General features: G+C 36.1%; 1 non-coding gene and 1 pseudogene across 1 annotated transcript; one reads left to right on the top strand and one right to left on the bottom strand.

Moving 5' to 3' along the window:
• The first annotated feature begins 18,943 nt into the window (after positions 1 to 18,943).
• On the top strand, positions 18,944 to 19,065 carry LOC121488551. Its single transcript, XR_005987165.1, has one exon. It is a non-coding gene; the product is annotated as a small nucleolar RNA SNORA54 (small nucleolar RNA).
• A 16,269-nt stretch (positions 19,066 to 35,334) lies between these two features.
• Positions 35,335 to 50,034, bottom strand: LOC121486969 (annotated as a pseudogene).
• Between the last annotated feature and the right edge of the window lie 22,055 nt (positions 50,035 to 72,089).

Raw genomic sequence — 72,089 nt, 5'->3', positions numbered from 1 at the left:
AGCACAACATCTCCAAAGAAACGAGAGCTTTAAATGATACACTGGACCAGATGGATTTCACAGATATCTACAGAACTTTACATCCAAACTCAACTGAATACACATTCTTCTCAAGGGCACATGGAACTTTCTCCAGAATAGACCACATACTGGGTCACAAATCGGGTCTGAAGCGATACCAAAAGATCGGGATAGTCCCCTGTATATTCTCCGACCATAATGCCTTGAAATTAGAACTCAATCACAACAAGAAGTTTGGAAGGACCACAAACACGTGGAGGTTAAGGACCATCCTGCTAAAAGATGAAAAGGTCAACCAGGAAATTAAGGAAGAATTAAAAAGATTCATGGAAACTAATGAGAATGAAGATACAACCGTTCAAAATCTTTGGGATACAGCAAAAGCAGTCCTGAGGGGGAAATACATCGCAATACAAGCATCCATTCAAAAACTGGAAAGATCTCAAATTCAAAAGCTCACCTTACACATAAAGGAACTAGAGAAAAAGCAACAAATAGACCCCACCCCCAGCAGAAGAAGACAGTTAATTAAAATTCGAGCAGAACTCAATGATATCGAGACCAAAAGAACTGTGGAACAGATCAACAGAACCAGGAGTTGGTTCTTTGAAAGAATTAATAAGATAGATAAACCATTAGCCAACCTTATTAAAAAGAAGAGAGAGAAGACTCAAATTAATAAAATCATGAATGAGAAAGGAGAGATCACTACCAACACCAAGGAAATACAAACGATTTTAAAAACATATTATGAACAGCTGTACGCCAATAAATTAGGAAATCTAGAAGAAATGGATGCATTCCTGGAAAGCCATAAACTACCAAAACTGGAGCAGGAAGAAATAGAAAACCTGAACAGGCCAATAACCAGGGAGGAAATTGAAGCAGTCATCAAAAACCTCCCAAGACACAAGAGTCCAGGGCCAGATGGCTTCCCAGGGGAATTCTATCAAACGTTTAAAGAAGAAATCATACCTATTCTACTAAAGCTGTTTGGAAAGATAGAAAGAGATGGAGTACTTCCAAATTCGTTCTACGAGGCCAGCATCACCTTAATTCCGAAACCAAAGACCCCACCAAAAAGGAGAATTACAGACCAATATCCCTGATGAACATGGATGCAAAAATTCTCAACAAGATACTAGCCAATAGGATCCAACAACACATTAAGAAAATTATTCACCATGACCAAGTAGGATTTATCCCTGGGACACAAGGCTGGTTCAACACTCGTAAAACCATCAATGTGATTCATCATATCAGCAAGAGAAAAACCAAGAACCATATGATACTCTCATTAGATGCAGAGAAAGCATTTGACAAAATACAGCATCCATTCCTGATCAAAACCCTTCAGAGTGTTGGGATAGAGGGAACTTTCCTCGACATCTTAAAAGCCATTTACGAAAAGCCCACAGCAAATATCATTCTCAATGGGGAAGCACTGGGAGCCTTTCCCCTAGGATCAGGAACAAGACAGGGATGTCCACTCTCACCACTGCTGTTCAACATAGTTCTGGAAGTCCTCGCCTCAGCAATCAGACAACAAAAAGACATTAAAAGCATTCAAATTGGCAAAGAAGAAGTCAAACTCTCCCTCTTCGCCGATGACATGATACTCTACATAGAAAACCCAAAAGCCTCCATCCCAAGATTGCTAGAACTCATACAGCAATTTGGTAGCGTGGCAGGATACAAAATCAATGCCCAGAAATCAATGGCATTTCTATACACTAACAATGAGACTGAAGAAAGAGAAATGAAGGAGTCAATCCCATTTACAATTGCACCCAAAAGCATAAGATACCTAGGAATAAACCTAACCAAAGAGGTAAAAGATCTATACCCTAAAAACTATAGAACACTTCTGAAAGAAATTGAGGAAGACACAAAGAGATGGAAAAATATTCCATGCTCATGGATTGGCAGAATTAATATTGTAAAAATGTCAATGTTACCCAGGGCAATTTACACGTTTAATGCAATCCCTATCAAAATACCATGGACTTTCTTCAGAGAGTTAGAACAAATTATTTTAAGATTTGTGTGGAATCAGAAAAGACCCCGAATAGCCCGGGGAATTTTAAAAAAGAAAACCATAGCTGGGGGCATCACAATGCCAGATTTCAGGTTGTACTACAAAGCTGTGGTCATCAAGACAGTGTGGTACTGGCACAAAAACAGACACATAGATCAATGGAACAGAATAGAGAACCCAGAAGTGGACCCTGAAATGTATGGTCATTTAATATTCGATAAAGGAGGAAAGACTATCCATTGGAAGAAAGACAGTCTCTTCAAAAATGGTGCTGGGAAAATTGGACATCCACATGCAGAAGAATGAAACTGGACCACTCTCTTTCACCATACACAAAGATAAACTCAAAATGGATGAGAGATCTAAATGTGAGACAAGAGTCCATCAAAATCATAGAAGAGAACACAGGCAACACCCTCTTTGAACTCGGCCACAGTAACTTCTTGCAAGATACATCCTCAAAGGCAAAAGAAACAAAAGCAAAAATGAACTATTGGGACTTCATCAAGATAAGAAGCTTTTGCACAGCAAAGGATACAGTCAACAAAACTAAAAGACAACCTACAGAATGGGAGAAGATATTTGCAAATGACATGTCAGATAAAGGGCTAGTTTCCAAAATCTATAAAGAACTTATTAAACTCAACACCAAAGAAACAAACAATCCAATCATGAAATGGGCAAAAGACATGAAGAGAAACCTCACAGAGGAAGACATGGACATGGCCAACATGCACATGAGAAAATGCTCCGTATCACTTGCCATCAGGGAAATACAAATCAAAACCACAATGAGATACCACCTCACACCAGTGAGAATGGGGAAAATTAACAAGGCAGGAAACCACAAATGTTGGAGAGGATGCGGAGAAAAGGGAACCCTCTTACACTGTTGGTGGGAATGTGAACTGGTGCAGCCACTCTGGAAAACTGTGTGGAGGTTCCTCAAAGAGTTAAAAATAGACCTGCCCTACGACCCAGCAATTGCACTGTTGGGGATTTACCCCAGAGATTCAGATGCAATGAAACGTCGGGACACCTGCACCCCGATGTTTCTATCAGCAATGGCCACAATAGCCAAACTGTGGAAGGAGCCTCGGTGTCCATCGAAAGATGAATGGATAAAGAAGATGTGGTCTATGTATACAAGGGAATATTACTCAGCAATTAGAAACGACAAATACCCACCATTTGCTTCAACGTGGATGGAACTGGAGGGTATTATGCTGAGTGAAATAAGTCAATCGGAGAAGGACAAACAGTGTATGTTCTCATTCATTTGGGGAATATGAATAATAGTGAAAGGGAATATAAAGGAAGGGAAAAGAAATGTTGGGAAATATCAGGAAGGGAGACAGAACATAAAGACTCCTAACTCGGGGAAACGAACTAGGGGTGGGGGAAGGGGAGGAGGGTGGGTGTTGGAGGGGAATGGGTGACGGGCACTGAGGTGGACACTTGACGGGATGAGCACTGGGTGTTTTTCTGTATGTTGGTAAATTGAACACCAATAAAAATTAATTAAAAAATAAATAATTTTATATATATTTTAAGGATATTTTCATAAATATATATTAACTATTTGAGATAATCCCATTTGGGTTTTTCTACTATACTTAATACAATAGTTTAAATAAAGAAGAAAATATATTTAATTCACCATTCCAATAAAGGTACTAAAAATAAATAATTTCCTGAAAAGAATCAATTCAATAGAATTATGTAGACACCAAATTAAGTATTTTTACTTATCTAAGTATGATCCTATCTTTCTGTATAAGAAAATGAATCTTCTATCCTGAAGCCAAAGCAACATTTTTGGAAAGCCCTTCCCCTCCATAAAATGCAGAGTGTAAGATTATTTCTTAGAACTTCTCATTTAGTTTTGGTTTTCTATTTGCTTCCCCTTAAAATAGTGTGCCATTTCCCAGGTTTCAGACATGCTTATTCATATATGCATTCAGAGTTTAATATTAGAAACATACTATTTTTGGAAGTGTATCTATAAAGTATTTTCTTTTTTTTCATACAGTATTTGACTTTATTTGACTTAACCTCACTTAGCATAATGTCCCTATGTTCTTTCCATGTTGTTACAAATGGCAGGATTTCTTTTATTTTTTATTTTTATTTTTATTTATTTATTTATTATTTATTTATTTATTTATTTATTTATTTATTTATTTATTTTTATTGGAGTTCAATTTGCCAACACATAACACCCAGTACCCATCCCATCAAGTGCCCCCCTCAGTGCCCGTCAGCCAGTCATCCCACTCCCCACCCACCTCCCTTTCCACCACCCCTTGTTCGTTTCCCAGAGTTAGGAGTCTCTAATGTTCTGTCACTGTCTCTGATATTTTGCACTCAATTTCTCTCCTTTCCCCTTTATTCCCTTTCACTATTATTTATATTCCCCGAATGAATGAGACCATATAATGTTTGTCCTTCTCTGACTTGCTTCACTCCGCATCATACCCTCCAGTTCCATCCACAGTGAAGCAAATGGTAGGTATTCAACATTTCTAATGGCTGAGTAATATTCCATTGTGTATATAGACCACATCTTCTTTATCCATTCATCTTTTGATGGACACCAAGGCCCCTTCCACAGTTTGGCTCTTGTGGATGTTATTGCTATAAACATTGGGGTGCAGGTGTCTCAGTCTTTCACTGCATCTGTATCTTTGGGGTAAATCCCCAGCAGTGCACTTGCTGGGTCGTAGGGCAGTTCTATTTTTAACTCTTTGAGGAACCTCCACACAGTTTTCCAGAGTGGCTGCACCAGTTCCCATTCCCACCAACAGTGCAGAGGGTTCCCCTTTCTCCACATCTTCTCCAACATTTGTTGTTTCCTGTCTTGTTAATTTTCACCATTCTCACTGGTGTGAGGTGGTTTTGATTTGCATTTCCCTGATGGCAAATGATGAGGAGCATTTTCTCATGGCTTGTTGGCATGTCTTCTTGGGTAAAATTTCTGTTCATGTCTTTTGCCCATTTCATGATTGGATTATTTGTTTCTTGGGTGTTGAGTTTAATAAGTTCTTTATAGATCTTGGATACTAGCCCTTTATCTGTCATTTGCAAATATCTTCTCCCATTCTGTAGGTTGTCTTTTAGTTTTGTTGACTATTTATTTTGCTGTGCAGAAGCTTTTTATCTTGATTAAGTCCCAATAACTCGTTTTTGCTTTTGTTTCCCTTGCCTTCATAGATGTATCTTCCAAGAAGTTGCTACGGCCAAGTTCAAAAAAGGTATTGCCTGTGTTCTCCTCTAGGATTTTGATGGATTCTTGTCTCACATTTAGATCTTTCATCTACTTTGAGTTTATCTTTGTGTATAGTGTAAGAGAAAGGTCTAGTTTCATTCTTTTGCACGTGGCTGTCCAATTTTCCCAGCACCATTTATTGAAGAGACTGTCCTTTTTCCAGGGGATGGTCTTTCCAGCTTGTCGAATATTAGTTGACCATAGAGTTGAGGGCCCATTTCTGGATTCTCTACTCTGTTCCATTGATCTATGTGTCTGTTTTTGTGCCAGTACCACACTGTCTTGATGATCACAGCTTTGTAGTACAACCTGAAATCCAGCATTGTGATGGCCCTGGCTCTGGTTTTCTTTTTCAACATTCCCCTGGCTATTCGGGGTCTTTTATGATTCCACACATTCTTAAGATTACCTGTTCCAACTCTCTGAAGAAAGTCCAAGGTATTTTGTTTATTTTATTTTATTTTATTTTATTTTATTTTATTTTATTAAGATTTTATTTATGTGTATCAGAGAGAGAAAGAGAGGCAGAGACACAAGCAGAGGGAGAAGCAAGCTCCATGCTGGGAGCCTGATGTGGAACTCGATCCTGGGACTCCAGGATCACACCCTGGGCCAAAGGCAGGTGCCAGACCACTGAGCCACCCAAGGATCCCCAAGTCCAAGGTATTTTGATAGGGATTGCATTAAATGTGTAAATTGCCCTGGGTAGCATTGACATTTTCACAATATTAATTCTTCTAATCCAGGAGCATGGAATATTTTTCCATCTCTTTGTGTCTTCCTCAATTTCTTTCAGAAGTGTTCTGTAGTTTTTAGGGTATAGATCCTTTACCTCTTTGGTTAGGTTTATTCCTAGGTATCTTATGCTTTTGGGTGCAATTGTAAATGGCATTGATTCCTTAATTTCTCTCCCTTCAGTCTCATTGTTAGTGTATAGAAATGCCACTGATTTCTGGGCATTGATTTTGTATCCTGCAACACTGCCGAATTGCTGTATGAGTTCTAGCAATCTTGGGGTGGAGTCTTTTGGGTTTTCTATGTACAGTATCATGTCATCTACAAAGAGGGAGAGTTTGACTTCTTCTTTGCCAATTTGAATGCCTTTTATTTCTTTTTGTTACCTGATTGCTGAGGCTGGGACTTCTAGTACCATGTTGAAGAGCAGTGGTGAGAGTGGACATCCCTGTCTTGTTCCTGATCTTAGGGGAAAGGCTCTCAGTGTTTCCCCATTGAGAATGATATTTGCTGTGGCTTTTTGTAGATGGCTTTTAAGATGCTGAGGAATGTTCCCTCTATCCCTACACTCTGAAGAGTTTGATCAGGAATGGATGCTGTATATTGTCAAATGCTTTCTCTGCATCTGTTGAGAGGATCATATTGTTCTTGTTTTTTCTCTTGTTGATATGATCTATCATGTTGATTGCTTTATGAGTGTTGAACCAGCCTTGCATCCCGGGTATAAATCCCACTTGGGGTGAATAATCTTCTTAATGTATTGTTGGATCCTATTGGCTAGTATCTTGTTGAGAATTTTTGCATCTGTGTTTATCAGGGATATTGGTCTATAATTCTCCTTTTTTTGATGGGGTCTTTGTCCGGTTTTGGGATTAAGGTGATACTAGCCTCATAGAATGAATTTGAAAGTATTTCATCCCTTTCTATCTTTCAGAAAAGCTTTAGTAGAATAGGTATTGTTTCTTCTTTAAACGTTTGATAGAATGGCCCTGGGAAGCCATCTGGCCCTGGACTTTTGTGTCTTGGGAGGTTTTCGATGACTGCTTGAATTTTTTCCCTGGTTATTGGCCTGTTCATGTTTTCTATTTATTCCTGTTCTACTTCTGGTAGTTTGTGGTTTCCCAGAAATGCGTCCATTTCTTTTAGATTGCCTAATTTATTGGCGTATAGCTGCTCATAACATGTTTTTAAAATAATTTGTATTTCCTTGGTATTGGTGGTGATCTCTCCTTTTTCATACGTGATTTTATTAATTTGCCTCTTTTCTCTTTTGTTTTTAATAAGGCTGGCTAATGGTTTATCTATCTTATTAATTCTTTCAAAGAACTAACTCCTGGTTTTGTTGATCTGTTCTTCAGGTCTTCTGGTCTCTATTTCATTGAGTTCTGCTCAAATCTTTATTAACTCTCTTCTTCTGCTGGGTGTAGGTTTTATTTGCTGTTCTTTCTCCAGTTCCTTTAGGTGCAAGCTTAGCTTGTGTATTTGAGTTTTTTTTTCCAACTTTTTGAGGGATGCTTGTATTGCAATGTATTTCCCTCTCAGGACTACTTTTGCTGTATCCCAAAGATTTTGAACAGTTGTATCTTCATTCTCATTAGTTTCCATGAATCTTTTTAATTCTTCTCTAATTTCCTGGTTGACCCTTTCATCTTTTTAGCATGATGGTCTTTAACCTCCACGTGTTTGAATTTCTTCCAAATTTCTTCTTGTGATTGAGTTCAAGTTTCAAAGCATTATAGTCTGAAAATATGCAGGGGACAATCCCAATCTTTTGGTATTGGTTAAGACCTGATTTGTGACCCAGTATGTGGTCTATTCTGGAGAAAGTTCCGTGTGCACTTGAGAAGAATGTGTATTCAGTTGTGTTTGGATGTAAAGTTCTGTAAATATCTGTAAAATCCATCTGGTCCAGTGTGTCATTTAAAGCTCTTATTTCTTTGGAAATGTGCATGGAAAATATGTCATTTGCAGAAAGTGTCATATTGAAGTCTCCCAGTATTAATGTATTATTATTTAAGTATGTCTTAACTTTGGTTATTAATTGATTGATATACTTGGCAGCTCCCACATTAGGGGCATAAATATTCATGATTGTTAGGTCCTCTTGTTGGGTAGATCCTTTAAATATGATATAGTGTCCTTCTTCATCTCCTACTACAGTCTTTGGGGTTAAGTTTAATTTATTTGATATGAGGATTGCTACCCCTTCTTTCTTTTAGGGACCATTTGCATGGTAAATGGTTCTCCAACCTTTCATTTTCAGGCTGTAAGTGTCCTTATATCTAAAATGAGTCTCTTGTAGACAGCAAATAGATGGGTCTTGCTTTTTTTCCAGTCTGAAACCCTGCATCTTTTGATGGAATCATTAAGCGCTTTCACATTTAGAGTTAACTCTTAAAAGATTTGAATTTAGTGTCATCATAATACCTATTCAGTCTCTGTTTTTGTGGATTGTTTCTTTGGGCTTCCTTTTTCTTTTGAGTTCCCCTTAATATTTCTTGCAGAGCTGGTTTGATGGTCACATACTCTTTCAGTTTCTGCCTATCTTGGAAGCTCTTTATCTCTCCTATTCTGAATGACAGCCTTGTTGGATAGAGTATTCTTGGCTGCATGTTCTTCTCATTCAGGACCCTCAATATATCCTGCCATTCCTTTCTGGCCTGCCAGGTCTCTGTGGAGAGCTCTGCTGTTAATCTTATATTTCTCCCCATATAAGTTAAGGATCTCTTGTCTCTTGCTGCTTTAAGGGTTTTCTCTTTATCTTTGGAATTTGCAAGTTTCACTATTAAATGTCGGGGTGTGGAATGGTTTTTATTGATTTTAGTGGGGGATCTATCTCCTGGATCTGAATGCCTATTTCCCTCACCAAATTAGGGAAGTTCTCAACTATGATTTGTTCAAATATGCTTTCTGGTCCTCTGTCCCTCTCGGTGCCCTCTGGAACCCCAATTAAATGTAGATTTTTCCTTCTGAGGCTGTCATTTATTTCCCTTAACCTTTCCTCATGGTCTTTTAATTATTTTTATATTTTTTCCTCCACTTCCTTCCTTTCCATCAACATGTCTTTTATGTCACTCACTCTTTCTTCTACCTCATTAACCCTTGTCGTTAGGACCTCCAGTTTGGATTGCATCTCATTTAATTGATTTTTAATTTCAGCATGATTAGATCTAAATTCTGCAGTCATGAAGTCTCTTGAGTCCTTTATGCTTTTTTCCAGAGCCACCAGTAGCTTTATAATTGTGCTTCTGAATTGGCTTTCTGACATCAAATTTAATCCAAATTCTGTAACTCTGTGGCAGAGAGTACTGTTTCTTATTCTTTCTTTTGTGATGAATTCTTCTTTCTAGTCATTTTTCTCAGTGCAGAGTGGCTTGTTAGAAGCGCAAACTCTTCTCTCTGTAGCATTCCAGCTATTCTCTGTTTAAATCTCAGGTCGAATTCATAAGTTTTCAGGTTGATTTGAAAGTTATCTAGGTAAGTTGGTGAGGACAGGTGACTTGGGGACCCCACTCCTCTGCCATCTTGCTCCTCTCCGTATATAGTATTTTCAACTTCATGCTCTACACATCTTTCTAGACATGAAAGATCAGTTCTGAATACCAGAAGCAGAAATGTTTCAACTTCCATCCTCCTACTCTCAACATTCACATTCTTCCCCTAGGCTAAGGAAGGCCAGAAAACCCCCGGGTACTTCATCACCTGCTTCATTTTGCAGAAAATGTTTTCTGTTATTTTGAGGAATTAATTATTGGGATTGCTTTCTCTAAGACACTAGTCATTCTATACAAGGAGTTGAAGTAGCATTTCAATTCTGTTTCAAGAACAAAAGGCTTTGCCCTTATCCTCCAGAGTTCCTTCCATGGTAAATAACTTGGGTGTTTTTAAAACACAGTATGTTATCCCATGAGTAAAGGGACATTATAAGGAAACAGAGACTAGAGATACAGCTCTCCCTTGCCTGAAGCACCTAATCGGTGATGCTGCTGATGTGTTGCTTTGGAGGTTTTTCAAATTAGCCATCCTTATATCTTCCTCTCAAAATACTAACCCATTTAATATCTTCCTTATGTTTAACTTAGTGAAACAATCTTTTTAAGTCTGATTCTAGTCATTTTTCTCACATTTTTTAACATTTTGTATTTCACTCCAAATTATTAAATACTATCAATTAAAGCTAGATATGAAATTAGTTGATTTTAATATTTGATAATGTGAGTATAAAAGAAAAAAAGAAACAATATTCTTTGTGCTTTCTCATATTAATTATGTCAATACATCTTGTTAAAGAAAGTGTTTTGTCACTTCATCATGTGATCTTCCTTTGTCAATTAAAGCAATTAATACACAATTTACACACACACACACACGCATAAGGAAGCAAATCCTATGAGTTGGACAAAATCTAATGTTCTGCATGTTCTATAATAATTCCCCCTAAAGTAATTAATTTTAAATATTTCTTGGATTTTTAAGATTTTATTTCATAATGCTGGTGTTTTTTCCAATTTTGTAAGGAATTTTATGTTTTCAAGTTACCAAATAACTTTAATGGTTAGCAAGTAACTTTTTGTTTTGTGTCTGTATTGGACAATACTCATCCATAGGTGAGTAGTCTGTAAAATGAATTCGGAAATCTAACTATAAGCCATTCCATCATAACTTGGGCCTGTGAATCCCAGGGCAAAAAATAATTCAGCTGCATCTCAACAGCTTGTAGAATAATTAGGACCCTTAGGTTTGGAATTTCACCAAATCAATTTCACCCACTACTTAGATTTCAAAAATATTATTTTTCTTGTAACCTTTCTCACACTGTGATATGAGGTGGACAATACAGTCCACCTCTGACCAAAATTAAGACACCTCACTATTTGGGGGTGAGTCTCAGTTGAGTACCTACTGTAGATTTGACAGTAAGTATTTTTGTCTGATGATTAATCACTTCTCTTTTAAGAATTTCTCCAATCATTTACATTTAGGAATGTGCCTAAGTAACCCGTTTCTATTTCCTGAAATTGACCTAAGTGGCACAAAGAGTGGTAGGACTGAAAACAGGCAATTGACAACCTACCGTCTCATCCTAGCCACTAGTTTTGGTTTTGTTTTACTTTTCAGACATTTGTGCCTAACAAGGGTAATGCTGTGAAAGAAGTACATGACAATTTCCTATTTCAATGGGACTTCTGGTTTTGCCGAGAACAAAAGAAATGGAGACAAGATTTATACACGTGAAACAGAAAATCAAAAGTGAATCAGGTCTCTGCCTAATGTTGGTACCCCAACTACAATCCAAGTGGCATGGCAACAGACACTTTGGCTGTGGTACTCAACTCTACCCTCAGAACCTAAGACAGTGCCTGGTACACAGTAACAACCAACACTGCAGTCTGGACTGCCACTGACCATCACCTTGATTGTGAATGTGGCATCTGTAGTGACTGACAAAGAACTCTCCTCAACCATACTCCACTGACTTCCAAATCCTACACCACATTTGAAAACCATTTCTTTTTCTATCAGCACTACTACTACTGTAGTGTTACCAATAATATTGAGGTAACTTTTGACATGCTTTTTTTGAAATAGTTCCCCTCGTAGGCTTCTTGCACACAAAAATTCTTTTATTTCCATTTAGTATTTTTGAACTCCATCATCATCAGGCATGTGATAAGGTGCTGAGAGTATAATTATGAATGAGACATGGTTCATTCCTCAAAGACCTCAAAATCCAGGATTCTTAAATATATTTCCCACACTGAATAATAAATGCTATAGTAGGAAACAGAGAAGCCAGATACTATTAGGATCCAACTGTGTTCCAAGCTTAGGATCAAGCAATATTCTATGGCTTTCCATGATCTTGTAAGTTAGGGTCTATAATATCTAAAGTTAGATCTGAGCATTCTGTGTTCACAGAGACAGAATATCTTCCCAAAACAAGAACTTGTACTCATGGGATCCATACTTCATTGTGCTAACTACCCTGTACTACAAATTGTACCTCACTCCCCAGTTCTTATACTCCATCATACTGATTTCCCCATAGTGTGTTGCCTCTTCCACTTTGTCTCTTTGTTACCCCTCCTTCTCTGAACCATTGACCATTGGTTCAACCATTGCATATCCTCTGGCATGAGGTAAAAGAAATATATAATTATCTAAACTTAGATAAAATAAGCTTAGGTAAGATGGGGACGCTTGGGTGACTCAGCAGTTGAGTGTCTGCCTTTGGCTCAGGATGTGGTCCCAGAGTCCCGGGATTGAATCTCACATCAGGCTTCCTACATGGAACTTGCTTCTCCCTCTGCCTATGTCTCTGCCTCTCTCTCTCTCTCTCTCTCTGTGTGTGTGTGTGTCTCATGAATAAATAAATAAAATCTTTTTAAAAAGAAAGCTTAGCTAAGATGTTTTTGGAGTCCTAAAATTTCTTTTCAGTATCAATGACCTCCATATCATTTGATACAGTGACCTCCTATTCTGTGTTTTAAGAATCCAAAATTGCTGTTAGGTTATAGGAAATCTAAGCACCATATAAGCTGATTCAATACTGTTTTACTGAAGATGCAATGAACTCAACAGGAATATGTTCCCACAGCTATTACAAGGCTTCAAGAAGCTTAGATACATCTCTGTTGGCCACATAGGAGTCTTAAGTCTAAAGAAATAATATCAAAGTGCTATTTTGCCTTAAATCCACTAGATGGTTCAAATACTTAAATTCATCCACTAAAAATCCATAAGGACTTACATATATTTCTATTGGCTTTATCTGAATCGAGATCACCAGATTGTAGGTTTTTAATAATGCACTCTGCTAACTAGACCCCCAAACTTAAATTGTGAGTTCAAAACAAGCTTGTAAAAACTAATAGATGCCACTTACGTGCCCTAAGTCTTGCCTCTGATTTTATAAAATTCTTTTTCCAATGGCATAATTCATATAAAAGAAATATGTTTGTTTTAAGTTTTTCCCCTCTCTTTTCCACATTCGTGGTAACTATTCACTCCTAGTTATTAATATCATAATACAGAAAGTGGACTTCTCTGAACAATAGTGTGGCTACGGTGGCTGGAAAAACATGAGAATTTGCTTACAAAAAATTATCCACCAAAGCAAATAAACTGGTTTTGAACTATACAAGCTGCCCACAAAATATTTCTTGGCTTTTTGACCCTGTTTTTCCTTTGGGTAAACAGAATTCAAGGACATGAATACCAACCATTGCTGACATCAACTTCTTAGACCTCAGTTAGTGAATTCTCACTTTCTCTTATTTCTGAAATGATGCTACCCTTCCAGAGGGTAAAAACAATCTTACACAAACCTTTAAGGACAATTTCACTTTCTTCCAGCTCAAGTACATTTTAAAGTTCTTTTGACAGAACAGCAGGAGGTAACGTATCCTTTTATGTTCCTGGCAACATTTCATATTTTAAATGTTTTATATATTTAATTTGGTATTCTTATCTGAAACAAAGAAGTAGGAAATAAAATTGTGCATGACATTCAAAGGCACAGAACAGTGGTATTTTTAGGCCATGTGATGACAACTGTCTTGTATATAGATTCTCAGTCAGCAGAATGAAAAGGTAACCTTACTTGTATATAGAGAGAACTAATCTGAGTATTTTATTGCCTTTGTATTTGAAGATTTTGTCTCTTTTGTACTGACTAGTTCTTAGAAATAATTCCATATAATTCTTTTTTACTTTGCTTCCTAAAGAATTATTTAAGTACCTTGGCTCAGTGTCTGACAATCTACTATCTTCTCCAATATTTGAAGAATGAGACAAATATTGACAAATGAATAATGAATTTAAAATTTTTTTAGCTAAAAATAAAAATCATATCATTATGGAAAATACAATGGTCCTCAAAAATAACTATTTAGCCAGCAAATGGGTCTCTTTTGGTGTGTCTACCTTTCTATGATACTAGTTGTAGAAATACAAGGTCCTTCTACTTAGGTCATTGTGGTAACCTGAAAATAGTTATTTCCTCTTTTGAGGGCCATGCAGACATGTGGCAGAGAAAAAAATCTTCAATACCTTGTAGTTCTGGTGGAGACACATTATAATGATACATCTATCATCAAGGCAGAAACACCCTTGGCAGCTTATGAACATAGCAGTGCCATATTATATAATGTGCTTTGTAAAACATAGGTCAAAAAAATCTATTTAGGGAGACAGAAATCCACCATGATCAAGTCAATGTTTTAAAGAAAATTTAACATTTATATTAAAAGTAAATAAAAGCTGAACCATATCCAGACCATATCTATGCTTCACTTGCAAGTTATTATTAACCTTAAGTTATAGGTTCACCCTATAAGCAACTCAGAAAGACAGACATTTTTTTATGAAATGCACAGTGACATGTTGGGTTTCAAGAGATCTGAAGGTCTTTTCATCTGTCACCTTCAACAGGCTTATTCAGAAAATTATTTATTTATTTATTTATTTAGTCCCTTCCTTATAACTAATTAACCATGTGTTTTGGGGTCATGAGATGCCATGATGCAGATCACATGCCTTTTCTGTCCACGGATTATTTGAACTCAACCAAAGCTATTTCAGATCTATTGTTGAAAATAACAGTTCTTGTCAATCTGTATTGCATATAACAGCTGCTGAGTTGTGACTATATCATTGGATATAGTTTGAAATAACACCAGAGTATGTTGAACCATGAGAAATCCAAACCAATGAATAATTTTTTTGAATAAATTCTTTTCTTTGACAGCTCTGACAATCCAAAACAAATCTTGACCAAGCTTCTTAATGATATCCCACACATGGAAAAAATAAGTTAATTTTACTAAATAAATAAGTGTCCAGTCATTAACTCCACTCTGGATTTTTGGTTCAATTTCAAATTGTTCATACTAGTATGTAGCAATACAATAGATTTTTACATTTTGACCTGGTATCTTCTGACCTTGCTAACCTCGATTTTTTAAGTGTAATACCTTTTTTTGTAGGTTCTATGTACACTTTTCATAAACAATCATGCCATCTATAAATAGATAGATTTTATTCATTTCTCTCCAATCTATATAGCATTTATTTATTCACCTATTTACTTCCCTTGTTGCACTGGTTAGGACCTTCAGCATAATGCAAAATTGAAGTGAGATGAGAATAAGCATTCTCATCTTTCCTCTCCCCTAATCTTAAGGGGAAAGAATTCAGTCTTTCACAATGAAATATTATGTTAATCTATTTGGGGGTTGGGGAGGAGGGGAGAAGATCCCTTTATTGAGTTGAGAAAGTAAGCTTTTATTTCTAGTTTGTCGAGAATTTTATCATGAATGGATGTTGAGTTTTGTCAAATGCTTATTCTGATAAATATGATCATATTGATTTTCTTCTTTAATTATTGATATCCTGATTGCATGGATTTTGAGTACTGAACCAGCCTTGCTTTTCCAAGATAAGTCCCATACAACATTTTCTTAAAATTGTTGATTTTAATTTGATTACATTTCACTGAGGATTTTTTTAAAAGATTTTATTTATTTATTCATGAGAGACACACAGAGAGAGGGAGGCAGAGACATAGGCAGAGGGAGAAGCAAGCTCCTTGTGGGAAGCTTAATGCAAGACTCAATCTTAGGACCCCAGGATCACGACCTGAGCCAAAGGCAGATGCTCAACCACTGAGCTACCCAGGCATCCCTCACTGAGGATTTTTATACCTGTTTTCATGAGAGATAACAGGCTATGTTTTTGTTTGTTTGTTTGTTTGTTTGTTTGCTTTGTTTTTTACCTATAATGTCTTTATCTGGTTCTGTTAAAAGGTTCTGGCTTTATAAGATGAATCTAGAAGTTTTCAGTCCTCTTCTGTGGTCTCAAAGAATTTGTGTAGAATTGATATTTCTTTCTTGAATATTTGGTATATCAAGTCCACTCCACTGAACATACTTTAAAGTCAGCAATTTCATGTAAACCAATACCATTCACACCTTAACTAGGAATCCTTGATGTTTTAAAGAAGTTACTTCTCAAATTGACTTTTGGATTTAATTTAACCTAAATTGTAAGAGTGTTTTACAAGGTATTTGATAAGTTGATTCTAAGTTTATGTGGAAGAACAAAAAATAAAGTATTGCTGAAGGATAAAAAGATGATATAATAAGCCCCCATGAAACATCAATGCTTATTATAAAGCCATAATAATTAAGACAGTATGGGATGGGCTAGGATAGAAAAATTGGCCAACATATTAACTAAACCAAGAGGCCAGAAACAAACCAGTACATATAAGGGTACGAGAATATGAGACAAATGAGAGAAATGTGTTATAACTCCCTGAAGACAGGTTTAGCCTTTAAAAAACAAACAAAAAAGTAGTCTACCTTTTCCCTTGTTTGCATATACACTCTCTCAAATAAATAAATACAATCTTAAAAAAAGAGAGAGAAAATCCTAAGAGTTCTCACCACAAGGAGAATGGTTTTCTTTTTTCTTTTCCTCTTCCTTTTCTGTTTATTGTATCAATATGAGAAGATGGATATTAGCTGAACCTATTGTGGTAATCATTTCACAATATAAGTAAATAAAACCATCATGCTGTATATCTTAAACTTATGCAGTGATGTATGGTAATTAATTCTCAATGGAACTGGGAAAAAATTTCTGTTAATCAAAAAACATGAAGTAAAAATATAGACTAAACTGAGACAAGTTACTTGCAGCACAAAGCCACCACAGGAATAGTATAGTTATAATATAAAAGACTGTAAATTGGTATGTAAAAGATAAGCAATAGAAAAATCAGCAAATAAAAGACATTCCACAGAAGAGGGACTATAAACGTAAATAAATAGAAAATAAAATGCACAGCATCAGTAGAATTCACATCATTTCAAACTAAGACAGACAGTGAGATACCATTTTATACCCACTATATTGGAAAAACTAAGAAGTCTTATACTACCAAGCAGTAGAGGGTAATGTGGATCAAGAGGATCTCATATACATTACCTGTGGGAAGGCAAATTGTTATGATCATTTTGAAAAATAATTGGTTATTACCATGTAAGTGAAACATTTTTATGCCATAAACATTTTTATGCCTTTTATGCCATATTAACTCCACTCCTAGGGAAATGTTTGCATAAGTTTACCAAATGATATATACAAGAATCTTCAGAGTAGTATTATTTATAATTGCAAAACAACAGAAACCGAAATGTAGTTCAGCATCATCAGAAAAATGAAGAAATTATGTTATGCTCTGTAAAATTCTATTAAATAAACTTACATGCAAAATAATGAATGAACTGTAGAAGTATAATATTGATAAAATAAGCCCCAAAAGACTATGTATAATATGATAACATTTTTATAACGTTCAACTATTTAGGGATTCATACACAGTGGGAAACTTTTTTTATAACGAAGTAATGATAAGCAATGTTGAGCACAGTGTTTTTAGGTAAAGCAAGGAATTGTGATAGAGTAGCATATGAACCTTCAGTGATTCTGGTTCCATACCAGAGCATTTTATAATTACAATTTACATTATTTACATATATATCCTTTGGCTTATATCAATTATGTAATTTAACAGTTTTTAAAGATTAAATAAGGTTGCGTATGTGTGTATGTGTATACTTTTAAACTGCTTAGTTGTTATCACTATACATGATTTAATCCTATGCAAGGGGAATGAGCAAATGGCCAGATTTCCTGGATTCCTCCAATTCTATACACTGAGTGATGAGAGAAAGAAGTTTCATCTGGATTAAGGGCTCAAGACCACAATATATTTCACTCTAGTGCTATACCATTTCTGCCTGAAGCCCCTATCCCTCAGCCTGTCACTAGCTTAATAGCCTGGGTAAAGAAAAAGTCAAAGAGAAAGCTTTGTCACCACATAATGAGTTCAGTTTTTTTTTGTCTCCTCACTCCTCTTCAAAAAAGAGAAGCAAACAGAAGACCAAATCAGTTACAAATCCTGAACATAAATACGCCAGAGGCCTTCCATAATCCTACAACCTATCCATTATCTTCTTTTGGAAGAAAATAAAATCAAATAAAAGGGAATAAAAGGGGAACAGAAAGAAACAATGCCTGACTGGTTGCTGAAATTATTCTATTTTTTACCCACTGAATCTCAAGTCACATTTTTAGCTTTCAGATAAACTTGTACAAAAGCTGGATCCAGGTCAAATATATTTCCTCTTATAAGATAATTTTTTAAAACTTCCCATTTTTCTAGAAATACTTTGGGTAATCTATTGACTTCTTTCTGTGGTCCAATTAATCTAGCACTATATATGTTGCAGATCATATGTCAAGTAGTGTGAAGCAGCCATTCCCAAGACATATTCTTGCCATGCCCTTGCCAAAATAAGTAGAAGCCTCCCTGAGCCTATCATAATTCATACTTTAAAAACTTCCATCCATATCAACTGTATGATTGTGGAAATCTCAATTAGCATATGATGGTTTCAACAAATTGAAGAAAATCTTATAAGAATCCATGAGAGATGTCTCTACTACTTATTGAAGCCATAAGCCACCTGTTTAGGGTTAGAGCAGAGACAGAACACAGAAAATTAAAGGTAACTCAAGGGGTACCTTTAAAAAAAACCTTTAAAAAAGAAAGGTAACTCAATTATATGCTTATATCATTCAAACATAATGAGGTGATATATTCCAAAGTAACACTTATTTAAAAACTTCCTTCCTTTGCCCATAAGTTTTCATCATATGCTACGTATAATTTTATTCTAATTTCTCTCTAAAAAATGTGAGAGAAAGAAAACATGTTAAAAATTCTTTTGGGCACCTTGAATCAGCCTTGTTCTCCACCTTCTCTTTCTTTCACTCTCTGTTAGGTAGATGCTCCCAAAGAGAATGGGATGAGGCACTGTTTGTGGTCTGTTAGTCTGGCTATAGCTAACAGGCTCCATTCTAGTGCTATAGTAGCTCCAGTGGCACAGGGCTGGGTGATTGTGGCTCTCAGTTTCAGGTCCTAGGGATGCAGGACCTGGAAAATTAAAATAAAAAAGACCTTTTTTAAATAAAAATAAATTTTATTTTTTATTTTTTAAAGATTTTATTTATTTATTCATGAGAAACACACACAGAGAGAGAGGCAGAGACACAGGCAGAGGGAGAAGCAGGCTCCATGCAGGGAGCCTGACGTGGGACTTGATCCCAGGTCTCCAGGATCATACCCCAGGCTGCAGGTGGTGCTAAATCGCTGTGCCACCAATGAAAATAGGTTAAAAAAATTTTTTTAAGGGAAGGAGAGGGAAAAATCTGGGTTCATAAAGCCAGAATCGTCCTTATTGGTTTGTGAAGAGGAAGGACTGTGGAAAAATTTTAAGTTAATAATTTTTTACTAAAACTATATGAATCATTCTATATATCTGTGCAATCTGAGCCACCTTTATCTTAACCAGTGGTTCTCAAAAACACATAAGGGGCTATGATTTTAAAAATTTAAGGGGCATCTGGGTGGCTCAGTCAGTTAAGCATCTCCCTTTAGCTCAGGTTGTGATCTCAGGATCCTGGGAACCAATCCCATGCTGGGCTCCCTGCTCAGTGGGAAGTCTGCTTCTCCATCTCCTTCTGCCCCTCCTCTATGTTCACACATCTGCTCTCTCTCTCTCTCTCTTAAATATTTTTTTAAAAAAACGATAAAAAAATTAAACATTTAAGGAACTTTTATTCTTCCTTCACTACTGAGGGATAATTTTGCTGGGTATAGAATTCTAGATTAGTGACTTTTTCTTTTCTTTTCAGATTGTATTTATTTATTCATGAGAGACACAAAGAGAGAGGCAGAGACATAGGCAGAGGGAGAAGCAGTCTCCCTGTGGAGAGCCTGATGCAGGACTGGATGTCAGGACCCCGGGATTATGACCTGAACCAAAGGCAGATGCTCAACCACTGAGCCACCCAGGCACCCCATGAGTTTTTCTTTCAACACTTTGAATAATTCATTCCACTTTGTCCTTGCTTGCATGGTTTTTGATGAGAAGTATGCTGTAATTCTTATCCTGTTTTTCCATAGGTAAAGTGTTTCATTCCCTGTGACTTAACATTTTCTTTCAGCCTTTGATTTTCTGAAGTTTGAATAGGATTTGCCCGTGTGTGTGTGTGTGTGTGTGTGTGTGTGTGTGTGTGTGTGAGAGAGAGAGAGAGAGAGAGAGAGAGAGAGATCCTGCTTGGCTGTACTCTCTAGATTCATCAATCTCTCTACATTTAGGGAGAGTGGTTTTCCCTATGACTTCAGTTTTCTGATAAGTTCAACAAAAATCATTGATTTTTAGTTTATTCCAATATTTTTCTTATAAGGACAGGAATGATGACTTATAAGCTCTTTACATGTCAAAACTAAAGCCAGAAGTCTTAGGGGGCTTTTAAAATTCAATTGAACTGGGTTGTTGAAAGGAATTTGTGTTTTTTTACTCTCTGGAATGATTATAATATTTAGCCAGTATTAACAGCCTCTTCCCTTAGATCTTTAGATCTTAAAACATTTCTAAATTATGTCACTACTCAAGTCTCTTAATAAGAGATAATATGAAATACCCTATTTATAATTTTCTTTCTGATGAATATCACATGGTATATCCATTTAATAGCATTTTTCTATGATGATCATTAAAAATGTGAGACCACAACTGTGACACTTCTGGGCTTAATCCTGCATGTCAGAACCAAGCTGCCACTTTGACTTAACATGATAATCTATCACTTCCTAAAACTTCACTCACCTGGGACAAATCACTCCTGACCAGTCATTTTTTACATACTTACCCTTGCTATTACCCTAGAGAACTCTAAAATCCATACCAAAAAACCCCACCAGAATTCCTAGTTTTATAGATTCTGAAGTCCTAAGAACTTTACTTCTACTCCTCTTAAATAGCCAACCACATGGTTGCTCTCTATCTTACCTGACCTGAATAATACTGTCATAATACTCTTATCGCATCTCTTCTCTTTGACTATTGCTTCTTATTCTCCCTCATTAGGTTTTCTTCTTCCATTCTCCCCTAATTGTGTCTTTCAGTGTTGCTTTCTTCCATTCTTCTTTGTTTTCTAAACACTTCCCATAAGTAATTTTATCAAACATTTTGACTTCAATTATAATCCATCAACAAAACCAAAGAACTGTGCCTCCACTTTCCCCAAGAAAACATGTTTAAAAGTAGATATCTATAGTTTGGTTGGATATATTTTATATATTTCATAATTTGAAGGTACATAGTTGGAATCTTTTTCATTTTTCAATTACATACAATAATTCAAAACATATTCTTTTTGAAAAAGTTTCAAATAGCCATCAAATTTAAAAAGAGCCTATCACAAGAAAAAACTTAGCATCAGTAGTCTAGGCAAATGATATGTCATTTCTAACTGATCGACTGAATTTTAATCATCTACGTGCTGCTCCATGCAAACATAAGAGGTGATATTCATTAACTGAGGAGAATTACAATTGTCATCAATTACTTGCTGCTTTACTTTCTGTGTAAAGGTCCAGTCTCTTGAACTATACAGTAATCTCTTCCCCCTCTGTAGAAAGACTTAGGTGTTTCACTTCTTTAGGATAATACATCCAGAATAATGAAACTCAAACAAGGTTAGCAACAAGGTTCTGGGACCTTGTCACCCTCTGAATTTAGAAATCATCCAGATGATTCTGTTACAAATCAGAGTAGCTCCGTCTGGTCCAATGTTGAAGATCTAGTAGTGATTGATAGGTATTTGTTACTTGATTGATGTCTATCTGATACAGTGAGAAATTTGACTCCACATTTAATATATAGAAAAAGGGAATCCCTGATGGCTCAGTGGTTTAGCATCTGCCTTTGGCCCAGGGCATGATCCTGGAGACCTGGGATCTAGTCCCATGTCAGGCTCCCTGCATGGAGCCTGCTTCTTCCTCTGCCTGTGTCTCTGCCTCTCTCTCCCTCTCTCTCTCTCTCTCTCTCTCTCTCTCTCTCTCTCTCGGTGTGTGTCTTTCATGAATAAACAAAATCTTTAAAATGCTAATAATATATACAAAAATATGACATTTTTCTAATATGTAAGAAAGTTACCTTGTTGTTTTGTTTTGCTTGTGCTTTTATTTCCTCTTTAGCAATTTGACTTTGGATGCAAACAGGATAACTTTCTTGCATTAATGGAGTTATCATCCCTCAATTTTCTTTGAAACAAGAAGCTAAGAATTATTATATGAACATATGATCACTAAACTCTCCAAAAATTCTCATTAGTTCATAGGATATTTCCCTTTTTATAAAATAAAAATTATTTATTTATGGTTATTCAGCATACATCATGATTATCTGTCATCTATAACCTTCTACTATGACCCCTTTCCATTTTTTCCAAGTAAGCAGTAACATTTCCATCATTAAATATCATTTAAATCATGATTGTATCTAGAGAAAATAATTTCTTTTTTTTTAGAAAATAATTTCAAATATGGGAGAACATAAAATCTAGATTCCAGCACCAATCATATACCATACTTAACTAGAGGACACACAATTTGAGAAGAGAGATGTAACACAGCATTAAATTAGTCCCTCAGCACAGTAAGATATTTAGTAGGCCATTATTTTCACAGTTCATCACAATGAGTAGCTTTGCCATATTTGCTTTATAGGGAACATTTTATCCACCCCATAAAAATCTTTTTTCCCCATCTCCTCTTCTTTAAGCAAGGGTTGATAATCAGACATTGAATTTTAATAAGTGTAAGAATATCCTAGTTCACTGAGATTAGAAGCTTTCCTTTGCAAGATTCCATTCTTGCTTCAGGAAAACTTCTCTAACACTCTCCAGCATAATATATTGTTACTGCTTTGACTTTCATTCCCAAATAACTCCATTAATTACCAACAACCAGACTTCACTTCCTTACGATGTTTTGTGCACCTGGTTTGCAGACAGGATGTAGTAACAGAAGCCGACACAGCACACCCAGACCGCAGTACAGGCCAGAATGTTGGCTACTCTCAACTAATTTTATGTGTCTGTGGAAAACAGAGCTTTGGATTTCAACCAGCTGAAATTACTGTTTGCTATTTTTCTATTCAACACCAACATTTTCTGTACAAAATCAGAACAAGGAAAGTGAATTTTCAAGATGGTGATCAAGTCATCTTTTACTTGCAGACCTATTCAAATAACTATGGATTCACATATTGAAATAGAAACCTTGTGAATCAAAGCCTTCCAATAATTTGGGTCTTTGTCATTGACTTTGCATATTACAGCATGATATCTTTCTAGTAACAATTACACAATAAAGGCTGAGGGCTCCTCTGGAAAAACAAACCAAAAAAGGCCTTAATATATTGCATTCTTATTTACCATTTATGTCTATATTAGTTCAGGGAGTCGAATGTCTACTTAAAATAAGTCTTAAAATGCCTTCTCTGCATGTGGCATGAGCTCCATGCCTGTAGTATGCCCAACAAATATTTTGGGGAAAGAAAAATGCTTTGTTTTTATTGTGAAACCAGGCTTTCTTCCCTCCTATTTCTCTCACATTAACTTGTTTTGTAATATCCAGGGTAGGTTTTCTGATAAGAAACTAGCCACAGGAGCTGTCTTTGGAACTTGCCTCCCTGGGATCTAATAAAACCTCCAAATAAAAGCGTCAATGAAGTTGATAGTGAACTGTCCCAAAACCAGCCATGTAGGATGTAAGAAGCAAGCTGTCTATGAGAATGTAAGAAAAGCACATTCCACACTTTGACTAGGAGGTTATATTGAGCTAAAGATACAGATGAGGAAAAGACCATAGTATCAAAGATCTTCAGCACAACTGAATTAAAGTTTATAACTACAGACGCTTTAAGGTACCTTACAAAAATCCTTACACTAACTTCAGCATTCTAAAATAAAATGCAGAAAGATATACTCTGGGCTTTATATGCCCTCTCTGGACCCCATGGACCTTGATTTAGGGAGATCTAGGATCACAAAAACCAACTCAGGACTGCATTCATGGCCACTGCATGGTACCCCAGAAAAGAACCAGAATCGTTTCATAATAACAACATACTGTTTGGACCAAATTTATTTTACTTCCCATAATATTATCAAGAAAAATGGAATGAGGTGATTGATTTTGTGGGAGGACTGGGGTAAGGGCCAAGCATGACAGAAATATTTAGAGCTATAGAAAACTGGAAATTTAAATTTTTTTCTTTCTTAAGGATAAGACTACTTCATTTTAAAATTAAGTGGAACTTTGCTCCAAAAAGATTTAATATTCTAAATTTTTTCTAAAGTAAGAACAGATAGGAAAGTAGAAAAGTCGCTGGACTATACAAAATGAAATCTGCAACAGCATTTTCTCTAATATTGATTTCATCATTGAAGAAATAATTGGAATTTTTCTTCTAGAGTACAGACTTTGATAGAAATGTCGAAAGATTTTTGCTAACTTTATCTTTTAATCTTAGTCCTTGTGGCAATTATTCCCAGACCTTATTGTGGTTTCCTGCACAAAATTATACCCTTAAGCAAAGCAGCCTTGCATTTACTACAGCCCAGGACAATAAAAAGTCAACAGCAGGAGAAAATATGTTTTATATGTTCAGTTAACTTTACACAGAACTGGAAAATATTGGCAAGTGGCACTTAATTATATGTTATTCTAGTTTCTTTAATATATATAAAAATTGCCAACCTGAAGAGAGATTATTAATTTCTGGTTATTTAGAGAAACAATAACTATTTGTATTATTAAAGCCTTCAAAAAATAGCCTTGTATTTATGACTTTTAAATTCTTCTACTCAATTTATAGCATTATCATTTATTTTTAATTTAAATTATCTTCATATATAAAATGAAGGAAGAGTGATTTTATTTGATACACATAAAAATATAAACTAGACCTAATTTCTTTAGCAGGTTGATTTGGGACTTGTATTAGTTTAATATCTTCTGGATTAGAGATCTTCCCAATGGTGGTAGAGTACATATGCATTAATTATATATTGCTATATAATAAATTACTCCCAAACGTGGCTGCTTTAAATAGCAGACATTTATTTTCTTACAGTTTTGGTAGGCCAGAAATTCAGGGGTGGCTTCACTGAGTGGTTCTGGCTCAGGTTCTCTCATGAGATTACATGCAAGATGACAGCCAGGGCTACAGTCATCTGAGTGCTTGGCTGGGGTTGCAGGATCTGCTTCCAAAATTTCTCACTCTTTCATGCTTACTGGCAAGAGGCCTCAGTTCCTCACTGGTTGTTGGCAGGAAGCATCAGGTTCTTGCACATAGGGTTTCCATTGGGCTTCTTGAGTGTCCTTACAAAATGGCAGCTGGCTTTCCCAAAACCAAATCATTTAAGGAAGCAGGAAATCAAGGGGAAGCCACAATGTCTTATCACTTAGCTTTAGAAGTCACATTTAGAAGCCATCATTTCCACAATATTCTATAGGTTACAAAAATTATCTCTGTTCTACATGGGAGGAAAATATACCAGGATGTGAATACCAGGAAATAGAGATGGGTGCGATGAGCTACACCAATCTAGTCCAGAAAGGAAGAAAAATCAAGAAGAAGAAGAAGAAGAGGACAAGGAGGAAAGAAAGAAGAAGAAGGGAGGAAGGAGGAGGAAGAGGAGGAAAAGAACAACAACACAACAGAAAGAAAAATCCCCATATACATGAAAGATGGATAGCAAGGTCATAGACAGTAAAAATTTCAGAACTAAAAAAAAAAAAAAAATTCAGAACTAGCTGGCACATTTTTAGTATTAAAACATTTCTTGAAAATAGCTGCACAAAAGCTACTCACACTTTAAAATAAAATGCACAGGCAAGTGACCAAAACCTTGTGGGATTCTAGGCATGTACCTGCCTTTTATTCAATTATTTTAATTTCAATTCTCAAATCTTTCAATAATTGAGACTCCTTATGATTGCTGCTTAGATTTCCTACTCCTTCTAAGCACTAATAAGATGGTGAATAACGTGTATAAGAAGGACCTCATGAAATTTTACCAACAGAAATTTAAATCAAATGATATAATAATTTGTTACCATTTGAGTTGTAAGCTGACATCATTGGTGGCTATCAGCTCATGGCTATGTAACTAAAAAATAAGATTTGTAAACTGTAATCTGAGTTTGTACATATATAAATAAAATCTCTGCTAGAAATGCCGTGTGTGTATCCTACATGTAAACCTATGTGTAATAGAGGCCATACGGAGGCATGAACTAAAAGCATTTTTACAGTTTCTCAAAGTCCTAAAGATGTCTGACTCATTGGTCCTACTTTTTGACAAGAAATCTTCACAGGAAACATCATGTAACCTGGATTAGTTTTACTTCCTCATTACTGACTTTCTAGTTGCACTCAAGGACCTATATCCTCCAGATTGACAATGAACTCTTAATGGAGTTCAATAGTTCCCCACCATCCAGGAAATGACAGTGAGAAACTTATCAATGATGAGGTCAAACATTTTATTTGCCCAATGTCTGCCCATAGTAACAGATGTCCAGAAAGTACACAGCCTTAAATTAGAGATAGACATTAGCCAGAAGGGAAAAATAGTGATTCTAAGTGCGAAAGATGGTAAAAGAGCACAATAAAATAAAAAAGAGAAGTGAATTTGCAGAAGGAGGAGAGAAACAATAGAAAGGATAAAAGCATAAGCTGAGTTACATGGAGCAAGGAAGGTATACAACTTCAAGTAGGGGAAAATACAAAAACAAAACAAAAACAATACAAAAAAACAACACACACACACACACACAAAAGAAAGAGAGAAGAAAGAGAAAAAAGAAAATGCTATGAGAGAAGAGACAAAAGAGGCTTTATTAGAATTAGCATCCAGGCACGCCTGGATGGCTCAGGGGTTGAGCATCTGCCTTTGGCCCAGGGTGTGATCCCGGGATCTGGGATCAAGTCCCCCATCAGGCTCTTAACAGGAGCCTGCTTCTTCTCGGCCTGTGTCTGCCTCTCTCTGTGTGTCTCTCATGAATAAATAAATAAAATCGAAATTAGCATCCAGCACAGCAGGTACCAAGAAACACTGCAGAACATCAAGTACAAGCAGAAAGATACTCTGACCCACACACAGACATAATAGAAGAGAGTCTTGGGATTATAGCTGGCTCAGTAGTCAGAGGTGAGGAGTGGAGTTAGAGACAAATTTGGGCTTGTATTTAGGGAGTGCTAAGCCTCATAGAAGAGGACATCTTATAGGTGTGTATTGGGGGGTAGAGGTAGGAGGAGGTTGGGGGGAGCTGGGGATAAAAATGTGGCACAGAAAGTCAGGAGATTCCAAATAGCATTAGGTGTCACAATGGAGCAAAGGAGGTTGGAGAACAGAGCCCAGACAAGTTCTAAAGAATATACTCTTGTATTTTCCTTGACACAAAAGACAGAGCTCCAGTACTAAAATCACCTAGTGGCACAAAGCAGTTTATCACAAGAAGATGACCCATTAATCAAGAAACTATGAATTAAACATTAATTATCCATGACACAAGAGACTATAGGACTCATAATGCCAAAGTGGCTTTACTGAAATCCTTAATTTGCAAAATTTTATATATGGAGTTATATTCATGAATGCAGCATATTACCAGACACTCCACAGATACTAAATGAGCTATTCTTTCACTTGAATTTCTTACTTACTTCCTTATGACTTAAAAATGTAAGAAAAGAGTAATGCTACCTTTGGGCATTTTTAGTAGGAGGCTAAACAAATGTGAGTGGGGGTTAACCATGTAGCAATCAAGGATGTGGCTAAAAAAATATAGAGGTGGAATAAATTGAAGAGCCAAGTAGCTCTACAAATCTGTGGTTCTATTGACCACATTAGAGTATCAATTTATATAAACAGTGCACTTTTAATCTTTTGAAGTACTTCCACATATTTTCCATATTCCATTTCATATCCTTACAACAGTCCTAGGGTAAGTTGGACAGGTATAATTATATCTGTTCATTTAGCTGGAGAAATAGACTCACAGAGGATAAATGGCTTCTATAAGCTGGTGAGTAACAGAGATATAGTATATGAGTACCCTGAATCCCAGCGTGGTTTGTCTCCCCCAGACCAAGCCTCTGGAACTTGAAAACAATCACTAGGAATATTGCTGAACTATAGATTCTAATGTAGTAGTTCTAGAGTGGGACCCTAGGACTCTGCATTTCTAATCAGCTCCCAGGTGATACCAATGCTCCTGATCTATATTCTACACCAGACTGCATCTAATTCAGTAATTTCTTGGGCAGCCCGGGTGGCTCAGTGGTTTAGCACTGCTTTTGACCCAGGGCGTGATCCTGAGGACCCGGGATTGAGACCCACATCAGGCTCCCTGCATGGAGCCTGCTTCTCCCTCTGCCTAGGTCTCTGCCTCTCTCTCTCTCTCTCTCTCTGTCTCTGCCTCTCTCTCTCTCTCTCTCTCTCTCGTGAATAAATAAATAAAATATTTAAAAATAATAATTCAGTAATTTCTTAAATCAGTAGCTGACCATCAATTATTTTTTAAAATACGGATTCAGGAGCCTTAGTTCAGGTACAGATTTGGTACAGAACCCTGATTTCTGCATTTTCTTTAAAGTTTCATGGATGATTCTGATTAATAACCAGGGCCGAGGATATTTTCACACTTATAAAGTCATAGCACCTGTACTATACATTTAAAAATCTTTAAGAGAGTATTTTCATTGCAACTATTAGGAATTCTGGTTCTCTCCTAACTCACCACAAGAGAACTTTTTCATCCACTTGTAAAATATTGAACTCTTTCAGATTTCTATCTCTCATTTTTTGATCTCAAGATTTTCATTTCTCCAGTTTCCAAGGTATAAAATGTTCCACCACTCTATAATGTCACAAGATGTCAGTTTCACTCATTCTTGTTTAAAATAACATCACTTACAAATTTCAATCCCTATTTTCTTTGACCTTTTAAGATGTCTATGGTTCTTGAAGAATTTAGGTGTAATTTTCATTATAAGGCACATTTTAGAGGTCTGTACAGAGAGATAAGAATGAAGTGTTCAAGATATAAAAATCATTTCAAGAATTACAGTTTGAAAGGGAAAAAACTAATATCTGAGTGATGATTAAAGAGATGGCAACCCTACTGCTGCAGTTAAGCTTCTCAAGTGAACTCACGGCAAAGACTAGTTGAGATAAGAGCAAGCACTGATAGAAAGCATTAGAAACGATGTGCCATGCTGGTCTTGCATGTGGTCTTTGAGCGTTTGATAAACCAGCAAGTTATCTTCCAGAATCTCCACTCACTGATTTGAGGCACAAGTTAAGAATAGTCTAAGGATGCACACAGCTTTCTTTTTTTTATAAGGATGACCTTGGCTTTAAATTGCTAAACTCTACTGTAGCCCATGTCACTCTTTATATAAAAGTAAACAAAGGTGGTGATCATAGGCTTAGATTCTGGAAGAACAGTATGGGCAATTGAGAGTTCTCCCCATGCACAATCTCAAGTCATTAATGTTACTTTTTTGGGGGTACTAATGGGGTAATGTCACCAGAGCAGAGATGTCTTCTCAGTTTACAGTGGTCTTAGTATCACAGTAATTTTTTCATAGCTAAAAGAAATACCGAACAGTTCTACTTAATCAGTAGTTAGGGTTTAACAATTTGCTAAGCATTTATATCCTAACAACTCTGTGTCTGTTACAACTCTGTTGTACTCTGACAGTACAACATCTCAAACCTTGGAATCAGAGAGAACACTGCTACATCATTTCCTGTTCCAAAATGATTTTCACAAAATCCTTGCTTTCTATCATAGAAAACCCAGCCTCACAAAGATACAACATGAACAAATGGAACATAGCAATCTAATGTTTAAATTGTTAGCTCGCATAGTATCCAAAACAGGTTACTGTAATTTCCCTTGAAATTTTAAAATATCTAAAAAAAAATTTAAAAATATCTGGTAATGTCCCTATAAATCTGCTGCAGCTCCACAAAATGCCTTTGTACACAATTTAGAAAAGTGGCTCTAGCAAATTTGAAGCCCCAGATTCAGATTTCTGGTCCTGGCCGCTGAACCTTCTAGCCATGTCTTATGGGGGAAATCTATTAATTACTCTGAGCTTCAATTTCTTCATTTTAAAATATAAACAGTTTCATCACTCTAAAAACGAACATGACTAAAAGTACTTTGGTACACAGAAATACTATACTAGATAAGTATTTCCTTAAAAGTGGTCTAGTATAGCAAATTTTAAACTTTTATTTTTTTTAAAATCTAGAATTCTTTCTTCAATAAAACACCCTTAAGATACAAAGCACACATGTGAGATTAGACATAGAGATACTCCATTGGAAAAGGCATGTTGGTCATTTCCCTCATACCAAGCCCTTTATCTCTTTATGCTCTGCTATGTTCCAAGGGGGATGGATTCCCACTTTCTTGCAAATTGGCTTAACACTGGGCTTGTTTTATAAGCTATTGGAAGAAGAATCTAATATTCCTCCTATCCTGTCTTCTGGAAACATCTTCAGCAGTCCTGCATTCCATCTCCCATTAAAGGCTCCCTCCTATAAGGTTCTCATTCCTATCACATGGCCTCAGTTCCTCCTCCTGTCTCACTCGTCCAATGGGTACGGGTGGACTCCAACAGATGCTTTACTTGGAGTTGCCTCAACTTCCCCAAGTTGCTATCTCAAGCTTGTACCTAATATCCTGTATTAAATTTCCTACACCAAATTTTTTGCTGTTAGGTTTTACTTAATGACTGCTCTCTAACTGATACTAAGATGTGAATAGCCCAAAGCACTGTCTTTAGGCCCCAGGCTTCTGATATAGTGTTCCTTTGGCACATCTGAAAAACGGAAGGCTCATTTCTCATTCTATCACTAAAAAGCTGTACAATTTTAGGCAAGTCACAGAATCTCTGAGCCCCATTTTCCTAATTCTGCAAGGATCATACCTACCTCCACTCCTGATAAATGGAAACTATTTGGTTTGATTTTAAAAGATCAGACTGACCTTTATTACAACCCAGGACTTTGTGTCTTTGGATAAAGGGTTTACACTTAAAAATGAAGACGTTGATTTTCAAGACAAAAAAAAAAAATATATATATATATAGACCTCTCCTCCACACTCACCATCAAAACCCAGGCCTAGCTTTACAGAAAGAAAATTATGAACTGTTCTTTCAAACAATTAGATGGGAATGAATGAATTTCTATCAATTGCAAAAAAGTTAAAACAGATCTTGTTTACAGCTACTGATTCATGTTTCTATTCTGATCTTGGTGTTTATGCCTAACAACCCACACTGGTATTGTGCTCATTCCTTCTTGTATTGTGGTTTCAGCACTTCCAGAGTGGTTTTAGGCACTCCTAATCCAAATTTTAGGTTCATGTACTCAGAGATAATTATCTTTGGTTGCAAGGAGGATGCACACATGACAGAAGATGGAATTAGACAATTATGGTTTGAGAATTGCTGCTCCAAATAGAAAAGTTGAAACATATATGTTTGTAAATAACTGCGGCCTAGAGTATATTGTAGGGTTTTTTTCTCAATAAAACTTTTTTTAAGTTCCATGTTCTGTAACATCAACTCTGTCTGATAGAAAAAAGATATTTGGGTCAATGTCACTACCATGCATAGTCTGATCCATGACTGAGTACTGACTAAATAGACTACAGCAATATGAATACATTGTATTGTGACTCCTCTTATCAGCCTGGCCCCTAGGATATAATAAACTTGGAAAGGAGCAAGAGTGAGTCTTTTCCAATATGTATTTCCCATGCCAGCATAACTGCCTGACACACAAGTGGCTTTCCAAAGACCTGAGATGAGTAAATGAATACATGCAAGGCTCGATTAAAACCAACTGATGCCTTCAGCACAGTCCAACAACAGTGTCTCCTCAGCCAGGGCTCAAAATGAAGACCTTAAGAATCATATGTATAAATCAGCTGGTAAGTTAAATGCTAGCCAGACTCACCAGCTATGTTTACACTGGATATAAGGGGAAACTCTCAAGCCATGAAATAGAAACAAATGTGGAATCTGACAACAGCTTTAACCCAAACTTTTAGTCACTCATCATGACAAAGAAAATGTCTAATAATAACAGATTAAAGTAAAATATGGCAGATAAATATGATACCAAAAAAATGAACTGACATCAAGAGCAGCAGTGAGTGGGGAGAAACTCTAATGTTCTTCTTCCTTGGTGTACTTGCTTATTTTGCTTAACAATTAATCCAGGCTGAATGGATGGCAGAAAATGTAGGGCTAATATTAGAGAAACTCTCCCTTAACAGTCTCCCTGTCTGATTTTCCCAAAACGCTTTAAGCCCCAGGCTACAGTTCTATTCCATGACTCTACTCTTCTTTCTTCATGTATCTTTTCAACTTTCCCCAATTCTATGACATCATGCCTGACAGAGCTTTCCTCTGGTAACACTCTGCACCCTCACCACCCAAGCCTCTGGCCACCTAGTCAACCAATGTTGTTGCATAATGTGCATAACACTAAGGAAAGCATGGGAATATAAAGGAAAGATAAAACAACTGCAGTGCCTTCATCCTGAAAATAGTTATAATCTAGCTTGATAGCCAATGCACATATGCATGAAAATATTCTAGGTCTCAATTTCATCATTATATCAACAGGAAAATGTAGTTTTTCCTAGCGCTATCATTCTGTGACTGTAAGACTTAGAAAGTAATAAATCACCAAATCCAAATTGATAGAGTATTTGCAAAATGACACAGTAAAATTGGAGAGTTACTAAGTCATACAAAGTTATCCAAGAGTGATAGTTAAATGAATTAGATAGACTTCCAATATTCAGATAGTCTGAATGACATTGGATAAATAAGATCTTAGGAATGAGAAGCCCTCAAGAAGTCTCTCACTCCACCCCATTATTCAGATTTATTAAATCTTAACATTTTTTTCATACTTCTCACAAATCCCTATTGTTAAGAAATATTGTTAACAATAGTGATTTCTGTGATGTTGATCCTATTCTCCTTCCCCACTGGATAAATCAATTGAAAGAAGAATGGATAAATTAACTGAGATATACTCATACTATGGAATACTCTACAATAGTTACAAGAAATAAGTATGAACATAGACAAATTTTTAAAACAATGAATGGTTAGGTTGATTCCAGGTGTTCACCAACACAAGCATTGTTGCAATAAACATTTCTATACATATTTCTTTATACATAAGTGCAAGAGTTTCTCAAAAGCCTATGTTAAGAAGTGAAATGTGTGGGTTTTGAAGGATATGTACATTTTCAGCATTATTAGAGATTGTAAAAATCTCTCTAAATAGATTTTTTAACCAATTAGTAACATATGACAGCTCTCGTTTTTGCCATCCTCGGGGATATTTGGTTAAAGAAAATTCAATTTTGACAATCTAATAGTTTTTAAGTTTAGTTCTTGAGAATGTTCTTAAGAACATTAGTTCTTAAGTTTATTGCTTCTTTCTATGAATTGCCTATTATATCCTTTGTGTATTTTTTTGGTTTTGTTATTTTTATGTTGATTTGCATGAACTATTTATATATCCTAGGTAATAACATCTTGCTAGCCATATGCATCTAAAATAATGGATAATAATAATAACTTTGTGAGGTGCATGTTTTCTTTAGAATTTGTTCATTTTGATACAATCAAATTTGGCATTTTTACATTTTGTAGTCTATGTCTTCTCTAAAATATTCTCCCCTAAAGGATAAAAAATGAGTGGGAAATATCAGAAAGGGAGACAGAACATGAGAGACTCCTAACTCTGGGAAATGAACAAGGGGTAGTAGAAAGGGAGGTGGGTGGGGGTGGGGATGACTGGGTCATGGGCACTGAGGGGGCACTTGATGGGATGAGCACTGGGTGTTATGCTATATGTTGGCAAATTGAACTCCAATAAAAAATTAAAAAATAAAATAAAATAAAACAAAATAAAATAAAATAAATCTCCCCTATATTTGCTTCTAAAAACCTTTAGAAAAAATTAGTTATCTTCCTTTGTATGATGTGATATATGAATCTAATATTTTTTCCTTTATAAACAATCAACTTTCATAACATTGTTTATTGTCACTGCTTTATAATTCTGCCTCTAATCTATTCTAAAAGTAAATTTTAGGCAAAAACGAGAGCTGTCAAATGTTACTAATTGGTTAAAAAAATCTATTTAGAGAGATTTTTACAATCTCTAATAATGCTGAAAATGTACATATCCTTCAAAACCCACACATTTCACTTCTTAACATAGGCTTTTGAGCAACTCTTGCACTTATGTATAAAGAAATATGTATAGAAATGTTTATTGCGACAATGCTTGTGTTGGTGAACACCTGGAATCAACCTAACCATTCATTGTTTTAAAAATTTGTCTATGGGGATCCCTGGGTGGCGCAGCGGTTTGGCGCCTGCCTTTGGCCCAGGGCGCGATCCTGGAGACCCGGGATCGAATCCCACGTCAGGCTCCCGGTTCATGGAGCCTGCTTCTCCCTCTGCCTGTATCTCTGCCTCTCTCTCTCTCTCTGTGACTATCATAAATAAATAAAAAAAAAAAAATTAAAAAAAAAATTTGTCTATGTTCATACTTATTTCTTGTAACTATTGTAGAGTATTCCATAGTATACCTCAGTTAATTTATCCATTCTTCTTTCAATTGATTTATCCAGTGGGGAAGGAGAATAGGATCAACATCACAGAAATCACTATTGTTAACAGTATTTCTTAACAATAGGGATTTGTGAAAAGTATGAAAAGTTCTTTCCAGAACATTCCAGAATGCAGCACATCTAAAAATTAAAGTCTCTCTTTTAAGCTATTTTGGGACAGAAGTAGCTACAGGAAACTTAATGGATTAGTCTGTGTGCATGTATGTATTTTGTGTGCATGTGTATGTATTCCAGAAACACTTAACTACTAGAAATCTTGCTTTTAAAATACCCATTCTGAGACAGTAGTGGGCTGGAAAGAAGAAGAAGAAAAGAATATTAACGATGCTGGGGACTCTTTGGTATAACTCAGCTGCAGAGATCATCCCCAGCCGTAACGTGAGACTTAGGACCATTCTGGTACAACCAGAGTCTCAAAATCATGTCATGCATAGACTTCAAACTTCTTGTGAGTCTCTGAAATGTATCTCTATGTTCTCATCTTCAGCCTGAATTTATCTATGGCCCACAACCTGAGTCCATGACAGTCTCTAGATCAGTACTTCTCTGGGAACAAAATAGGGAGCGACATTATTTAAGTTGTTTTTAACACATCATCATCTTCAGAGTAACATGGTCCACTATAGGTGCATTGCCCTCAGGATGACAGCTCACCACAATGTTTCCCTGAGGGTAGTTGGCCGTGTTCTGAATCAAATGCTTTCTTCTTGGGAATACGGGGTCATCTATCAGGGAAAGAGAAATGACCCATACAAACTACTAAACAAACCATCTCCAGGAAGCATCTCTGAGGAAGCCAGTGGACAGGGTACATATGGACATTACTGAATTATCTCAGATAATAAAGGAGGGGCTGTTAATATAATCAGACGGGTCCTGCAGCTGTTCAAAACAAATTCTGACCCCAGGTAGTAAAGAGACACATATGAAAGCAGTAATTTCTGGGGTGTTTTTTTCTCACTTTAATACTCCCATAATTTAAAAAGAATTTAATGGATTTTCATTTTCAAGACCTGGAAAAACAAAAGTCCTCCTAAGCTAAGAGCAAATGCTTCCAGTGTTTGCCTAAAGCCATTCTTTTTATTGGGGCAGTTACAGCCCCTTGAGAAGAAGGGGTTTATAATGGAAAAAATGAGACAGCATCAAGCATAATGAAGCTCAGAATATAAATAATAAAAACACTGTTAATGCCTGACGCTTTATGTTTCTAAAGAAAACGCCTGCTATTTATCTAAAATAAGACAGTTGTTGAGGAAGTGGATAAAGACCAGGCCAACTTGCCCACAATGGTTCATTCCCTTTAAAATATTCCACAAAAGACAAGCACATATTTAACAGGATTCTTTTATTTTACCTTTATTATCCTTCAGGGAAAATGATCCCTTGATGTGTGTTAGATTTCAGTTAATTTCAGTCTCCCATCTAATGCAGCAGAAACACTTTCAACAAAGTCCCCAGTGAAGGGAGGATCATGTTTTTCAGCTAAACCATATAGCGTCTTAATGTATGAGAAAGAACAGGAGAAATCCCAGGGCCCATTTCTTCCTGCAGTACAGATTTTGTGTGTAGAATTCTTCCATCGGGGGTGTGTGATTTCTTGAAGCAACAGAACTTTTCTAAACAACTTATAGAAATATGAACTTAATTCATAACTTCATGGAGCTTGGTACCACAGACATGGCAATATATGTGATACTGTCCCCGTCCTCAAAGAACTTATTCCAGGAAGCAGAGTCAGACATTAAACATAATTGTAGGCAATTATTAAACATCTTATGTGTGCTTACCACTAGGCTCAGCTCTTTACATGCTTTATGTCCTATAACCTGTACATCAATCCCAGCAAGGCAGGGAGGATTATTATTACCACTTTTTGAGTTGCTTCTAACAGTCTTCAAGGGATTAATGAGCCTCCACAGGCGCCGGACAGCTTGAAAATTCTGTGATTCTTTAATAATTATATTTTAGATTTTAAAACATGACAGGAGAAAATTATTATGAAGATGGTATTCTTAGCATGCACTCATGACAGATTGTGGGAAGTTTTCAACTAGCTCACAGATAAACATCATAAGCAACATGTTGGTATTTTTTATATTATACTAAGTGTAAGTTATTTTGGAATATAATGTAAAGAAGTATTCTTTTGGCCTAAATGACATAAACTCAACTCAAAGTGAACTCACCTAAATAAATAAATTGAGGAAAGTATTCAAAGTTCAAAGGTCCTGGACTAGTAATCTCCAGGTACAGGTAAATGCATGTATTCACATATTACCAGCAATTGTTCTACTTTCCTCTGGGTCACCCTCTTGGTCAGGTAATTTTTCTCCTTGCAAGAGGATCTTCCTATAGTTTAGTAAGTCTGATGAAAAGAACTTTTCCTTTTTTTTTTTAATCTAACAGAAATCCCAGAATTAAATATCATTAACCTGATTTGGATATCATTGCAGTCAGAGGAATAGAATGCTCTTTAAAAAAGAAAAAAGAAAAGATTTTATTTATTTTTGAGAGAGAGAGAGCAGGAGAATGAGTTTTGGGAGGGGCACAGGGAGAAGCAGACTCCTCGCTGAGCAGGGAGCTCTATGCGGGACTCAATCCCAGGACCCTGGGATTATGATCTGATCCAAAGGCAGACACTTAACTGACAGAAGTCACCCAGGCACCTGGAGTAGAATGTTCTGATGGATAAATCAGGATTATATAGCCACCCATGGCTCCAAGTGGAGAAAGTAATCCAACCTAAACCACATGGACTGAGGATGGAAGAAAGGGATTCCTCAAAATAAATCAGAGAGTTGTTGCAAAAAAAAAAAAAAAAAAGTGGCCAGATTCTGTACAAGGAAATACAATTGATGTCCTTCACAAAGAGGATAAAGTAGTAAAGAGCTAGACATGTTGAAGATTGGTGACCAGGTAGAGTGATATAGAAGAACTTTAATCCTCTTTTCCATAATTATTTGATGCTCCTGAAAAGAAATCTGGGTAAAACAAAACAAAACAAACAAACAAACAAACGAAAAAAAACGGTAGAAGAAAACCAGTATTATGAAATTAACAATACCAGTTAAATCACCTCATGCTCCTAGCTCCTCTCTGAGGCAGAGAAGTACTCATTGAACCCCTGAATGGAGGTAAAAGAATCCATCTCAATTTAGTGTTGAGGTAGAACAATTATTAATTGAGCAAAACACTTTTTTTTTGAAAGACAACCTTTTATTACTTTTACGTACAGAAAATTCAACAGCATCCACATAGCCCAGCTTGGTGACTAGTTCTTGAGCCTTTGCTTTTTCCAGCTTGGTGATGGGAGCCACTGACTTGGGACCCAGGACGTTGCCTCCCCAGTGGCGGTGGATCTCATCGTATCTGTCATTATAATTGGTCCTGATGGTTTCTACCAGCTTAGCCAGAGCTCTTTTGTCTTCCGAGTTAACCTGTGTGAAGGCAACAGTGGTGCAGGTCTTCCTGTGGACCCGACGCCCCAGCCTGGCCTTCCCCTTGATAAGGCAGTAGGGAACCCCCATCTTACTACACAGGGCAGGCAGGAAGACAACCAGCTCAATGGGATTCACATCATGGGCTATCACTACCAGCTGAGTCTTCTCGTTTTCCACCAAGGTGGTGACAGTGTTAGCCCCAGCTCAAAGGACAGGTGGCCTCTTAGTGGGGACATCCCCTTTGCCCGCAGCTTTCTTCTCCTCCAGGGCCAGCAGCTTCTGCTTCTTCTCTTGCCTTGTCTCTGGTCAGTACTTGTGGGCCAGCTTAAGCAGTTGCATAACTGTTTGGTGGTCCAAGGCCTGGGTGGACTGGTTAATGGCAGGAGGCACTTTGAGACGTTTATACAGGATGACCCTCTGCCACTGCAGCCGGATGTAGCTTGGCCACTTGACAAAGTGGTGAGGTCCCTCTTGGGCTGGATGTCCTGTCAGATGCCAAAGTTCTTAGGCCTTTTCTCGAACAGGGGATTGACCACCTTCTTGGCCTCCTGCTTCTTCACCATGGCAGGGGCCAGGGTCACATTCTTCCTCTTCACCTTCTCTGTAGCAAAACACTTTTCCTACAGTTTCTTAATTCCAAAAAAGGACAAAGGTACTCACTCTTAAAATTGAAGAAGAAAAAAGTTAGAGTAAGGTGTTGATTTTAAAAGATTCTATTTTTCTTACAGGAAAAATCTCTTAGCTTATCCTCTCATGTATCTCTTGGAATTCTCTACCTTAGAAATTGCTGGGTAAGATACTAATCAGAGAGCTTTGAATTCTCCAAAGAAAAGTCTCTAAATATGAAAATCAGTGTTAAAATTATTAGAACTTGGAAAGATAAAACCACTTAGGTATCATACACCACAACAAATAGTCTTTCAGTCACATTTAACAGATTAAACTCACTGATTAAGATCAACAACCCCTTTGTGATTGGCATCTCATCAAATTAAAATATATTCTAGTTTACACACTCAGTTTTGTATACACTCTGAACATCAGAGCATAAATAATGTACATGCCAAATGTTGACTTTAGAGCTTGTGTAGGCAGAACGAGTTTTTCCTCAAAAACAGACATACAACTAAGGAGATATGTTTCAAAATCTTATATGAAATGATCTTAAGCTTCTGCCAAGAATTCCAGTAGAAATATAGATTTCTTTTGCAGTCTATCTTAAAACAGGAGATAGCTGAATAAACATTTTCTAAAGACTTGTTTTCTGTAAAATTTTATTCATAAGCTACCTTCTGAATCATAAATTCTACAAACTTGTTGGACTCTTCGCCTTTCACTCTGATCAAGTATAAATATCAATCCCACTGAAGATGGCCTCAGGAGAGCAATTGTATTCACAGGAGTTGGATAATGGACATTTAATACTATTAGTTTGTATAATTCTTCAGAGCCAAGGTTGGCACATTAATTTATCCTCCTCAACTTTTCTTACTGATATATAACTCCCTTATCCTTTAAACATGCTTACCACACAAAACATTGGCAGGATCTGAACTCTGCGTCAGATGAAAACAGAACAAATTATTTGCACATAGGTCCAATTCACATAAGATCCATATGTGTGTCCTACTTTATGTTCATCAATTTCACTTTCAACTCCAGAAACTCAAGGATGTCAGACTTTCAGTTCCTAGATTTGGCCTTTTATGGAAACAAAAGCTACTCCTCCTTTGTACATCTTGAAATAATATTCTTTGGTAAGAGCCTGGAAAGATATTATGTGTACATTTGAGGGTGTTATCCACATCCACATATATGGAAATTTTTATATGTATATATATGCATATATATATGAAAAACATGATAATTCTGTGTGTGTGTGTGTGTGTGTGTGTGGCATTTAGATCTAACACCACTCACATAAAAAGTTTACAGTAGAAAAATATTTGTAATTCAACTTCTCCAAAGGAGACCAGTATAAGATTATTCATGATGAGAACTCATTCAAAATTCTTTTAAATGTCAAAATAATGGATATTTTACTACTTTCATCTAGCCTGCTTTCCCAAGATGTTGAGTAAATTGGATGTTTCCACTAGATAGTTTCTCTAGATATTAAGTCTAAATATAGGTTTTCTCTCATTTCCTCTCCCTCAACTTTTTAGATTTATGCCCATCATATTTTTTTAAGATTTTCTTTATTTGAAAGAGAGTACACACATAAGCAGGGGGGAGAGGTGGGGAGAGAGGCAGGGGAATCCCAGGATTCTGGTGTTAACAACCTGCAGCCACCTAGGAGCCTTTGACCAACACATTCTTGGTCTCCCATGAACAATCACACTCTAGCCAACAGTTATTTTGTGTCTCACTCAATTAGACTTAGCTACTACATGGCCACATTCTACCAAAGATAAGTTCTTTTCACACTGAAGTCAAAAGAATTCTGGGCAGGCAACAGGGAAAAGCATAGAGACAGGAGGGCCTTTCATCTCTCTTTAGAAGATAATAGCTTCAGGCCTCTTGTTGCTTAGTTCTTCTCTGAAATTCCTGGATTGTTTTCCACTTAAAGGCCAAGCTACTGCTCCCTTAGCTAATGTCAAATACAAGACCACCATAGCTGCCAAAAAACAAACCAGAGAATCATAAACTAGCCAACACTGAATTCTCAACAGTATCCATTAGCTTGCTGATTCACATGTTACTTATTCCCACTTTAAAATACAAAAAGTTAGGCAATGGGAAACCACAGCACATTTAACCTGAAGCTTTGAAATGTGCACGGATGACAGCAATACATGAAGTCAACACAGGAAATATAAGTTTAGAGCTATGGCAAGCTTGGAGAGTTTCTGGAACCACAGATCTTACTTTGATGTTCATAGCTATTTCAATCAGCAAAAGTAGCAGTTGTAGAGGAGAGAAAGCAATCAAACAACTTCGGCTAACATTTCTCTAGAGGACTTTTCTTTCCTTTGAGGAATTCTTTTCGATTTATTAAGTTATCTATCTCCTTTGTAGCAAAGTGTTTTAGAATGTAAGAATTTACCAAAGTGACAAGTAACCTACTGGGAATTAAACCAAAATGCAAACTTAGCTGTTGTCTTTAAAACCACATGTCTTTAAATCCCTTGGTTGTTAACTTTTATCCCAAAGAAAAGAGGCCTTAACTTTCATTGACTTTCGCTAGGTAATAACTGGACTATTTTGAGTTATATTTCCCTTTACCTTGACAACTTAATTGACCTGTTAGAAGTGTAATTTACTATATAAAAATGCTCCAAGAGCATTAAACAAATTTTATATAAAAATCAAAAGAGTATATATATTTTAAAAGGGCAGTATGGAATAAAAATTAGATTAAAATGGTTTTAAGAAGCCCAAGTGCAAAATTATGATGCTACAATTTCTATTCAGAAACATTATTCCAAAGCCTTAACCCAACTGTCTACCTCAGATGTATCATGGCCATCCACACAGCGACTTTCTTTGGAATTAAACTTTGGAATTACTTGTTTACACAAGAAAACTCATCTCAGATGTAGCATCTGTTTCTCACTAAGGCTTAGCTTTCACCTAATTCTCCAAATGGGTTGACTGAGGTTCAAGAATGTGAGGTGACTCACTCAAGATCATACAGTGAATCCAGGGCAAGCTGCCTCTCTCCCTTGAGTAGTAGATGTATATCTTGGTACAAAACTCAATTGATGCTGTTCTCGGGCCTGTGACACATACTGACATCCACTTGAAAACCTTAGTTCATTGAGTAAATCACCTGACGTCTTTACATTTTTAAGTGTATCAGAAAGAAGGAGAAAACACCATGGAATCTGAATACATTCACCAGGTCTCCTTTATTAAATTATGTGTCTTGACTCCAGAAGCAGCCTAACCTAAAATATTTGAGTATGAAACCCACAGGTAATATTATCTACCTTGTATAATGCAGCAAGAATGCAGTAAAGGGAAAAGAATATATGTAGAGTATATTAAAAGGTAAAAAAAAATCAACAAAAATCTGTTTACATGACCCTATATATTTATTTCATATGAAACATTTTACTGACTTTATATACTATGAGCAACTACTTTCATATACTAATTCTTGCTTGGATAATTTATTGTTTTACATCACTCACTGCAAGGAAGCCAAATAATACTTAAGGTTAAAATAAATCCAAAATGATTATATTTCAAAGAAATTAACTGTGCTATAAGTATAAATCTATATATACTCAGCCAAACTGAGTTACCACTGTGTGAACTTATATATTTTCCTATCAATAAGCCTATATATTTCAACATGTTTTCATTTTAATCATGATCTTCAGTTAAATGTGTGTGTACATATACACAGATATGGGATTGTTTCAATTCTCTTCTAAATTACAGTGAACAGAATTATTCAAATTTTTATCAGCATTTTCCAAAGAGTAATATTTATTTGATCCATTACTATAAGGACAGCTTTGAATCAAGCAACATATCCACAGAGGTCACTTTCAGACTTATTTTTCTACAGGTCAAAGTTCTAAGTTCAGATGTTTCTACATACTGTAATTACCTATGATTGACTCAGTGATTCCTAAGTCTGGCACTATAACTAAAATGTTCTTTTCTATAACTTCCAATAGGTATCATATAATTCTTCTGACACTCCCACCAAAGAGTTGCTCAAATTCCCTCTACTTCATTTTAAATAAAAAAATAAATGGATTACGTCAGATGTTAACATTAGAGAAGCATGATATAGGGTGAAGAATATATGAAAATTCTTTATATCTTTGCAATTCTTCTGTAAGCAAAATTTTCCATTAAAAAGTTTAATCTTAAAAAATATGCTTTATGTCATTTTAAAGTGGAATGAAGTGATGGTGAATATTAAAATAAATAATCAGGATCTGAAGGCAAAAAAAAAGACAGGGAATTCTTTGGAGTAACCCCATGGTTCTTTCATGAATTTGATTAACCCTTAACTATTTTTCTTTGGCTTCTTTTAATTTTCTGAAATGTTGTTAATTAGAACAGTCAAAATATCTATAGTCATACCAAAAGTGTGCCCAAGTCTTTCCATAAAGATGACTTGTCATGAATGTTCTTCAATCACCTCACAGTAATTTTGATAAATTATTCAGCAAACATGTATGGAACACTCACTGTATCCCAGATATCAAATTGGGCACTAGAGCCATGAAGTTGTAAGGTGTGGTCTCTATGCCTGGAGAGCTAACACTGCAGGGGGTGGAAATATAGACAACACATAATGAGAAGCTCTAATTCAGCAATACTGTAACTCCAGTTGAGCTTTCAGGAAAGCTCCACAAAACAGTTTTTCTTTCAACCTAATGGTCATAAAGCTTATATTTGATAGCACTGTGTAGTTTACAAAATGGCCTCATATAATTCTTCTCTTCCCAGCCTCATCATAAGCATGAATGCTAGATAGACTGCTTTTTCATTCATTCCCATGTTACCGATGAAAGTTACACCCAGCCACACCCGAGGCTCAGAGTTCCATTCATGTCCTATGAACTCTTGATTTGTCCTTGTCACACCTTCCTGGGTAGAGATTTTGCCAGACTCTCTCTATAAAGATTCCATTCTTTGTTGATATTAAAGTGAATGCCCAATTTATTCTTCTTTGGCTTTTCTTCTCTTATCACCTATTTCTCAAAACAAGGTAAATAATTACAGTTATTCTAGTTTCAAATCAAATCTCCTTTCCCAGGATAAGAAGTTCGCTTTTGAAAAAAAAGTGATTTTCTTAGACTCAAAAGTCCTATAAGTACATTAGACATATTTTGGAAGAGAATTTAATCTTCTCAAGTCATTCATTACTTTCTGGTATACTAAAGAGGCTGACACATGAAAAATATTCTTCAGTATTGTGCTTCACACAACATATTAGTTTGCCGCTTTTATGTGCCAGGTATTATGCTGAGCCTTAGGGATGGAAAGATAAATTAAAAATAGGATCTTCCCTAAAGGAGGCCCTGATCTAATAGAGGTAGGAAGATGGATGATTAGAACACATATGAGAATTACTATTATATACGTATACCCAGAACCTTAAGAGGACTTATAAGGAGTTCCTAATGCAAAGGATTGGAGGGAAGCATTTTAAGCTGACTTAGAAGCAAAGGTTTGGAATTAGTAATGTAGCTGCTCAAGGAACTGGTAGTAATTTAAAAAGGCTAGACCCAGGGATGCCTGGGTGGCTCAGTGGTTGAGTGTCTGCCTTTGGCTCAGGCATGATCCTGGATTCCTGTGATTGAGTCTAGCATTGGGCTCCTTGCATGGAGCCTGGTTCTCCTCCCTCTGCCTGTATCTCTGCCTCTCTTTCTGTGTCTATCATGAATAAATCTTAAAAAAAAAAAAGGCTAGATACAGACAGAGTTGAGGGAATGGAGAGATCCCATTACAGAGAAGTAGCTTTGCCTATCAGGCTAAGGATCACAGACATTATTCTGAAAATGAGGAGCTACAGGAGGATTTGAAACAAGGAAGATGTGATCAGAGATAATGTGAAAGATATAAAGATCCGTTCTAGCTGCTGTGTAGAGAGCAGACAGGAGCAGAATGAACATTGGAATCCAAAATAAGTGAGAAGAAGAGAATAACAGCCAGGAACGCACTGATGAGAATGAACCTGTTTGACCAAGAATGATAGCTAGTCTTTTTTTTTTTTTTAAGATTTTATTTATTTATTCATGAGAGACACAGAGAGAGAGGCAGAGACATAGGCAGAGGGAGAAGCAGGCTCCCTGTGGGGTGCCTGATGCGGGACTCCATCCCAGGATCATGACCTGAGACAAAGGCAGACACTCAACCACTGAGTCATCCAGGTGTCCTGATAGCTAGTCTTGAGAGAAGGAGAAGAGTCCAGAGCTACCAAGGAAGCCAATATCATTCAGGAGATAATTGGGTGTGAGTGGAATAGAGATGGATAAAGAAAAGAGGATCCGGGTCTCCCGGGTTGCCAGCTTAGGTAAATTGAGGGAACCTATCCACAGAGGAGAGTAAAAAGGAGGTTGCCGGAAGGTCAGACTCACTTTTGGGAGTGGGAGGGGGAATCAGGACAGCAGAGGAGGTGTTTAGTTCAGGACACGTTGAGGTAGATACCTGCTTATCTGCTGTGGGTCTACACTAATGCTTGCTTGGGTTTCTGAAAACTGTCAAGGGTTGAGGAGTCAAGGGCTGACGTTTCAGAGAGGGAGGCCAGAGTCTAAATCATGGATTTATCTCTGATTATCAAAGCCCCAGCTTTCCCATCTGTTATTACCTATCACATATGCCTGTTACAAGGATAAAGCCACAAGTAAAATAAAAAGCCTGGTATTTAGCATAGAAAAGGAACATAACAATTGTACATTCTCATGATTTTTCAAAAATGCTCAGAGCAAACCTAATGCATTTATAAGGGCTTTTCTTCTGAGAGAGAAGAGTAAGTACCTCTCCTCTCAATTATTTGATCATTTTGTATATTCATACTGTTATTCCTCAAGATGTTTTAAAAAGCAGATTTTACTGCTTTCTGGCTTGATGTATGTTAAAATTACTTCTGAAATTTAATATATAATGAAAAACTTTAATTCAATCTAAGCAGATGAAATCCTCTCACTTTATAAAAAGTTGATATTCTGTGCTATTACAAACTGTCTGAGTCTCACTACTTATATATACTAGAGATTAAGGTGACTGAAAAAAATGTGGAGGTATTTAATTGCCTAATTGTAAGTTCTGGTTGGTAATTTCCCTTTTTTAAAAAGACAGAGATGATAGTTCAAAAATTTCAGCTGGATTTAATAAGCTCACACTCTAAAATATAACAGAGTAGAACACCCTCCCATCTTACTTGAGAGCTCATCCTCAAGAATTCCCTTTAGTCATTCTTCCTACGAAAGGTCATTGGAAGGAAACTGGAAGATCTAGTGGCCTTTTTTTTTTTTTTTCCTACCAACTTTCTGTGCTACAATTTTAAAAGTCTGGATGTAGCACAATCAGAACTCCTCAACTACAGAACATAAATTTTTAGTACTTGTTGTTCTGGAATCCAACAGAAGAAATATTTGGCTTTTGCTTGGCCCCATCCCATTAGCATTAATAGGTTGTTTTCATTGGAGTTGTCTTCAAAAAAGATATAGATATGAGAAATGATATATTTAAACACCAGTTTTCAAGCTAAGGTCGTGAAATGCAGCTTTTAAAAATGAAATAGAATTAACTGGACTATAGTACAGCAGACTAGAAAATATCAGGCCGCACCCATGATAGTAAAGTAGATACTTTTGGGGGAGACCTTTTATTCATACACTGTATGACATATTGACATATATGCAGACATATATAGAGACACACATAGCAATACAGATACATCTGCATGTGTTTACCGGGTCGCAATATATGTTCATTAGAGTTAAACATTTGAAAACATATACCATAAGACAAGCAAATTAGAAAAGATATAATACTGCTCCCCAAGTTCTTTTTCTTGCATAGTTATACCCATCTTACATTTGAAATCTGTCTCAAAATTCATTTTTAAAATAGAAACATCTTCTGCTGAAATATGTTAAACACTGGACATTAATGATGCTGACAATGATAACAGTAACCCCACTCTGTTCATATTATACTCTGCAAAAGGATTTCCAATCAATTACTTAATGTATTCCCTTTCTTTTCAGCAATATTGCCAAACCAACAGGAGAAGCAGTGGCAGCTGTTTGAAGCGAAGCACAGAGTGACTTGCCGCAGGTAACTCAGTAGCAAAACTACCTGCTTAAACCTGGTCATTTAAATCACAGTCTTCTTTGGATTGTGCAGCTTCGTGCAGCACAGCTGCAATTAGTTTGCCACTGTTTATTTCATGGGTCTTTGTCATTTGTTTTGTGTTTAAAGCGCTGTCCACAAAAGAGTCCAAAATATTTGGGGAAAGGCAAGGAGGAGGAACATGCAGAGATGACTTCATGATTTAGGAGTTTGTAAGCTGTCAATTGTATTTTCACCCAAGAATGAGCCTTTAACTGCAACTCGCTAGCAGCCAATCTGCTTTGTAGATGTCTTTTCCTTCCAAAGATCATTCCAGGGCCCACGATGCAATACACCACCCAATTAATATTGCTTAATTGAAATGACAATTGCAACTTGCCAGGCCACTTTTAATAGGAGAATTCATGGGGGCACCTGGGTGGCTCAGTGGTCAAGCATTTGCCTTTGGCTCAGGCCTTGATTTTGGGGTCCTGGGATCAAGTCCTGCATTGGGCTTCCTGCATGGAGCCTGCTTCTCCCTCTATGTCTCTGCTTCTCTCTCTGTGTCTCTCATGAATAAATAAATAAATTTATTTTAAAAATATGGTAATTCATGATTATAGGAGATGGATTACAATTTAAAAGACAGAGATATGAGATGGGGTGAAAGGAGAAGTGAGGAGTCTCTGGAGAAAGCACCCAGTATACCACATAAAATGAGCTGGAGAGCTTCTCCTGCTTTGGCAGGCTCTGGAACAGAGACCAGGAACTATCTGACCTACACGTCTAAAACTCCCTGGGTAGAATGCTTTTTTGATAAGAGATTTGAAAACTACTTATCTGACTACTTGAATAGGTATTCAAGTAGGTAATTTGTGTTTGTTACATTATAGTATTATATTTGTCTAGAAAATTGCCTGTTTTAGTAAAATTTTCTGTAGAGTTTCCATAGAATTTAGTGATTTGTCGATTTTCTTTAGTCTCCAATTTTCCTTGTTTCATTCCTAACAATGTTTCGAATTTGGGGTTTTTTTTCTTTATTTCTTCATCATTTTGTAGAGCAAATATATTCTTAACAATATACCTAAAGAATGACCTCTTAATTATTCTACCATTTTGGTGCTCTATAGCTCACTAAAATATGCATATTATTTCATTTTGATGTATTTGGGTTAACTCTATCAGATCTATCTTAGCTCTTAAATTCAAGAATAGCTATTAAATTTTGAAATGTTTTCTTAACATATGTTTTTGGGGCTACAAATTAATCTGTAAGCACTCTTACTTGCATCCTACAGATTTTGAAACTGTTGTTCCCTTCTAAATATCCATTGAAAGATGAACTATATATAAATTGCATTTATTGGAGATATATTTACATGTATATATATTATTGGTTTGGCTATTCATTCCATTTTATATAACATTAATAAAAACATGGTATGTATAAATTTTTTATTTGTGCTTACTGAGCCCATTTTGCAGCCCACAAAGGGCCAATTTTTGTAGTTTCCATATGTGTTTGAAATAATGTAAATTCTCTAATTTGAAAGTTCAGATTTCTATAAATATCCATTAAAATTAGCTAATTTTAGTTCAAAATCGGTATCTTTACTCACTCTTTTCCTCTCTCACAAAGTGTATATTTAATATTCTACTATCACTGAGAATCTAAAAATTTCTCCTTGTAATACTGTTAGCTTGAACTTGATAGTTATGTTTTCAGGCACATATACCTTGAGAATTATTATGCATTGCTTGTGAATGCTGTCTTTTACCATCATGATACAGTCTGCCTTACCCCCGGGGAAGATTTTTTCCCATAAAGCCTATTATCTATATCAGAAATATTGCTGCATCAGATTTTTTAGTAGTATTTTCTCAGTAAATTTCTCCTCTACCCCACTATTGCATTCTTTCATTATGTTTTAAGCATGTTTCCTGTATGTAGCAATGCCTGGAGTTTTATGCACTTCTTTTTTAAAAAATATTTTAAAACCTTAACAGAAAGTTTGGAATTACAGCCAAAGAACAATTTTTCTGAATGAGAGTAAACTGGAAACATGGTCCATAACCTTGGAATACTTTAACGTGCAATTCCTACAAACAGAGCATTTGCCTACATAAACACAATACGACCTTCAAAATCAGGGAATTATGAGCACTGGTACATTGCTATGATCTAATCCATAGATCCTATTAATGGTGCCACTTATTTTATTTAGCAACGTCTTTTTTTTTTCCTCTTTTATTTTCCATTTTTTAAAAATTTTATTTATTCATGAGAGACAGAGAGAGAGAAAGAGAGAGAGAGAGAGAGGCAGAGACACAGGTAGAGGGAGAAGCAGGCTCTAGGCAGGGAGCCCGATGTGGGACTCGATCCCAGGTCTCCAGGATCACGCCCTGGGCTGAAGGCGGCGCTAAACTGCTAAGCCACCGGGGCTGCCCTTTTTTTCTCTTTTATTTGAAATACTTACTTGACTCTCCTTGATATTACTTTCAAAAATTAAAACTAATTATTTCGTAGGATGTCCCAAAATTTAGGTTTGTCTGATATTTCCAGGTTATGCATTTTGGGCAGTAATATTACATAAGTGATTCAGTGTTCTCCTTATTACATCCTACTAGATGGTAGATTGGTTTTATTTGTCCCATGAGAGATGTCCCCCAGGCATCCACCCTAAATCTCTTATTCTTTGTAATAAACAAATCTGTGAAACTAAGTCAGTATTGCACTCCTCATCAAATTTTCACCCACTAGTCTTAGCATCTGTTGATATTTTGTAACTGAATTATCAATATGTTGGTTGCCAAATGATGATTCTTAATTCCATCATTCCACCTACATTTATTAGTTGACATTCTATTATAACAAAGAGCTTTCTCTTCTCTCCATTTATTCATGCATCTGTTTATTAATATGTATATAGACAAATGGCTTCCTATTTTATTTAATCGATTATAATCCATTACTAGCATTACTTTGATGGTCAAATCCTTCCAAGAGTTGGCTAATGCAGGTCTCTTCACTCTCCTTCTGTCTATATCCCCTTCTGAGCATTTCTTCACTTTTTGACATAAGATTTTCCGTGCTCATCTTGTACCATGCTTACCTCAGTCTTGAAACCAAGCATTTCTCCAAGATGCCTTAGTTCATTGCAGATGAGAATGATATTTAGAAACGAAGAACTAGATATGTACATGACTGTTAGTATTTCACACGCAAGCCCCCCAGTAGACATAACTGAGGAATGTATTTAAGAATACCCATCTATATTTGTAACTGTTTTTCCATCCCTCTGTATATAACCCATCAAATCTCCAGCCCAACACCATAGGATTAATTCCACCTTTTTTTCCTTTCCATATTTGTAAATCCCTACTCCTTGAGTGGGATATCTGACTTTCATTGTACTAGTCTGATGGGCTACCGTAACACAGGCTGGGTGGCTTAAACAAAAGAAATTTCTTATAGTTCTGATAGGCTGGAAGTTCAAAATCAAGGTAAAGGCCAATTTAGCTCCTGCTGAGAGCCCTTTTCCTGGCTTCTGGTAATTACTACATTGCAACAGAGAATTAATAAACCTCTCTAATACACTTAACACAGAATTCATTTCAAAGCAATTTCCATCTCCTCAGCTCTAACACACTTGTGCCTTCTGGATGGAGTTGCCTACCAGTTTCTGACAAGCTGTCTAGATGAATTTCTTCAAATCCCTTCCACTCCACAAATATATCTTTAGTAATATTTTATCCTCACTTATTGTCTTTCTCTCCTTCTACCTGAGAACAAAATGTCTCTTCAATGCCAAATCTTACACTTAAGGCTTAATTCTCTTTTCTCTTTCTGTCTCCTCTGGATATTTTTCCCAGAAAGAAAAATCTCTCTATTTTCATGATGTATTTTTAACACAATCTCATCATTCATGTGTACTCATGCTTTTCTCTCTCCTCCTGGCTCATTCTAAAAATACTGGAATGCCTAAAAATTCTAAGCTCATGTCTGCTCCCCTTTCAAGCTATGATCAACTCTCTCCTTAGTTTTATTTTTACCCTTCAACTTTTCCAAATACACTATATTTGTAATACTTATAGATCTGTAATACTAAACCATTGTTAATCCCTTAAAATCTGGCTTCAGCCTTCATTACTCTGTGAAACTGCTCTTGCAAAGATCACTGAAGTACAGGTAAACTGTGAAAATCTAAATGGTTTGTTTAGTTTCCATCTTTCTCAGCCTCTCAGTGGCATCAGGTATTGTTGACCAATTACTTTAGGGAAACAGGTTCTTCTTCTATCCATGCGATCACTCCTTCTGTGTCTCTATCTGGCTCCTTCCATTCCCTAAATCTAGATTGTGCACAAAGATGTGTACAGCTTTTGCTCTTCTCCCTGTCACTCAAATCAAAACAAAACAAAAATACCAACAATGGCTCCCATCACAACCAAAACAAAATCCAATGCTTAACTTTCCAAAACTCTCTCCATCAGCTGTGCCTATCTTACCTTTCCAATATTACTGAAAGCTAGCGAAAGCAACCTGCTTTCCAATTCCTAAACAAAGTTCAATTCCTGAACTTTTATTCTCTAAGCTGGGTTTTCACTCCATAAACCTTAGAAACAGCTTCTCATTTCTGTCATGTGCATAAAAAGTTTTTCATCACTATAAATGTAAGTCCTGTGTGTCTTTCAATAATAATAATGTAGTGACTTCTATCAACACAACATATTAGGTATTGTCCTGAACGCTGTATTTATTCATTTAATCTCCAAAGCAACCTCATTGCCCAGCTCAAATTCTACTTCCCCAATAAAATTCTTCACATAGATACCATATACTTTCCTTCTCCATTCTGAAGTCTCAGATACTTTAAGTGCTATATCTTTTATAGTTCTAGATGCTTTGTCTCATAGTTATGTGCCTTTATCTTACATATATTCAGCAATAAGGTGTTGAGGTCAGGAGTCTTGCTAACCCCTCATTGCACAATTAAATGATATCTTTCTTACCAAAGCTGTGAAATCACCCGTTAAAGGAAACTTCTTGATTCTAAAACTCTGTCTGGGGATCTCTGAGTGGTTCAGTGGTTTCACACCTGCCTTTGGCCCAGGGCGCGATCCTGGAGTCCCGGGATTGAGTCCCGCATCGGGCCCCCGGCATGGAGCCTGCTTCTCCCTCTGCCTGTGTCTTTGCCTCTCTCTCTCTATGTCTATCATAAATAAATAAAAGTAAATCTTTAAAAAATAAAAAAAATAAAACTCTGTATTAGGTGTTGCTTATTGTGCCATCGCAGTTCTTTGCATATCTTTATCTTTGCGCAATCTTATCACAATTTCCTATCTACCTATATGTTTTCTCTTGCAAGAATAAGCAAAGTCTTTTTCCTTTTCTTATTTATAGCATTTGTCATAATATACTACAGAGTAAGTACTCCATAAATGTTTGTGGGATGAATAAATAATTATCCCAGTCATGACCATCTGATGTCCAAGTCACAGGAGATTGCAACCTATAAACTGAAAGAAAATGACTGTTGGAAAAAAAAATACACTATGTTACTAAAGAAGAAAGAGAAAATGAGGGTTTGTTTTTTTTTTTTTTTTAGCACAGAACATAGTTCAAGATCATCAATTCTGAGCCTAAATCTGTGTGAACAAGTTAAATATAACAGGGAGCCCTATGTCCCCATACAAAAAAATAAATTCAAGATGGATCCTAAGTCCAAACAGAACTAAAACTATAAAGCTTTTAGAAAGAAACATAACTTATCTTGTGAGCTGGGGCATGGTCTACAAGTTTCTTAGGCCACAGGAAACAACAACCATTAAAAATACATATATACAGGGATGCCTCATTGGCTCAGTCAGTTAAGCATTCAACTCTTCATCTCAGCTCAGGTCTTGATCTCAGGACCATGAATTCAAGCCCTGCACTAGGTTCCATGCTGGGCATGGAGCTTATTTAAAAAAATAAAAACTAAATTTGAATTTAAAAAAAGATTTTATTTATTTATTTGAGAGAGAGAGAGAGCAAGAGAGAGAGCACAAGCAGGATGAGGGGCAGAGGGAGAAGCAAACATTCTGCTGAGCAGGGAGCAAGGTATAGCACTCATTCCCAAAACCCTGGGATCATGACTTGAGCCAATGGCAGTTGCTTAACCAACTGAGCCACCCAGGTACCCCTAAATTTGACTTTATATTTTAAAATGACTACTTATTAACACATATTGTTAGGAAATAAATACGTGAGCCACAAATTAGGAGAAAATATCTGACAAAGTACTGATATATAGTATCAGTAAATAATTCTTTCAGCTCAAAAATAGACAGACAACCAAAATATGGCTGAGCCCATGAAAAACTGCTCAACATTGTTAGTTACTAAGAATAAGTCAGTTAAAATAAAAATACCACTACACACTTACCAGGATGATTAAAATTAGAAGACCTACCACCACCAGGTGTTGTCATAAAAGCATCTGGACTTCTCATATATCCTTTGGAGGTATTTGGAAACAGTACAACTATTCTGGAATAGGTATGTCAGTTCCACTTAAAACTAAAAATATATGTACTCAACGACCCAGCAATTCCATTCTTAGGTATATATCTAAAGGAAATGAAAACATAAGTTCATCAAAAAATTAAAATATAGAAGCTTTATTGATAATGGCCAAAAAACAGAAAAAGCCTTGTGTCTACCAAACAAAAACAGATGAACAAACTGTGGCATGTTCAGCTTTCTGAGAAGTTAGTAAAAAAAAATACAGATTAAACTAAAATACATCCTGCTAATAGAGAAAAAAAAGCTATACATAAAAGACAACATTCTGTTTGATTCCATTTACATGGAAATTATAGAATGACAAACTTAGAATGGCAGAAAGAATGTCAGTGGTTGCCTCTAAGAAGGTGGGAGTGAAGATTGACTAGAAAGTGCCATGAGGAAGCTTTCTGGCTGATGATAACATTGTGTGTCTGGAAATGGATTTGGATTATGTATGCACATGCATTTGTAAAAACTCAGCAAACATATTGTATTTCACTGTATTTAAATTATGTATCGGAAGTAAAAACTAGTGAAGTCTGATATAATAAATATCAGAATCTAAGAATGCTAGAATATTTAGGAGGAAATAAACGTGCAATTTACTTTGAAATGCATCCAAAATAAGTTAGATGAAAAGGTGCAGAGGTGGATACATTTGTGTTTACAAAAGTAAAAAGTTAATAGCAGACTATGTCATTAGTACATAAGTGCTCAATGTAAAAGTCTTTCCATTTCTGTTGGTCAAATAAAACGGGCAACCAAAGTACTATGTTGTAGGGAGATTCCTTTTCATTATATAGCTTTAAGGACTGTTTGAAATGTTAGGTAAAAAAGGAAAATCTAAAAATCAAGATAAAGCACTGTCATGTGTATATAACTATTTTATCTATGAAGTTGAATTAATAGTTCCAAGCATTATATTCAGAAAATTCAGATGCATGGTTGACTAATAGGATGTCTAATTATTCATTTAGAGAAAATGAGAGACAATTATTCCAAACTGAATTTGGAATTGCTCAGTATTTGGGGATAGGGACACCAGGAGAGGGAATAAGTAGCTTTCACAAGTTCTTAGCTTTCTTTTTAACAGATTTAATCTCTTACTAAACTTCTTGGGTGCTTCTACACACATTGATACTTGAGTTTTTCTAAAATTCCACTTAAAACTAGATAGCAAGTACATCCCTCAAACAGAAAGCCAGTCATTTATTTCTCAGAATTCTTTTCTCTTCCATCTGTGTCCACTCCTGCCATTTCCTTACCCCTTTTCTGTAGCCTATTCAATTTCATCCAGTTATCCCATGTTTTTGAAACATTTTCTTTGTGTGAATACTAAATCCCCATTTCCTCCTTTTTGATCTCCATTTAGTCTTGATTACAAACCTAACTGAATTATGGTCAGTATTACTAAGCTCCTTCCTCCACCCACTCACCTTATTAGAACAGTCACATCATCTCCTTAAAAAAAAAAAAAAAAAAGAGTTTTTACAATGGCCCACTTATCATGATGACTTTAACATGGATTAAAAAGAAAAGCCATAAAAAAAAAAAAAAAAAAAAAAAGAAAAGCCATCACATAAGATCTATCTTCCCAGAGTAAACAAATGCTCAGAGAGAAACCCAGGAACCCTTGAAAAGTTTTGGTAGTTTGGGCTTAGTTAAATATGTAAAACATTCTAGAGTAACACTCAAAGAGAGTTTTAAAATAAGTTAAAACTTGTTCTCTTCTTCCATAAGGAAACTGGCCAATGGTTGGTCAAACAAGGTAATAATTAAACCTTAATTTGTCTCTGATTCCAAAGTAATTCTCTAATTGGTAGTAATATTATTTAACATCTTTACAGGAAACGCAGGTGGATAAATGGAAAGATATCTACTCTTCTCATCTTAGTTAGCCAAAAGTCCATTTATTTTCCTATATCCATTTAAAGAAATTCTATAAAAGTAAAGATGCCTAGACTGAAACAGGAAAATTTTTACTTTAGCTATTATATAAAAACATGGAACCATAAATGTTAAAGCTAAGTAGAGTTACTATCTATTCCAGTATTTCCTAAATAGCTTGGTGCAGACATTTTTTTGTATGGAATACCATTCAGTGTGGTTCCCCAAGGAAGTAAGGTGGGAGGTGGTAGATTCAATCAGATTGAAATTCAGAATGAACTAGGATAAATTTTCATGATCTCTTTGGGAGAGTAGCTCATCTTTTCTGCTGTCATTTTAGCTGCAGAGAGGTGAGGCGATTAGCCTAGATTATGAGTAACAAAAGTAGGACTATCACACAGGTCTAAAACCAAGCACAGTAAATCTTCATACATCCCATTAATTTAATAATATAGCATTAAACATAATACCCATAAAGGTTTATAGAATATATCCTAACACATCTGATATTTCCTTTTTTTCTCTCTGTGAGAGAACAAATCAGATATTTTCTTAGAGTATTCTGGTGCTTATCTACTGAAATGTGGACATTGTCAGCAAAATGTTAACACAAAGACTATTGTATTTCCCCACTTTTCTCTCTCTTCCTATCAAAAACCAAAACAAATCAAACAGAAAAGCTCAAGTAAGGCATCTCAAAAAAGTCCTTGCAAGTAGAAAAGTTCCTTCTTTTATCAAAAATAAAGATTTTAGTTAGAATTAAGCCTTCAGGACTAAGCCTGACTAAAAGATAATAGCATTATTTCTCCATGTCACATGAAAAATAATCTGGGTATTTTCTTTTCTTAAATTCTATTTATTTATTCATGAGAGACACACATAGAGAGAGGCAGAGACATAGGCAGAGGGAGAAGCAGGCACCCTGCGGGGAGCCCAATGCAGGACTCAATCCCAGGACCCCAGGATCTTGTCCTGAGCAGACGCTTAACCACAGAGCCACCCAGGCATTCTTCCTTTTTTTTTTTTTTTTAAGATTTTTATTTTCTTAATAAATATCCAACAAAAAGATCACACTTCAGCAATGAAGATCTGAACAGGGAAATCCAAAAATAGTTGTCTGTGCCAAGCTGGCAGATGTCATTCCTGAAGAGCTCAAGGAGACAAAACTGAAACAGTGAGAGAAGAAAGAAGTGATAAACAGGAGAATAACTGCTTTAAAAGGCTGCCTATTCCATGTCTTCTGATAGTGAAATGAATAGCATTTCTCAAATTATTTTATTTCACTAAGGGACATTTTCATAATCTAGATCATTTTGACTCTTTGACAAGTAAATTGTTAGCAGAAAAGATTACTCTCCCAAAGGTATCACTAAAATGAACTCTGACTTTTTTATTCTGGTCCCCTTTTGAATCTGTGAAAGTCATCTTCCAATATTGGTTCAATGCCCCAAGGACCTCTAAGAGTAAAAAGTACATCCATTTTTCAAGTGGGTGCCTCCTAGTTAAGAGGAAATAGAACATGACTCGAATTCAGATTCCTTCTGACTCAAAAAATGATTCAATGACACTCCATCATTTGATCAAAAATGGATGCTGTATCATTACAAAACTAATAGAAAAAATAGGAAAGAAGGTATTCCCCTCTCATTGTTACTCTTTTTAAAAAAGTAATGCTCAAGTCCATATTGATTCTTGTGGTACTGTTCTCCAGGTAACCAACTAAAATTGGATTTTTGCTTAATCAACCAGCCTAATTAAGGCTTTTGTTCAGATCTTTGGATGACAAGGCAGAGTGTGGCTTCAATCAAATTGCTGGTTGACTCTTCCATGGGCCTAAATCATACCCGGTAATGTAATCAAACCAGTTTGGCTAAATTACACACCATATATCAGGAAATGGCTTTTCTAGGTCACTGGCCTACACACAATCTGGCATTAAAGTATAGCAGATAAAAAGAAATGTTTTAACATTTCCAAGAAACTCACATGCATTACTTAAGGTTTTAACTAATAAGAAACTATTAGAAGAAAAAAAGAGAGACATGAAAGCATAACAACATTGTGTCCATCCCAAATGTCATTAGCTACAATCTTTAATCAGGCACTCACTCCAGTTACTGGGCGGTATTGCCAACCTCCCAGAGGGAAGTCAGCCGCAGACCAAGAATGAGAAAACCAATTTGAAAAAAAAAAAAATGAACCTGAATGATAACTGAGCCCAGATGGGGAGAAGAAAGGTTAACTCTGGAACTGGTCTTACTTAAAGGCCACCAGTAAATATAAGCCACAGAGATACTTGGCTAAATAGGGAAAATACTGTGTTTTCTTCTCTATAGTAAAAAGGGAAATGAACATACTCAATTTGACCCACCAGCAGTCTTCTCCCAAGTTGTAGAGTGGAACATAAGGTCCACGGAGCAGGAGTTATAGGCTAAATACTGCAGTGGGGCAGTGTAGGAAAGAAGCAGCTGTTTCTTATTATTCGCGTGTATTTTTCTTATGGGTAAAAACATGGGCAGAGTGCCACGGTGCACTGCCGTGCAGACCTCCCAAAATGGCAAGGGCAGAACACTGGCTTTCCCCTGCTACCATCCAGCATGTGATCAACAAGATATCTACCCAGGGAAAGTTCAGTAGAAAACAGACCTGTTGCATCGTCACTGGCATGCAGCTCTATAAAAGAAGAAATGAATTGAGGGACAGCTTTTAAAAGGCCCATTTAAAAACTTGATTACAAATAATACCAAGGGGAATTAGACCATAATATAATCAAACATGGAACATTCAGTCTTTAAAGCCTATATTACTTAAATTTTTAAATGACATGAGTGAAGACAGAGACACTACCAAAACCATGATCCACTAGGACAGAAGAGATAAGTATCCAAACCTCTCTCTCATTCTCCCACAGATGTCCTACAAATACCTGCCTTTGCACAAACCCATTTGGATGTGGAGGGCAAGGCAGCCCCAGGGATTTAGGGGTAGAGAAGGCCCAAGAATGGATCTGGAGAGGCAATGAGGAATATTCTGCATGTTCCACTTGCTATTCTCAATATGGCATTGAGACTGAACCCTTTTTCAACCTAGGTCAGAAGTGCCAACCACTCTTCTGCTTAAGACCCTCCTATGACCTTCTATGGCAACAAGAGGGAAACTGGAAACTTCATAAGGTCTGCCCTCACCTCTACTTGGCCTGTGCTCCAAGGTCCTTTTCGGTATGGCATGCTGGGTGGCTCTACTTCAGCCCCCACTCCAAACAACCTGCCCCTTCCTTCATGATTTGTTTTTCCTGATAGCATGACCACCAGTAGCCTGACTACATGTTTTACTTTTTTTTTCTATCTCTTCCTTACTAGCATAAAAGCTCCAGAAATACATGCCATTTGTTTTGTTCTTAGCTGTAATCCCAGAACACCTAAAACAATGCCTGGCACCTACCAACCATTTAATATTTGTTGAATGGATAAATGAAACAACGGATTAATGAGCATTTAAATATTTAATCTTAGCATGCTTTTTGATCATTAAGTATTATTCATTTGTGGACAATAATCAGTGTCTCCTATAAATTGACTTGGCAAAGTAAGTTCTTTGAAAATTTAATTATATGCTTATATTTAATTTAAGAGACAAAAACAGTTCTCAACACCCTTCACAGTATCAAGAAGCATTAAAACTGAACAAATTGATTTAGACAAGGGAAAAATGACATCTCTTTGATTTTAGGAACAAACTTTCCCCCTTTTAATGTGGAGTTGTAAAGGTCACAATGATTGACCTACTAATTACCAAATCCTACAAACACTCCTCAGTATTTGTCTTTCCTGACTTCTCTGAGTTATCTGACACTCTTGAGCATCTTGTCCTTCAAAAAATTACTTAGTGATTTATCACGGTTTACTAAATAGGTGGGAAACTGGCTCCTTACTAAAATTAAATCTACTTTGTTAAATCTTTTTATTACCATTAAAGTAGTAAAACTTGCAACTTAAAATGTAAAGTATCATTGCCTAATGATATAGGGAGTACATGTCATTGTAAAAACTAAATCAGAAAAAAAAAGAAGATTCTAATCCCATCACTGGAAATAAGCAATTTTAAAACTAGATGTAGATGTATAATATTTATAAAATAATTTTCACTTTAAAATGTTATAATTATTCTTGTTAAACATATGCATACACATCTATATAGTTTTTTTACTGTATAATATCTCATTGTAGGAATACATATTATTTAACCTAAGCATCACTATTATGCACTTAGATTATTTCCATTTTTTCTAATTTAGTATATCAAGATTAACTTCCTTAAATATATATCTTTCTTTATCTTTAAGTATAACCCTTAGAAATTGAATCACTAGTTTATAACATCTGTGAAAAGAAAGAATACTGGCTTTTCAATATATATTGTTCTTTTACTTATTTATGTTTTTACTTATTTATTGCTTTGGTTTTTTAATGTTGTTTTGGCTGGAATTTCCAGAATAATTACATAGTAAGCCGACATCTTTCTTTTTTCCTTAGGAGAAATCTCTCTTGATACTATTTTTTAATAGCTTTCTCAAACTTAGAAACAGATAGTAAGTACAGTGGACACGCAACTATAGAATTGAGTATTTTTCTAAACAGAAATTACAAACTGTTGACCTCTTGGATGAATTTAGTATACCAAAACCATTTGGATTTGCTTGCACATATATTTTATTTTTTAATTCAGCTAGCAAGTAAAAAATTTTCAAAAAAAAAGGGATTTTCACAATTAATTTTAATCTCTTGGAAAATCAAAAGATCAAGCTATATTCAGTATACATCCTTGGGAAACAAAATTGGCTAGAACTGAATAGCCATTTACTTTTGAGAGAGGACACAAACATCTTAGCTGACTCTGGTCCCCACAGTTCACATACTAAATACATATATATTTGCACTTAAATCATTTCACTCATATATATTTCCTGCCTGATGCTACTGGCATTGGATTTTTGGCCCCTATTCCAAACCATAAATTTTAAAGACTCCATAGGCTTCTAATGTGTCAAGGCACCTTAATTTAAATATATTTAAATATGTTTTTATGTATAATACTGATTACTAAGAAGAAAAATCTTAGTTGTAGAATTGTTGGTATGTCTATTTTGAAAGCATTAGGTAAACACTGCCTAGTATCCTACACAAAAGTTTTAGGTAAAGGACCTTGATTGGTCTGGCTTAAGAAAAATGCCCACCCGTCACTGGTCCAGTTAACTGTACGTCATTCAAACACTGCTGGGAGAAAACTCTTAGGGGAGTTTTGAGGACAGGAATGAAGACAACCAAAAAAGTTTCTTCCATATGTGATTGAACAGGTTTCTGTGTTATCATGCCATTTGAATTTCTACTTTTTAAAATTGCCAGTTTGCATTATTCCTTGCTACTACTGAGCTCAAACTATGATCAGGCATGGAGCTGAGCACTGAAATGCAAGGATGAAAAATGAGTGATCTTTATTCTCAGTGTGCTGATGAAGCCAGATGTAATACATGGATGCCTCTGACAGACTCGTTCAGGGACATGATAGAAGTGTGCATGGTATGGAATGGGGCTTCGGAAAATTTCCTGGAGAGCAAAACATCTGAGCTGATACTTGAAGCTAAGCAGGCAAGTGAAGCACGAATGCAAAGGACATAGACAAGTCACAGAGCATGACTTGGGTATTAAGCCAACTGCAAGAGATTGATCTCGTTTGAGTATGAAGTGTGCAAGCAGGCAGGCATTCAAGAGACGCTGACTTGCAAAGCAAATACAATGTGGGCAACCACTGCCTGAGATGCCTGGAGGCATCTGGTTGTCTTGCCTACATTTCTGCCTCCGGTAGCATAGAGTCTATCTAGGTGCCTGTTGGGATCGTTGGATTACACTCTTTACCAAACCAAAAGATTCTGGATGGTGCCACAGAAGTCTTAAAAATGTAGAAGTCCAGGAATAGAAAGTGTCATGGGAAAAAAAAAAGGTCTGGACAACACTTGTATGTAGACATGCCCTGGGCAACTTTATTCCCCTTTGCTTTCTCTCTGGCAAAACTGAATTCTGAGAAACTAGCTTGCAAACCCATCAAGGGGCTCCACTGCCTAATTTGTCATGGGCCCACTTTACTTGATTTGGGCAATTTAATCAGCATGAAGATGAATTGGCTGCAGGTCTCCTATGAGCATGTGTCATTTCTCCTCCCCCCCCCCTTTTTTTTGGAATCTGTATTTGTTGGAACAGATCCTCATTGGAGCCCTCACTAGGGCAGGGGTGGGAAGCAGGGGGAGGGGGGGTTAGCAGGGGAGAGGGTGTGCAGTAGGAAACCAGAGTCAACACAAGCTGAAGCTCTAAACTTGCTTCTAACACATCCAACAGGCATAAAGCAGACTTTGAAGTGCATTTTAGGGTTGTATAAGACCTTTCTTAATCTCTCTCTCTTTCTCTCTCCCTGCAATGAGCAGAGAAAAATATTACTCCAATTTAACATGGGATCATTCTCCCCATAAAGGAAAGTACAACTGCCTCCTCTAATGAAATAACCCTTTCTTCCTGCTTTAATCAGCGGATTGGACTCCCTTTTAGGCTAAAATAATAATGGTCATATAATCTAATACAGCAAAACTATCTAGATGACCAAGAGTTATTATCTAAGCCACTTGAAGAAAATGGTATCTGTTCTGCCTTTTACAGATCTGGAATTTTAATATCTACATAAGGGAAAAATATATCCACAGGATTTGGAGGTAAGCAAAAATGTCTGATAAACAAAAAAAAATGTATACCTTGTTGAATTATCTTCAGTTTGTGAACAAAACTTTGTGGCACTTAGATCACTTATTCTAAGAAAGCTCCTCAGAAATACTAGTTCTTAGGGAATTTTCTCTCTGTTGTACTCCTAGAGTACTTGTTATCTGTATTTTAATTTGGCAATTAATCATACTGGATTCATGTGTATTGTGTATTGAACGGTTATTTATCTCTTGTAGTGCCATTTAATTTTTCATGGTTTTATGAGCGGTGGCTCAGCATAGGAGAAAGGATATGGGTTCTAGCAAGACAAGAGCTTAAACTTAAATTGGCCAACACAACTGGATCGGACAACCTGGACTGCCTACTTTACAGCAATGTGGATTACACAACAGTTCTGAATCTTGGTTGCCTCATCTTTAAACCAGAAGTAGTGGTACTCACTTTGTAAGGTTATTAGGAGAATAAAATAAAACATATTCACAATATCTGGCATAGAAACAGGTGATAATTAAAATAGTACTATTGTCAGGGCAATTGGGTGGCTCAGTCGGTTAAGCATTTGATTCTTGCTTTCAGCTCACGTCATGATTGCAGAGTCGTGGGATCAAGCCCCATGTTGGGGTCCACACACAGCAAGGAGTCTGCTTGAGGATTCTCTCTCGCCCTTTCTTTTTGCCTCCCCCTCCCCCCACTCATGCTCTCTCTCTTTCTCTCTCTCTCAAATAAATATTTGAAGTATCATTATTGTTTTATTTTACCTCTTAAGATGATTTTAAGCTCTTGGTACACTTGCTTAGGGGAAGCCAGTTGCCATGGTGAGAAATTTAATGACTGAGGCTGCCATACCATGAAGGAACCCATGTGGAAAGGCTGCATGGAGAGAAGGCATGAGAGCAAGAAAGACATGCCCAAGCAGACATCCTAATGTCCCGCTTAGGCACCACACATGAGTGAAAAAGCCTCCAGATGACTCTGGCCTCATGACCATCTAACTCTAAGTGGGATGAGAGGCCCCTAAGTGACACCACCCACATGAACCTGGTTGACTCTAACAACCAAGAGGGATGATACTGAATTTTTGTGTGAAGTCATAGAAAAGGATGTTGATTGCCTTTAAGCAAGTGTTATTCATTTCATGTTTTGTATTTCCCAAGATCTAGCATCCTACCTTATGCAACAATCACTATTTACAAGTAGACTGCTGTTTCTATGTCTTTACTAAGCTAGAATACCGATATATCAGTGGATCTCTGTAACAATACACAGATTTAAAAGCATCTGATTTTCTCTCCATGCGTCTTCACAGAGGGATTCTCTTTGTTCAAACATGTATATAGGCATAATTGTAGCATATTTTAAAGTAGTGCTTATTTACTCAGAATGTATGATATGCTAATACTATATCCAACTTATCTATAAATCATAGGAACAAAAAATCAGCAAAAATCTCACAATAAAATATATTTTGGGAGTTGTTTTCATGTTTGCTCTTAAGTTCCCAAAAGAGATCTGTGACTTCACAGTTGGAAGAAAAACTCTCTCTCCATTTTACTCTTAAATTTTTAAAAATTTTATTCTTAAAAATTTTATTTTTACTCTAACCTATTCTCTATTTCCTATTTCTTAATCCATTCTTTCTCACTACATTTCCTTGCCTTTTTTTTGGAAAGCTAATGAAAAATTTATTTAGAGATGCATTTCTTCTGAACATATTCCAATGCCAGTGAAAATTTGAGAATTAAATGAAATTAACTGCACTAACAATAACATTATATTTTAAACTACTCAATTATATATATATTCAGAAGGGCTTGCTTTTTATTCTCCACTTTCCTTCATATTATCAGTGATAGCATTTGCTCACTATTACTACACTTTCTGTATCCTGAGCCCAGATTTACTGAACTCTAAACATATTTCCGACTTTTTACTGAACTCTGCATAAGGGAACACCAGTGCTTTGAAGTCTGTCACAAAATGAAGCCCTTATTTTTCTCTATAAACCACTTACTCTTATGGTTCCTGACTCTGCTAACACCAAGAATTCACCTTTTCTGTAGCTCAGTTAAAGACAAAACCACCTAACCAATAGCTGGAAATGTTAGCATAATCTTCCTCTGTATCTGATAAATCAAATTTCACTTAGAAATGTGGTCTGAATATGCCTTTGTTAACATCCTTATGTTCAAAATCTCATTGTTTCCACTTGAGGTTGTATTGTAGTCTTCTAAGAGCTCTCTCTCCTTATCTTCCCTGCACATCACTCTCACCTACTCAACATGTATCTCATATCAGAGTTATCGCTCCCACCTGCAAAATCGATCCTGGCTTTTCCTTATTCAAAAGCTTTCTAGGCTTGCGATCAGTATCAGGATAAAATGCAAACTTACTCACTACATATAAAAGGCCCTGAAGAATTTGAATCTTTCCTTAATGGACAATATCTCTCCTTGGGTCGGGTCTAGATCCACTGCCCCACACTCATTCACATTCCATTTCACCTTTCAATAATGTGCTTCTCCCTTTATGCTCATATGGGAACCCCCCCACTGTTCCTCCAAGACTGTTCAAAAATCAACTCTCTGAAATCCTTCTAAGCCTCAGGATATAGTCTTTCCAAAATTCCTTCACCCAATTATCTGATTTTATTATAATCATTTGCTTACAGATTTGACTTCTTCATTAGGCTGAGTTACATGAGGCTGAGGCCATGTCTGATGTTTCCTTTATCTCTGGGACATGGAAAAGTTTAAGTATTCAGTAAGTATCGAATGACTGAATATACCTGATGCTTGGATCTTGAAGATCTGTGACCTGTTTCAAACATTAAATTTAGCTAATAAAATGGATAGAAGGAAAATTGATAAAAGATTCAGAAAGATTGCAATTTTTAGACCAAGGGCTATTAGTCATGACTTTAGTCATGTCATGGAATATATGAATTGGAATTGAAAGGCCCAGAGAATTATTTAGTCTATTCCATTCCTAACCTCCCTTAGAGTTTTCTTTTTTAAAGAATATTTAAATGTTTTAATTATTAAATAATTAGGATAAATTCAACTTAAGCAGCCTATAATAAGGTAATGAATGTGTTCGATTTGTTTAAGTAGCATTACTTCATTTTAAAACATGGTTTAAAACCATGGAAAGATGTTAAAGCCTATTAAGGTGATTCTAAATGAATTAAACATAGCTTTTATTTATATAATGAACATAATAATGTTCTTCCTATATATCAGAATTGTTTTGACAAAAAAATGAGGCTGTGTGTAGGAAAGCCTCTCTAAACTTGGAAAAGTTGTATAGATATAAAGCTTTTATTAATTCATACTTCATCATGTAAGTCAATCTTTTATGTTTAAAACATTCTTTAACTAAAGTAAGTCTTTTTAAGGGAAACTCTTTTACACTGCTTGTGGGAATGCAAACTGGTGCAGCCACTCTGGAAAACAGTAGGAGATTCCTTAAAAGGTTAAAAATAGAGCTACCCTATGACCTAGCAATTGCACTACTAGGTATTTACAAAAAAAAAAAAAAAAAAAAAGTAGTGATCTGAAGGGGCACCTGTACTCCAATGTTTATAACAGCGATGTCCACGATAACCAAACTATGGAAAGAGCCCTATGTCCATCGATAGATGAATGGATAAAGAAGCTGTGGTATACATATACAATGGACTATTACTCATCCATTAAAAAAAAATGAAATCTTGCCATTTCCAATGACATAGATGTGACTAGAGTGTATTATGCTAAGCAAAATAAGCCAATCAGAGAAAAACAATTATCATATGATCTCACTTATATGTGAAATAAAACAATATGAAATCAGAGAGTGAGAGACTCTTAACCATAGGAAACAAACTGAGGGTTGCTGGAGGGGAAGTGTTGGGGGGATGGGGTAACTGGGTGATGGGGATTAAGGAGGGCATGTTATTGTAATGGGCACTGGATATTATATGCAACTGATGAATCACTGAACTCTACCGCTGAAACTAATAATATATTCTATGTTAATTAACTGAATTTATATAAAATTAAATTTAAAAAATAAAATACCTAGAAATAAACTATATATAAAGTCTTCTATATAAAGAATTACTGGCCCCTACCTATTAGCACTCCCTTAGCTCACAGGCAGATAATAAATAATCACATATTCACATAAAATTTTGCAAGTACCCTCAGTTTCAGTTTAATCAAATCATAATTCACTGGAAATGAGAATATCTGCATTCTAGATCCTTTCCAAGAACATGAACTTCCTGATGCCAAATTTTTCAAAAATTAAAAACAAAATAGTTTGCTATTGGTCTGGGGTATATGGTCAAAGCAATAAGACACTGGGCACATTTGAAGTATAAATACAAAATAAAAGATAAGCTTTTATAATTATATGAAATTGATATGTTTGTCTGCCTAGAAAGGCCAAGAGAATCTGCTCAGAATCTATTACAATTAAAGGAAAACTCAACAAAGTGACTGGATGTAAGATAGATGCCTGAAAAAGAATACAAGATTATTTATCAGTAATGATAACAGATAATATATGGGAAATGACTGACTTTATACTTTAAATCAAACTTTAGAAATTGCTTACTTAGAAATAAGAAAAAGCAAACAATTCTACAGAACTTTTAAGTAGAAAAAAATGCAACATTCCTAAATAGTGCAATGAATAAAAGAAATGCCTTTTTAGTAAACAAAATTATAACAATCTATTCCAAACAAAATGTCAGTGGCATTTTCTGAGGTGCTAGAAAGAAGCAGAGCTTGACAAAATAATTCAAAAATTCTTCTGAATGAATACTGATGAAAACTAACCATGAATCTATCATTTTAAAAAGAAATTTGATGAGAGGAACTTGCCTTAGCAGGTATTGAAACATACTGTAAAATTACAGTTAATAAAGTGGTACTGCTGTAAGAATGGGCCTATCTTAGTTGAGCAGTGGAAAAAACAACACATGGATAATTGCTTAAATAATATATTCTCTGTTAAACTTTCATCAGCTCCCACAAGCAAATTTTTCTCATCTTCTCTGTGTTCTATAATTTTTTACTTGGCTGACTCAATCACATCACCACAAAAAAGGGCAAATTTATGTATCTCTTACAGCCCTTCACGCTTGGGTTTTGTAATCAGTATTTTATATGTCTATCTCAGCCTGTGATTTTCTTAAAATCAGAAAGTTTTTTTAATCTATTCACATATCCCTAGCACATAATGCCTCGCCCATTTTAAGAGCATAAAAAACAATTAAGTACTTTTCTAAATATGAAAAAATTGTGTGGCTCTAGCATATGAGCACACCATTTCTTAATACATACCAATATCTCCTAGAAATCAAGATTGACACTGACCCAATGAACATAGATTAAACATCCGATGGTAATAAGATTGTGGTAAGAAATCTGGGAAACCAAATGAATAATAAGATCAGAGATAGGAACTAGGCTTTTCATCTATAACTACATGGCAATATATCTGGAAGCCAGGGCTGTTCTCATGTATTCCACAGGATATATATTTTATCTATAAACCTCAGATATTCAACTATAATATTGCTTTACTGTTAAAGATATTAGGAGTCATTAGCAAAATCTATAATTAATTTGGATGTTTTAAAATGTGGATCATCACTACTGTTCTTTTATTTGGAAAAACATAAACCTCATAACCATCCCTATTAAAAAAAGGAATTTAAACCTCAAAAACCTAATTGTATTTAAGCAATATTAAGGAAAGGAATTTAGACTTAACAAACATGAAGATAATAAAAACCTAATTTCATAGAGCTATGTTTGGCCTTAAGTCTTATTACGTCAAAGAAAATGAAAAGCTAATAAGATATTTCAATAAAATCTACATTATTATAAACAAACATTTTGGCAAGAAACAATTGTGTATGTTTGGTTAGGCAACACCAACCTAAACCTAATAGCAAAATGGTATCTCTATGGCTACCACCCCCAATTAAGTATTTTTTAAGCCTTAAAAAAAAAAAAAAAAAAAAAAAACTTTTATGTTTAATGGAAGCTCTCCTGACCAAATTCTCACTTGCCTTCATATACACAACCCAACCAATTAGCCAAAATGTGTTAGTAAAACAGGAGTGAAAGAGTGTAATGGAATTTATTAACAATACTGTAAATAAAAGTCACTGATAGTGGTTACTTTTTCCTTTGATAAACCAAAACCTAAAAACATTCCTTTTACGTGTAAAGTTGGTGGTGATTTAATCACTATTGTTAACACAGAAAATTACAAATTGTACCAAATGTATTAGTTTGTTGAAGATACGTCCAGAAAGTGAGTTGAATTTTAGAGCTCAAACTTGGATCATAGATTCCCTCAAATACATCTGGGTACTAGTTTGATACATTATACGATAAAGCATAAACCTCTTTTTTTATCCTTAATCTTGTTTTTTTAATTGTATTTTATTTTATATATATATATTTTAAGATTTTATTTATTCATTCATGAGAGACACAGAGAGAGAGACAGAGACATAGGCAGAGGGAGAAGCAGGCTCCACAAAGGGAGCCCGACGTGGGACTCGATCCCGGGTCTCCAGGATCACAGCCTGGGCCGAAGGCAGCGCTAAACCGCTGAGCCACCTGGGCTGCCTTGTTGTTTGGTTGTTTGTTTGTTTGTTTTTTTAAAGAAGGATCTTAAAAGAGTTATTTATGGGGATCCCTGGGTGGCGCAGCGGTTTAGCGCCTGCCTTTGGCCCAGGGTGCAATCCTGGAGACCTGGGATCGAATCCCACATCGGGCTCCCGGTGCATGGAGCCTGCTTCTCCCTCTGCCTGTGTCTCTGCCTCTCTCTCTCTCTCTCTCTCTCTCTCTCTCTCTCTCTCTCCCCGTGACTATCATTAAAATAAAAAAAAAAGAGTTATTTATGGATACCCACCTAAAATAAGTGATCTCTGTGAAGAAAGTGTCTATAAAGATTCTGTCAATAAAATGAAATGCCAACATAGGGAAGATACCATACTGACTGAATTCCATCTTACCATTCCCTCTATTCTGCCAAATTAGTTACAGGCTCCAAATAAGAAGAGAAAAAGACTGCAACACTGGATTATAAAGCTTCACAAGCCCATAGCTACAACCCCAAAGCCTCTGGACAGAAAGGGCTGTATTTCTTTTTTTTTTTTTTTTCTTTTTCTTAAAGATTTTATAACCATTTATTCATGAAAGACACAGAGAGGCAGAGACACAGGCAGAGGGAGACACAGAACTGGATCCCAGCACCGAGGGATCACAACCTGAGCGGAAGGCAGATGTTCAACCACTGAGCACCCAGGTGCCCTAGAAAGGGCTGTATTTCTTTACCTTATACTGTGTCCAATCCAAGGCAGAAGACATGAGAATGTTTAATGAGGTCTTCAGAATGACAATGAGCAAAATTAAACTGTGAAGTGTTTTTTGTCTTCTGTAGTTCCATTTTTATAAATATTTTCTAAGATTTTAGAATAGGTGATATTATGTCTCCATTTTACCTAACTTATCTTTTTTGTCTAATGTAGCTATGTAATGACCTTTGTGGTATAAAAGATGCATTCTATGATAACTGCCACATTTACATGTAAAAAGTTTCCTATTCTGTCTGTGAGTCTTTGGAGACCTTGAATGAGACAAATTCTAAGCTTTAGCCTTACTCTCTAATCATGTTGCTGTTAAAAGTTTTTTTCAGAGTCAAAAGTCAACCTTATAACCCCAAAGTCTTCTAGCCCTCCCCTTATTTTAACTAATATTCTGATGCTCACAGTACTTCTGTTTTCTGAAATGTGAAAGGGAATTGTTGGAGAGGAAATTCTTAAAATTAATAATCCCCAAACCCAAGACCTTGAGCCTATATGTATGAAAGAACACTGTTGCCAAATTGACACCAGTCATAAGAGACTTTGAAAATTAAATTATAAAGAGTTTGCACATGTTGTCAAATCCCTGAATAATATTGCCCTGATCGAGGTGACCCATTATGGAGGAATCAGAAATCTCCCATAACAAGCAAATGATTATGGGTGGAATGAACAGAATTGACTGGAGCAGAAATTTGACATCTGGACATACTTCCTCATGTCTTAAATAGATAGTTCATGTTTTCTAAAAATCCAAATACTATTTCCTGCAAATGCTTTCCCTCAGAAGATTGACCATGGAGGGTGAACAGCCGAAGACCACCTTTATCATGCCTAGTACAAGATTAAGTCACACTGTCCATGCTCTACATCCACATTCTAAAAGTGTATATCAAGTCATATAGAAGAGCAACCTGAAGGTTAGAGAACAGTTATATTTCTGCTTCTCCAATGTCTGGAAGATAGCAGTGGTTTACACAACTACTTATATGTAAAACTCAGATCTTTTTTAGCATCTGTTGGTTGAACACCCTCATTTTCCTTCCCATCCCACTTCCAGAACATAGGCATGAAAGTGACTTTTGTCATCAGTCATATCCTTGGTTTGTTTCTGCCGACAAACATACTGTTGTTCAGAAACCCATCTTATCACCCACACTGAAAAGTGGAGCAAAGGAGTAAGTAAAATCATATTAAAATTATCTGGTAAGCCTAGAATGGTCAACCTCTCCTATGATCCTTGCATGATCAGTGAAAATAATGCAGTCAATAAGACCAAGGAAAGAAAGAACATTCTTTGGCTTTGAAATTCAGATAAGGTGGTTTTATGGTTTTAATTACATTGTAGTAACTACATAGAAATAAATACACTCTTCCTGTTTTAAGTTAGGTGAACATCTGTCGTAAATAATTCCAAAGCTCTTCCTTTTGTAAACTAATTACACAATAGGCCCTATAAATTCATGGAGTGTGAGGATGCAGAATTTATTTATAGAATTCACCGAAGTTTTGCTCTTCCTTCAGTGCAGTTCACAATTTTCCATTTTTACAAGATGTAGTAGGAACATGTTACATAATGCCCATGTCAATTTCAGGTTCGAAAGAGCAATATGACTATTTTCCCACCTCTCTTTTTTTATCCAAACAAAACGAAATATAATGCCATTTATTCTGAAAAGAATCTAAAGTAATCACTCTTAATTCAAAAATGTAGGTACACCATTTTTGAGCAACTTAACCTGTGATTGGCTTATCTCAGTTCTGTGGGAAGGATAAGCAAGAATTCATTTATTTATCCATTTGTTATTCATAAAACAGTACTCACTGATTACCTAGTATATCCCAAACCATAGATTATGTGCTAGCTCTATAAAGACAGACATTCACATCATGTTGGGGGAACTAATTAGAATAAATTCCATAAAAGATGTATGTACCAAATATTCTAGGATCCCAAAGAAGCTACTCCTAGGGTCAGGAAAACCTTCCAAAAAATAACATATGAAGTAAATCTTTGAGTTGACTGCAAGGAACAGAGACCTAGCATGCATTGTTCAAAAGATTTATTTTGTATGGATGCATATTAACTAGAATTAGAACTAGAAAATCCCATTGAACCAAAAAAGCTCCATGTGCTAACTACCTTCACGGTTCTTTATCAAAAGACTCATAATCTGATGACCTTTTGCTTTCTCTTCCTGCTCCATGGCCCTCTCCATACTGAAAGTTCTCTTACTACAGACTAACCATTTACTACTTATGGTCAATCCTAACCATATTTTCTAGATCAGACCTTAGAGGGTACCAGCATATTAGACAGACCCCTTTATGCATGTCTGCTTCATAGCCACCAGTTAATCTTAAAATGGACTGGTTCAGAGACCCCTGGGTGGCTCAGCAGTTGAGTGCCTGCCTTCAGCCCAGGGTGTGATCCTGGAGTCCCGGGATCGAGTCCCACGTCAGGCTTCAGGCATGGAGCCTGCTTCTCCCAGTGCCTATGTCTCTGTCTCTCTCTGTCTCTCTCTCTCTCTCCCTCTCTCTCTCTCTCTCTGTGTGTGTGTCTCTCATGAATAAATAAATAA

The sequence above is a fragment of the Vulpes lagopus genome, chromosome 3 (assembly GCF_018345385.1).
Source record: "Vulpes lagopus strain Blue_001 chromosome 3, ASM1834538v1, whole genome shotgun sequence".
Lineage (NCBI taxonomy): Eukaryota > Metazoa > Chordata > Mammalia > Carnivora > Canidae > Vulpes > Vulpes lagopus.
Note: the sequence above shows the minus strand (reverse complement) of the source record. Positions and strands in the feature narration are given on the sequence as shown.